Here is a 72,089-nt window from a genome sequence, read left to right on the forward strand (position 1 = left end):
TAAGTTCTATGGTCGATACAATGACATTGTCAGCAAATAGAATTTTTAAATTGAGTCAAATGCTGACTGACGCTTTTCATACCAATTGTCAGTCCATTATTTATACACTGAATTGACGACGGATTTTTTCCGTTATTTCCTGATCGTGACAAGGAACACACGGCGGGTGTGATCGGTCGGCAGGGGATGCTCACTCCTCCGTAGCACCTGATTCTATCTCCGATGATTTGGAGGTCTGTGTCTGCTCTACTCCTATATTGTATTGTTTTATGGATTTTGATATTGAATTCTGTTCGTTATCTCCATATCCTTCACTCCATATGTTTCATCTTTGAAACAATTTTTATATAAATTTGATTGTCCGCCATCTTCGCTAGCCAAGGGTCTCTGATACGCTACTCTCCTCATATGTTCATGAGGAGAGTAGCGTGTCAGAAACCCTTGGCTATCAAAGATGTTTGTCCACGAACTTGACGAACAACCCTCATACATTTACAATGTATGTCAGTAAATTCGTCGAGCACTGTATCTAGAGTACGTGTCAGTGAATTATGTATTCAGTATGTATGTACATAAACGTTGTAGAGTACATGACAGTATTTTACCGGGTACTTATTAATAAAAATAATATATATGTTATTATGCATACATTGTAAGATGCATGCCAGTATATACATGTATATACATATACATTGAAGATTGGATGACAGTATGATTTTTCATAGAATAATTATTTAATTGATATGATTAACAGTTCTCTCGACTACTCTTGAAATGTACTTTCTGTATGTTGCTAGTTTATTGATAGCAAAAATGCACATGAAAGTATTCTCAATTTACGTATTAAGAATTAAAATGATAATAAAGGCGTTAATTTCTCCCCCGCATTTCCAAACAACCGTTTCTATGGCAATTGTCATAGAGTTACTAGCATAAATATTTCAAAGTGTTTTATCATTTAAAACCTTTAACAAGTGTCTTTATTCTCATTTGTTATTTTCAACCAATTTCACTTAAAAAAATATAAAGAAATTCTACAAACTTTAGGATCAACACTCGTATATCAGTTGGTTCGATACGAAAGAGCATGCGCTACGTATGAACAATTTCTAAAACAAAGTAAATTATTGACAAACAAATTGTTGATTAAGAGAATTTCAGCTGTCTGATTTTTACAGTAAAACCGTTTCTTAATTTCGCCGATTGTTTCCATCCGATACAGAGTCTCGGTTACTACAATTCTGCCTGTACTCCAGTGTGGCATATTTTTTGATACCTCCAATATTTTTTTTTTGAGTTTATTCAGGATTTCTCCTCAGTAAAACACTAAACTGCATCATTATCTGCTGCTCCATGACGTTCTAAAACGGTATCGTTTCTGTCGTTTTCAATTAGGACAACAAATCTTCTCAAGTTGATTTCTTTTCAACAAAGCAAAATATTAGCCATAATTTGGAATACGAATCGATGTTACGATTCTTAATTTGAATTTTTATGTTATTTTTCGTTTTTACTCCATTTTAAAGAGAATCTGACTTCAAACATTTTTTAGTGTATTGTTTGTAACTTAATAAATTTTGACCAGCTCCGTGATCAGATTATTGCATTTTTAAAATCTGGATAAGTAAAGTATTGAAAATCAAGTTGATGAAACAAGAATATTTGCAGCCTCGTTTAAAATCATCATTTCGTACGTTTTATAATCGATACAATGACCTTGTCAGCAAATACAATTTATCATTGAGTCAAATGCTAACTAACGGTTATCATACTAATTGTTAGTCCATTATTTATACACTGAATTATTGACAGATTTTCCCGCTATTTCCCGATCACGACAAGGAGCACACGGCGGGTGTGACCAGTTGGTAAGGGATGCTCACTCCTCAATGGCACCTGATCCCACCTCTGATGTTTTTGCTCTGCTCCTGTTTTGAATTGTTTTATGGACATTTGATCTTGAATACTGTTCGTTATCTCCATATGTTTCATAGAACATATTTTAAAGCAAATGAGCTGCACGTTTGATATGGGAAAATGTTGTTGTAGAATTATCTTTTTTCAATGATAGAAAAATAGAACATTTAAAAACTTCTATTTTTTATATTTGCGACGAAAGAACTTTGTATAAGCTTTTATTAAAGCAAAATCACATTATTTTTGTCCTGTACAATATTGATTTCTTATATAGTGCTATACATTCGACTGTACAGAAATATTTCTTCTGAAACAATTTACTTTACATTACATACAAATTATTCATAATAACACATTTTAACAACAAAATAAATTTCTCAAAAATGCAGCTCGTATTGTTTTAACTGAAACGTAAAACAGGATGAAACGATTTTGACGTAAATTAATGTGAGTTATGCATCCCAGGCTATACGACATATGATTTTTTTATCAGATCAAATTACGCGTTGCATGCAAAATTAATTTATATATAAGGGAGAGAAGATTTTTTTCAAAATATTATTCAGTTTCACTATTTTTTCATTAGAATCCTTCCGTTACTCTAGAGCCCCTGATCTTGGGGTCATGAATTTCAACATTTTAGTACAGGGATCAATGCTTATAACAATTTTGCCAACAGTTTGACAGCTTGAAGTTGAGAAGTAAAGAAAGCAAATTTAATAAGAAACAAACTCTGAAAATTATGACACCAATGTTCTGTCTATAGCACTATTTATATGTAAATTCAATTTTTCTTGTTTCACTTATAATTTTTTAGCTTGATGGTTTACATCTTACCAGAGAAATAAATGCAATAGGGATAGTTACATACAATATACGTAATTTATTCTGGATTTTGTTCGTGAGCCAATAGTCCATCTTGGCTTCCTAAAAATTGTTATGATATCATCAATGTTACTATGACAGAATTTTTTTTCAAAAGAATTCACAATTTTAAGGAGAATCTCTACATCTATGAAGTATAATTGAATTTGTTAAATGAAGAAATATATGGAGATAACGAACAGTATTCAATCTCAAAGTCCATAAAACAATACAAAATAAGAGCAGAGCAAACACGGACCGCTGAAACATCAGTGGTGTGATCAGGTGCCATGGAGGCGTGAGCATACCCTGCCGACCGGTAACACCCGCCGTGTGCTCCTTGTCATGATCAGGAAATAACGGGAAAAATCAGTCGTCAATTCAGTGTATAATTAATGGACTCACAATTGGTATGAAAAACCTCAGTCAGCAGTAGACTCAATGCTAAACTGTTTTTGCTGACAAGGTCATTGTATCGACCATAGAACTTATGAAATGATGATTTTAAACGAGACTGCTGATATTCTTGTTTTGTCAACTTGCTTTTCAATAATTTACCTCGTTTTAGAAATTGTTCATACGTAGAGCATGCTCTTGCGTATCGAATCAACTGAGATATATGAGTATTTTACCCTATCTTTGGACTTTCAGTAGGACGTGACTTTCTCTGCGCTACGTAATGGAGAATACCTAGTAGATTCTCATTGGTTACGAAATTAATAACATAGGAACTTAAAATTGTTGTTGATAACGACCAGACGACTTATGCCCCACCTCTGTGCCGTGAGAGAACTTTTAATTGGCTATTTACTACACCAGTTGACATTCGGCCGCATTTCTATCATATGTATATTTCAACAGTGAAGGGAAGCTGTGTAAATTTCAGAAGCTAATTAGGTAACGTCGAGAATGCCACGCCTTACTGAAAGTCCAAACTAAGCGTGTAATTCTTCTATATACTCCGTATACAGGTGATGAAGGTAAATTGCTGCATATGTAAGGGAAGTGACGATAGAAAAATTAAAGTCATCACGTTTATCATACAGCTTGGTTGTTAGATTTCCATTAGTGTCTTTTTCAAGTAAAATTTCCATGTATGAGACAGAAGTGTCGGACTCTGTGGTATCTTTTATCTCAAGCTCACCAGGATATATCGTATCGACGTAGGAATGGAAATTACCATTATTAATTAACAATACGTCGTCGATATATCTAAATGTCGAGTTGAAGGCCACAGCAAGTGTTTTCTTCTTTTCACGCATAAGATTTTGCATAAATTCTGCTTCATATGAATATGAAAATAAGTCTGCTAATAACGGAGCGCAATTTGTACCCATGAAAATTCCAATAGACTGTTGGAATACCTGGTCTCCAAAAACCACATAGATGTTGTCAATCAGAAACTCAAGCATCCTCTTGATGTCAACTTCAGAGTACTTATGTGTGCAATCATAATCTGTTTTAACAAAATAATTTTGCAAATGATCAATGACGAGGTAAGTAAATTTACGAGTTCCATTTTTATTGAAGAAGCAGCTGTCAATGATATCAAAAAGCCTGGATTTTAATTTGTCGTGGGGAATTGTTGTGTATAAAGTTGAAAAGTCGTAAGTTTTTAAGCTGTTGATTTTTGTAAAGTTTTGCGATTTCAAAGTGTCCAAAAGTTCTTTAGAATTTTTTAATATCCACATCTGATTCACACCACTTCTTGAATATATAGTTGCACAGTACTCTTGAAGTTTCTCCTTCACTACTGTCAATATCTTTGTGAGAAGTAACGAAAGAGGCTTGGTTGAACATTTACTGGAACCTGCAATGTACCTTTGTTTGTAAGGATTCTTATGAAGCTTTGGAATCCACTATAAATATATATGGTAGTTCAAATTCATTTTGGCTTTGTGGAATATTAAAAGTATTCAAAACTGGCAGGTGATTTTGAAAATGCATTTGTTTGTAATAATAGGGTAAATATCCGATAATGTATTAATTGAATGTTTACAAGGTTAAAAACATTGTTTATGCCTTTTGGGACAACCCTTGTAATATAATTACCTTTTTTACACGAGTATCAAATAACAGTAAAACAATGACACTTCTGATATGTTTTCATTATTTAACTTGTTTTGTCCCTTCACTAAACACATAAGCATCCTTTTCAGTTTAAATTTCTATCGATATACTTTCAATATTGAAGATTAATGTATTTTAAAAAAAGATATTTATTTGTTATTTAATTTATATATTTTAAAATATTAATCTTGGTTTATTTAGGATAGATTTATTCATTGATAAATTACTTATTGACTCATGTTAGGTATTTTTGATATTAAAGACAAGAAAAATTGTGTTCAAGATTATATAAAACTAAATCTGAACTTCCAAATTAACAACGTATGTCTAATAATATAATTTGATAGATAACTACAAACGATAGACATAGACGATGGTTCACAGCATATCATTGAAGACAATGGAGTAACAATACGATAATCAGTAATTAAAACTTCACAAACTGACAAATAATCCCGTGATCTCAAACAAGAAACCATAATTGCCTCCAAATCAGCTTGAATAGATATTCGAAAACGCTAAATTATCAATTTTAATACAGTAGCTTCATTTTTAAAAAGTGTGTTTGAATATTCAACTTTAAAAATATTCTATTTTCCGATTTTCAAATATTCTATTTTCCAATTATTCAATTACATGCAGGTAAACTTCGTATGTTCTAATCGATTACAAGTACCATAGATCAGATATATTAACAGGTTAATATATAAATACATGTATCAACATATAATATATTCATAGGTTAATTATTGCTATAAATTTTATCTCTGTTTAAATGATTTCTTCTGGTTTCATCAAAAACTTGTAACGAGCATATACCCCGGTATTTATTTTACATTACACCCGAATAGTTTAAATGTAAATTTTGTTCCTATGTATTCTATTTGTTTCAATTCCGAAAAATATCATAATGTCAATGATATTGACTTCTACTAAGTTTTCTGATGCCCCTGTTACAGTCCTATCTAGTACAGGATATGACGTCCACCATCCACGACTATTTCTACTCCATTTATGTGCGATGCTTTATCAGAGGCCAGGAAACAGACAATCGGGGCTACCTCTTCCTGCTCAGTGTTTCGACCAGTGGGATTCTCTTTTGCAATCGCATCAAGAAACTAGAAGAAAGGATAATTGGAATGCATGCAGTAAAATATTCCATGTATTTCAGTCTTATACCTCTGTAAAACAAATTATATAACATGATAAGAGATAATTCATATCCATATCTTACCAAATACTTGCTTCATCATGAGGAATGTGTATTTTTTTATGTTGGAATTCCCTATAACTCGTATTTAGAACTTTCAAATTAATGAATCTTTCTTAAAATATAATTTTATACTTTTGTATTTATGATAACTGCAAAAGCACTGATCTGTAAACTGTTTAATGTAAATGATCGATTTATTCAATCATTTGATTACTTTTATTTTCTTTACAGTAACATATTTTAAATGAGATTTATTATATTTGGAATGGTAGGATGAAAGATTAGTCATTATTAAAATTAAAAGGGAAATGAATTTTGTTTGCCCGATCATGACAAAGGAGGGTGTGTCTGGTCGACACGGAAGCTTTCTCCTGTATGGCACGTGATCCAACCTCTAATATTTTAGTGGTCCGTGATGGCTCTGGTCCCGATTTGTACTGTTTCAATTGACCTTTGAGCCTGATTACAATTTGTAATCTCCATATTTTTTTCCTTATTTTAATAACGATTTAAAGCAATTATTCCAATTAATAATGGCATTCTAAAATAAAAGATTTTGAGATACCAGATTCGTTAAATTATATTACCTTACTGTACGATTCTTCATCTACTACTCCAGGAATGTTATCACGTGTATAAAAATTGGTTCGAATTGCTCCAGGCCTGTTGATGATAATTAAAGAACAAAAACTGAATAGACAGAACAAATAATTTTTTAAGAAATGCATAGTTCAATTTGTTTGTTACCTCATATCACATAAAAGATGTTTCAAATTTTCAGACTGGTATAAACATACCTTACTGTGTTTGCTCGCACTCCATGGGGCGCTAACTCTGTAACAGTAGAATAAAAGTGTCATTTCTACTGTTAATATTGTTATGTAATTCAACTATATGTACTTTGTATTCATATTAGCGAGTGCAATGATTTGTTATCCATACATAAGATTAGCATAGTCAAATTTGTAGATTGATTTCATAGATAAGTATGAATAATTTCAAGTAGTTTTGCTCTGCTTGATACCAGAACATCACACTCTAAACACAATGGTAACGGCTCCAAAAGTGAAGAGATGAGTTAATTCAGACCCAGTGCTAATCCTCTAGTGAAAGCATCCATGGCTGCTTTGGACATGGAATAAGTACAAGTTCCAGGCATCTACATGTACATAAAAGAAAAGGGTCTTCAGAAATAAATGCTATTTTAAATTATAAATATCTACGATTTTTCCATTTAATAAATTGTTGACTTTCAGAATACCTTCAATGTGGCAGTAGACAGTACACTTGATATATTAATGATGCAACCTGAAAAGAATGAAAAAATACAATATCTTTCACGCATGAAGTGACATGTTAAGAGTAGATAATAACAGTCTAGTATGTCTAGACAAAATGAGTGAACAAAAGTTTATTCTGTTTTCATAAATTTTGACAAGTACATTTTTGTACTCTTTAACCAATAAAAAAAAATCAAACAATCACTATTACCACGTCAGTATACTAGTAAACAAAAACAAGACGCCCGGGGGGCCACATCGCTCACAAGAGCACTGTGACAAGGACATAGGCAAAGAGAGTTCAGTACTAAAAAAAACTTAAATGCATATGTGGTCCCAAAGTACCCGTAACATGGAGAATGATATGATTTGAACAAAGTTAAATCTACACTTACTAAATAAGGATGCTTACATCTTTTTCTTTTTTTTTTACTAAATGTGACTTTCTTCCTTAAAATCTTAACGTTTATTTTGGCCACACTCTACTCCCGGGAGCATAATTTGAACAAACCTGAATCTACACTACCTGAGGATGCTTCCATATAAATGTGACCCACCATAGCTATGCTATTCATGAAAAGAAAATTGTTAAAGATTTCTTTATATATTCCTATGTAATGTAAAACTTGATGGCCCCGCCCTAACCCTGAGGGTCATACTTTGAACCAATTTGAATCTACACTATCTGACAATGATTCCACATCAATTTTATCCTTCATGTTCCATTGATTCTTGATAAAAAGGTTGCTGTGCTTCAAAATTTGTATTTTGAATGGACTTTTGAGCTTGAATACCTTTCGTTATCTGCATATATTTCATGAACACAATACACACCTTTCGTTGCCTTGAGATATGGTATCACCAGCTGTGTGAGAAAACACGCTGACTTGATGTTGACGTTCATGATTTCGTCAAAGTTCTCCTCTGTTTCCGTTGAAATTGGCAATTGCCTCCCCATACCAGCATTATTTACCTTGTATAAATAAAAATTATCACAAATTCGATAAACTTGATGACTTGAACTTTTCAATTTTGACTAAATATATATATAATTATTGTTAAGTTCATTATCGAAACACTGAACTGTCCATAAATTTTCTTCTGTTAATCCCAATCATGACAAGGAGCACACGTCGGGTGCGAGCAGCAGAAGATGCTCAAACTTCCATGATCCCACCCCTGAGATGTTATAACTTCATCACCTGCATACAGATTTTATGTATTTCTGTTGATTTAATACCCAAGAGCATGCTCAACGTATGAACTATTTCTAAAACGAGGTAAAGTATTGACAAACAGATTGATGAAACAAGAATATCAGCAGTCTCGTTTAAAGTCATCATTTCGTAAGTTCTATGGTCGATACAATGAACTTGTCATCAAATACAGTTTATCATCGAGTCAAATGCTGACTGACGATTTTCATATTTATTTTTATTCCATTATTTATACACTAAATTGACGACGAATTTTTCCCGTTATTTCCCGATCATGGCAAGGAGCACACCGCGGATGTGACAGGTCGGCAGGAGATGGCACCTGATCCCACCTTTGATGTTTTGAAAGTCCGTGTTTGCTCTGCTCCTGTTTTGCATATTTAATGGACTTTGATCTTGAATAATGTTCGTTATCTTCGTATGTTTCATGTTTAGGTCCATATTTGTTCAAATCCAAAGTGTCTATTGCTTAATGGAATTTTAAGCTTAAATACTGCTAGTGTTCTCCATAAATTTAATTTTGATAATTATATTTTTTAACTTCAAAGAAAATGAGTGTTTTTATGCTCATTTTTGGGTCATCCTTTACATACTGAATTGTCTGTAGATTTTTCCGTTTATCAGATGCTGACAAAAAGCTCAAGGCGGAAGTGCCTGATCGACAGGAGATGCTTTCTCCTCCACGGCACCTAACTCATCTTCTATTGGTTTTATAAATATCTGTTTATAAGGTTAATAGAGGCCATATGGAATAATAGTATAAAATTTATTGCATAAACTTCTTGAGATATCGCCAGAAAATAAAAGGTATACACACTCACAGACTTGAAGTTTGACAATTTCAACTTAAAATAGATAGGTGCCTTTTTAGGCCAAATGGTAGTATCATTACAGAAGCTCAAAGGCTTCTCAATCTGTCGTTTGGATACGAAAGTGTTTCAGACAGACAGAAATATAAACGGACAGACGGGCCGAAATAAATATTTCCCCATTTCGTGAAACTAGGGAACAAAAATTGATTCGATCTCCAAAACACTAGATATTTGGTTCCCATCGTCTATTGTCAAAAAACATACAAATATGTATGTTTGTGGCAGTTTTTAAGATCTATTTAATTTTTAGTTTACAACGCAGTGATTGTTTTAAACATTCATATTGTTACAGTCTAAGAAATATTTATTGAATTCCTTGCAAGAACATCCAGTCTTCCAAAATGTCCAATTGTTTGTTCCACGAGCGACTTTCTAAAATCTCTGGAAGTTAAGTCACCCACGCAGAGGAGAACCTGTGTAAAATAGGTACGTAGAACATAAAAGCGGAATTTTAATTTCAACCTTTTGATATAATGGGCGAGATTTATTTCACTTTGCATGGTAAAGCAGACTATCTGTTTGGCATAACAAGCAGTAGAATATATTATCGCTCAGAATTCCTTAGAAAACATTAACATTGAAATCCCAGCTGCCTCGCTAAGAGGTATCCTGTGAGTCAAGTAGTTTATATTGTAACGTCGACGTCTCGCAAAGGATTGCACAAGAAGGCACGGCGCAATAACGCCAGTTACCAATTTAGGGTTGAAGCACTCATTCATTTTAAAATGCATGGTAACAATTGTCACTGAAACACTTTTTTATAAAGTTTGGCATATACAAGGGTCATTCACAAAATACGTAGACAATTTTCCTCATCGTCATATTAATATAACAAGATTAATGATCAACACATTTTCATAACTAAAATCATTCATTTCGTCGAAGTGTTAAGTTTCATTCCATTTGATTAAATAGAACTCATGTTAGCCAATTTTTAAGCAGCATGACTTCCGGTCACGTGATGGTCTGTGACTGCCCAAAACTTTTGGGCTCCGCTGTTTTGTTTCTGTATGGTTTTAAGTGTGTTTAATTCTGTGGAAAGGAGTTTATTACTCAATTTGGTGAGTTTTGCATTAACTTTGGGATTAGTGTAGCGTAACAAGTGCACTGTCTAAATCTAAGACATTCTTCATTGTGAACACGTATTCACTCACAAAACCAGCAGTATTCCCAAAAATCTAGTATAAAATTTATGACTCGGGCAGAGGAGAAAAGTGAAAATCGTAAATAAAGGGTTTGCGCGACACTCAAGGAAGCGGTGAACGTTGACCTTGACCCCGCAGATGTCCTGGCAATCCATCGGATTCCCGGGGGAGATGGAAGAGGACCACGACCTGTGATCGCAAAATTTCGAAACACCGACATCAAGATTATGGTAATCAAAAACAGATCTGACGAAAATCTTAAAAGATCTTCACCATGCACGATCACCTAACACAAATGAACGCTAAACTGGTGCGCGACTTGAACAGTGATCCGCGAATTTACAGTGCTTGGTATTATAATGGAAAAGTGTTTCCCTTGACGAAGAAGGAAATCGGCTCAAATTTGATATTTTGGACAACGTGTCTGAAAAATTGAAAGGACACTAAATTATTATTCATATACGCAGCGGAGCAGACTTTGCTAAAATAACACATTCTGACTGTGAGATCAGGCTCGTTATTCGCTAAATTCAGATCATGTTTACTTTTTGTTTGTGTGAGTGTGTGCATGTGATTGTCTCCTCGTTTTTCTAATATAATTATGTGTTTTCATTATTTGGAAAGATGGTGCTTTCACCTTATTCAATGTCTCTTTATTGTTTTTTTCTAATCCACTACAAACTAAATAAGTAGCTCAATTAAACTGGTAACGGTGAATTGTCAAGGCTTGGCAACCATGACAACAGGTAGCTATAGAACATGATTTTTAAAAGCACTTATCAGATTAAAAAGCAATGCTTTATATTTAAGAGCCGTCAAAACCATTTCCAAAAACAGTATCGTTTTTCGAAATTGGTTGAAAAATAAAAAAAGTTATATTTTTGTTCTTGTCATCTTTTCACATCTTGAAAAAAAAGTGTTGCTATTTTTTAAAAAATTAAAGGGACAAAATCTACTAAGCTGCAATTCTTCATTTAATGCAAAGTACTTTACAATGAAATTTTGAGCAATTTTGCTTTTTAGATGTATTATAAATTCTCAATACTTTTTGAGATATTTAGAAGAAACTGTTGGCCCCTCTAGATCCCTTATTTTAGGGGCCAGCCCCTTTTTCGATATATCATCTGAGAGATCTTGCAATTCTACACATCTTTTGTTCTATATGTATCAACAAAATATTTCTTGATAAAAAGATACCGTAGAAAAGGTGTGAGAAATTTTGAATTTCGTGATAATCTTTTTTGGTCTATAGCAAGCGCCAACGTGCGTCATTTCCAGTAAATTTTAAATACCTTATGCACTTCTCCATATATAACTCTAAAGTTTGAAGTTTCTATATTAACCCGTTTTTCGGGAAAATTGTGGACAAAATGACCCTTTAAAATAAGAAAATCGACAATATCTTTAGACCGGAAGTGACGTCATCGAAACGAAAAAAATTTATAAGGTTCAAGTGATGATCCATACGTCCTGAAAGTCTCATAAGATTTCGTTGAGCCCTTTTTGAGAAATCGCGTACGAAAATCGGTAATCAAAGAAACAATTATAACTAGAGCAAAGCTTATTGCACAGCAACGAGTAGGTCTTCCATTCTGTTTGACAGGAAGTCTCGTTTCTGATTTATTACAAAAATGTGCAATAACTCCCAAAATGGTTGAATTTCTTTAAACCTATGTATATAAATGCAAAAAATAAGCCTTTTTTGCTATTTCCGGTTTGACCGGAAGTGACGACGACGGACAGAAAATTCAATTGTATCCTCCCAATGACAGATGTTCCCCAAAGAACGGCAAACATACACATTTTCCGATTATTTCCGGTTTGGCCGGAAGTGACGTCATTGGACGTATTTTGACTACCCCAATAGATAAAGCTTGACATTTTGAACAACTTTGCTTCTTTGGAGTATTACAAATTCTCAATACTTTTTGAGATATAAAGGAAAAGAGTTTGGCCCCTCAAAGCCCTTATTTCAGGAGCCAGCCCTTTTTTCGAGATATCGTTTGAAAGATCTTGAAATTCTACGCTTCTTTATGTTTTAACAAAATATTCCCAGTAAAAGATATCGTAGAAAAGAATGAGAAATTTTGAAATTCGTGATAGGTTCTATATTTGGGCCATAGCGAGTGCCGACGTGAGTCATTTCCGGTAAATTTGAATTACCTGATGCACTTCTCAATACATAGCTCTACCATGCCTCAAGTTAGAAGTTTCTATTTCGTCCCCCGTTTTTGGGGAAATTGTGAACAAAATGACCCTAAAAATTCAGAAAATCGACGATATCTAAGCCGGAAGTGACGTCATCAAAACGGATAATGTTTAAGTGATGTTACATAATTCCTGAAGTTTCATGCGAATCGATCGAACCGTTTTCGAGAAATTGCGTGCACAAAATCGGTAAGTAAAAAAAACAATAATAACTAGAGCCGAGCTCGTTGCAAAGCAACGAGTAGGTCTTCCATCCTGTTTGACCGGAAGTACATCTGTAACTTTCATTTAAAAAAAGAGTAATGAAGTCCAAAAATGGTTTAATCCTCCTAATCTTTATTTATTATTGCAATATTAAGCCATTTTTGTCTACTTACGGTTTGACCGAAAGTGACGTCGACAGACAGAAAATTGAGATTTAAGCTTCCAGTGAAATATGTTACACAAACCATGTCAAGAACAGCAAAACTATACGTCCCCAGACGTATTTTGATGACCTCATTAGATAAAGCTTGACATTTTCAATAACTTTGCTTCTTTGACGTATTACAAAATCTCGATACTCTTTGAGAAATAAAGGAAAACTTTCGGCCCCTTTTGGCCCTTTATTATAGGGACCAGCCCCTTATTGTTGATATCTGTCGAAAGATCGTGACATTCTCTACAAGTTTTGTTCTTAATGTCTTTACAAAATGTTTACATGTAAAAAGATATTGCAGAAAAGGTGTTCAAAAATTTCTAAGTCCGTGATAGGACTTTTTTCGAGCCAAAGCAAGCGCCGGGAGGCGGGGCCTAATTTATACGGGAAATGTTTTCTATGACGTCACACATAATATAAGGTCTTTAAAATATAAAAAAAAAATGAAATTATGTGCAATTTCAAACAGCTGGATAGCTGTATACTACATACAAACTTACTATTACATGCAGTTTTGTCGTTTGTTTAATCCCACACAACAGTATATAAATTACAGTACATCGATTGCAATGCACTTGTCAATGTGACGTCACCTCGCAAAAATGACGCAGTTTATACACAGTGAGAGGCTGATCAAGTCACATTTTGTACAATAAAAATGTCTTTTTTTCTCAAATAAAATATTTTCAATTAAATAAAAGGCTGTTAACTTGGGTGCGATGTCTGTTTTAGTATTTTATTTATAAACTGTCCCTACATTCTCCAGACAAGTGATACTGTCGTGTGCAGATTCACTGAAAAAGTAATGGAAGGGTCCTAATAACTCGAATTATTGCAAGGGCATACCCTCAATGCATCTTGTCAAGTTTTTACACATAAACTCAAGAACCATTAGGGTATTTGAAAAGTGCTGCGAACTTCATGAAAACTTGCAAATGAATTAATTATAACTATATTTAATGTATTTGACCAGCAAAATATTCAACCTGCCGTCCAACAAATTAAATTTTAGCAATTAAAAAGGGGAATCTATATAGGTTCGCAGCACTTTTCACAAACTACATATAATTTTGAAAAGGATTATCAATTAAACTAAGATTTTTTAATTTAGGTATGCCCTTGCAATATTGGAATTTATACATGACTTCTAAACTGCAAGTATAATTGTTTAAATCATGTGACGTCGACATCACGTTACAAGTCTAAATAAAAAATCTAAATGTCCCCAACATGTAGATTTAAACCACATTACATTTTTTTTATATCAGTGAAGTCCTAAAAAGAATCACCCCTCCTAATAAAGTATGTATTTTTTATCTTAAAAAAATCGCCGATATTTCCATTTGTAACCTTAACTGTGCTGCGTGGCCTACCCTGGGTCTACAAACGTTAATATGCCCTTCAACTGGTGTGTATCATTACCGCTACATAGTCATTCTACTCTTAATCCATTTATTACTTTCAAATGATAGTTCAATAACCAACACATCATACCGATATAGCAACGACACGCAGCAGCTTTATTTGTGCAATGTACATAGCATATGCAAAATGTGAAAATCAGTTTGTATATACAAATAGATGTTGGATTGCATAAATCAGGATACAATTTAGACTTTTATCGTGCTCTACCTGTCGTCCTAAACTGGCATTTAAACCACTAATATTTCCATCTGTAAATTTTTCTCTGTGATAACCACATGGGCCTGTAACATACTGTATTTGATTTTACGTAATCACTATATGTATACAAAAAGAGAAAGGGAACAACGTCAGCTCGAATTTACACAGGGTTGATCTCGGAAATGACTCGTGTTTTCAATAAAATACCTTGCAGTTAGTGAAATAACGTCTGGGATCGTTCAGTAATAATCACTTTTTAAAAAAAAAAAATACCATCGCGGTCATTTAAGAATCGTGTAAGTCGTGTTTTGCAGATCCGATATCCTGTTATGCAAGTGATGTAGTTTAAGTCGTCCACTAAATTCGCTAAACATTGCATCCAATATTTAACGCGAGATGCGATTGGTCAATGGTGCTTTTCTAGAACATATCTGACCAATCACGCTCCGCCTTTTACCAATCATGGGCTTTTCCAAAATGTCGTCTGTTCTGGGCTCGAGCCTCTCTGTGAACGAAAAAAGCTACCGTATTTATTCAAATCGGATATGTTGTACCTTTTAATTGCAATTAACAAAAGAAAAAGATGATTTTCGTGAACGCTGGATCTTTACTTTGTGTTTTCCATCTCCGGAAAGACTTCAAAACTGGAGAAAATATGCGAATTTTGCCTCGTTTTATTTAGTGGATGACTTAAAGTACATCGACTAGCACAACGGGATATCGAGTTAGTATTACCCAACTTAAACGCTATAAAAAGTAACGAGGTTTCTGTTTTATTAAAGAGTATTTATTGTTGTATGATTTCTAGTTATAATTTAATTGGCTACATTCTTTTTTCCCTTTCCTTTTTTATATATATATAGTGATTACGTAAAATTAAAAACAGTATGTTACCGGCCCCTGTGGTGATAACGTATTGAAAGTTAGTAGAGTTGATTTTTTGATAATTCTACCGGAATGTAAATTAGGTAGGTCGAAAGGTCGACCTTTATTTTAAATGTTAATGGGGTAGGGGGGGGGGGTCAACATTATCGCTAATTCGTCAAAAATTTCAATGCAGTACTACTAGACTTTTTTCAAATATTCGACCCCCCTCATTACAGCTACACATTGAATCAGCCAGATATGCAGGGAATTTTTTTTTTAAATCTTGGATAGTCTGTTTGATACTGAGCTTTGAATTGAGCTATTTAAAGACAAAGTGTGACGGAAGGACAAGCGGAAAGACGGAAGGATGGAAGACGTCCGACTTGACAAACACTTTATGCCCCGGACATATTCATAGTGTGGCATAAAATGTCGTGTATGATTATTGATTTGCGTAAAAAAATAGGTTGTGAATTTCTCGATCTCGAAATTCAACACCAGCCCTAACCCACATGTATACATGCATGTACGAAAAACAAATCAACCGACTGACATTCTCGGCTCAGAAGGAAGACATTGTATTCATTTTAAAGGGGGAGGGGGTTACTGATAGTGATGAGAGGAAATTTAACCACCTGTCGGTCCATGAAACATTATTTAGGAATATTTGTATACAGCTCCCTGGCTTTCTTAGAATTAAATAAGTATTTATTGAAATATTTAAATAATTCTTTTATGGCCGCAGTAATTTGCCCACGCGCTTAAAAAATAAAGAAAAGTAAGTTAAATTCATTAAAATCTGAATAATAAGATTAAGAGTATATAATAATGAAATTTCACATAGCTTAAATCACTACAAAAAAGGAAAGCCGAAAGAATATTGGCATATTTTACGTAGAAGTCAAATCCGAAAAATAAAACGAGTGTTGAAATAGATTCTATGTTTGAGTTTTTGAAGAAAACAAATGAATGTATTGTCCAAAATAGTGACATAGATATTAAAGTAGACATAATTAATGAAAGTATCCTAAGTCAGTTTATCGCATGCGAAGAAATAATGTTTGCAGTAAATAAGTTAAATTATTATACTTCTGTTAAAATGTTTCCTATATAAAGTTCAGAAGGTAAACAAGCTATCTTTTATAGTTCACGCATAGCAAAGCTATACCCCGGGGTATAGTTTTTGCTATCCACCCTCCGAAAATTTTCATGCAATTTTAGCCTCCAAATTTTGATTTCCAACGATAGACCTATCTACTGATGATGTCATAATGACTTCAGTAGCATTGTGACGTCATCAGGATTTCAGATTATTCTTGCAGTAATATCTTACTCCGAAAAAATTCAAACCTCATAAATTATATTATACATCAGTATAATAAAACGCTTATCCACTGGTTGTGCGTGAGATAGCTCTTTTATCAAACCCTTGACAGAAACTATTCCCCTCGGGCAAGCCCTCGGGGAATAGTTCTCTGTCGCGGGTTTGATAAAAGAGCTATCCCACTCACAACCAGTGGATAAGTGTATAATATATGGAAATGTTTGTGAAGAGTTATGAGATAGTAAACTGTTACCTTTTAGCAACTAGGTAACGCGATTTTGAACATTTATGTTCTCATCGGGGTACCAAAATTATTTTGAAACGTGAAAGGAAGGATATGAAGATAACGAACAGTATTCAATCTCAAAGTCCATAAAACAATACAAAATAAGAGCAGAGCAAACAAGGACCCCTGAAACATCAGAGGTGGGATCAGGTGCCATGGAGGAGTGAGCATCCCATGCCGACCGGTCACACCCACCGTGTGCTCCTTTTTCATGATCAGGAAATAACGGAAAAATTCCGGCGTCAATTCAGTGTATAAATAATGGACTAACAATGGGTATGAAAAACGTCAGTCAGCATGTGACTCAATGATAAACTGTATTTGCTGACAAGGTCGTTGTATCGACCATAGAACTTACGAAATGATGACTTTAAACGAGACTGCTGATATTCTTGTTTCATCAACTTGCTTGTCAATAATTTTCCTCGTTTTAGAAATTCTTCATACATAGACCATGCTCTTGCGTAGCGAATCAACAGTGATATACATGTATATACTCCGTATGCAGGTGATGAAGGTATATTTCTGCATAAGTAAGGGAAGTTGACGATAGAAAAGATAAAGTCATCACATTTATCATATAGCTTGGTTGTTAGATTACCATTAGTGTCTTTTTCAAGTAAAATATCCAAATATGAAACAGAGGTGTCGGACTCGGTGATATCTTTTATTTCAAGCTCACCAGGATATATCGTATCAACGTCGGAATGGAAATTATATCTCGATTTGTCGAATTGAAGGCCACAGCAAGTGTTTTCTTCTTTTCACGCATAAGATTTTGCATAAATTCTGCTTCATATGAACATAAAAATAATTCTGCTAATAACGGAGCGCAATTTGTACCCATGGGAATTCCAATAGATTGTTGGAATACCTGGTCTCCAAAAACCACATAGATATTGTCAATCAGAAACTCAAGCATTTTCTTGATGTCAACTTCAGAGTACTTATGTGTGCAATAAGAATCTGTTTAAACAAAATAATTTTGCAAATGACCAATGTCGAGGTAAGTAAATTTACGGGTTCCATTTTTATTGAAGAAGCACCTGTCAGTGATATCAAAAAGCCTGGATTTTTATTTGTCGTGGGGTATCGTTGTGTATAAAGTTGAAAAGTCGTTACGTTTTTAAGCTGTTGATTTTTGTAAAGTCTTGTGATTTCAAATTATCCAAAAGTTCTTAAGAATTTTTAAGCATCCACATCTGATTCACACCACTTCTTGAATATATAGTTGCACAGTACTCTTGAAGTTTTTCCTTCACTACTGTCAATATCTTAGTGAGGAGTAACAAAAGAGGCTTAGTTGAATATTTACCGGAACCTGCAATGTATCTTTGTTTGTAAGGATTCTTATGGAATTTCGGAATCCAATATAAAACAATATACGTAATTCAAGCTTAAAAGCAATTGAATATTATACGTATGTACAGTGAGATAATTCCTATTTGTAGGTTGTAGTTGTGAGAATGTTGTCACTTCAGACTACAGTTTGCCATCAGTGGAGATAATTATTTAAATATACAAACATAAATATGCCTTACGTTAAAGTATTTTCATACTAGTATTCAATTTTTAATACCACCTTAACAAAAAAAGTTGAAAATGAAATTACCTTAAAAGAAAGAAATACATGTATGTTTCTAAGAAACTTTTGGTTCCAAATGTAGAAAACATTTTCAAACAGAAGAAAATGATAACGTTAATATTATCTTAAATTTGGTTGTGATCGTGCATGAATATAAATAATAGAAAATTGATTGGAAATTCTATACATTGATCCGCCCATGACACAAAATTTACTAGACTGAGGTACAATGCACTCGCGTCTTTTTTATCTGTCAACATCAATAACATTAAGTATACTATTTTATCTTAATACACCGTAGGGAGTCTAATACACAAGAGGCCGTTTACGTGTCAAACTCAAGGAGCTGTGTTTTGAAAGATCATTGAAAGCCATTCATGTAAGGAAATTAAATGCCTGGAGGATAAATATCTAGTAAAGGGGTTGTAACGAGTATGCATATTTTATTTGTATGTACGCGAGGGTTAAGGTTTATGTACCCTTTCTATGAATTCTTTCCAATTTACAAACATGTGTAAGGATAATTTCTTTACAAATTCGTTTATAAGTGTATCTTTTTCTACATTTACTTATCTAGATTCAGTTTGCGCGTGTTGGGGTGGGTGAGAACTATATTTGTATTTATAAAGGGTAACCGAGTTTCTCTTACCTTTTTGTTTTTCTCGAAAAAGAGATTTTAGAGCTGACTGAATTCGTATTGCAGTGATTCAGACCTCTATTAAAGTGCAAAAGGAGAAAAAAAAACAAGTATTAAAAGAATTTCGACATCATACGGATAGTCAAGACAGGTATATTTTAGTTAAAGATGTCCCTAAAAACATTCATTTTTTTTATAAAATAGAACAATAAATGATACAATTTTCCTTGACGATCGAGAATAAATAATTCAGTTATTCCTAAGCTCCATTAGAAAAGACTTTTTTTCATATCATTTTTACATAAATGTAAGTTTGTATATTATTTTAATATCATATTGATATTTATATTGTCAGAGGAAAGAAAAAGAGAAATTCCTTGGCGCTTATTTTGTCACTTTTAAAAATTTTTATGCAAAAACATGTATATTATGTTATTTTAATAATCATTCAAACAAGTTTTTCTTATTTTTCATTTTAGTCTATGATAATCTAATGAATAATAAATTTATTATAAATAAAAGAAAACGTGTGGTTTAGATTAATAAATGACCTTTAATAACTTGACGATTTTGAAACAAAGAAGTATTAAATAGGCAATTAAGAAATATGACAAGCACCGTGTCCTAACATAGTAACCTTTTCCCATCCGGTATTTCAATGATGCAATTGGATTCAAAAGAAAATCCGTTTATTAAGAACAATGTTTTGTAGCAAATCACAATTTATATAAACAAAGTAAACATTAATAAATCTTGATTTTAATCAAACAATTCTCTTTAGGAACAAAAAGGTGCATCTGTAATTTCTGGCAAAGAAATACAATGTCCAGTAAAACTTTCCGAGCCGTAGTTATCTCTATTAGTTCACCTACATGCTTGGAATACTGTTTGACAGCACTAAAATTTTCAATTTTTTCCGAAAATCTACCATTTATATAAGTATTTTAGAAATTTCAATGTGAATTGTCTTAGTCCCTCTTCATCTATGATTATTTTAATCTTACAAAACTTTTTTCAGCGACAAATATATAGTCACAACATTTATTTGAGACCTGTAGAAAAAAGTGGCCCACCCGAGGAAAGTCGAGTACGTGTCAGATGCAAGTCGTTGTCTTTTAAGATTAAAAAGTTAACAGTTCAATCGTTCATGCTACTATTTTATACTTTATAGATAAATATCTTATAGAGAGGTTAGGCAAAGTTGGCACAAATGCAAGGATCTCTATTTGTTATGTATGCGTGAAACTTGGGGTGCATGTGCCCTTCATTTTCTCCAACACCTGTATATAATTTCGTAACCTTTTCATCAATCACTGTTTATAAAATTAGTATATGATAAAACACCTAGTTATTTTTTTATTTATTTAACTTTTTGCCCACAAATTTCACCTCTACCTACAAAAAAATTTACCACTTGATTCCTGACTTTCTAAAATATAAATTTGACGAATGGATTTTTATATGCCCGATTTTATTCGGGGAGCATCTTTTTGTCCTGTTTGTCTCTTTGTATGTTTGTTTGTCTGTCTGTTGTCAACTTTAATCTTCGCCATAGCTTTTGATCCGTGAGAGATAGAGACTTCATATAACATGTATAAGGTACACATACTCATCTAATTAAGCACTTTTAACTGACACCAAGGTCAATGACTTGTGACCTTGAATGTGACCTTCATGCTTAAAATAGCTTTTTCGAACTTTCGACATAATTTTTGAACCATAAGAAATAGAGATTTTATATTTGATATGCATAATCCACTAATTAAGTGCTTTTAATTGACACCAAGGACAATGATCGTGTGACCTTGACTGTGACGTATTTGCTGAAAATTGTTTTTTAGAACTTTGTTGCCGTCGGGCGCATAGTATTTCACAAACACATCTTGTTTCTTAATGTTTTGCATTGGAAGATAAACTATGTTGCGACAGTCTGGTACTGGGGGTATCGGTTCTTATAATCCCTGCTCAAAAAGTGAGAAGGTCTCATTTAGTGAGCTCAAAGCTGGCAATATACCTCTAGTTTCTTTTACTATGCCATTGCTTGTCAAAATATTCTTGAGTAATTTTGTACCGATTAAAACATACAAAAATAAATATAATCTTGACTGTAAAAACATCTGACTATTTATTTTTACATTCATTTGTTTGTATTGATAAATTAATATCTTGTTGACAATTTTAGAAACAAGCAATAAAAAGCACATTTTCTTCCCTGACGATGATTTTTCAAGATCTTTTAATATATATAAGGAAAACAAAACAAATTTTGAATAAGGTTTGAAGTTTCTAAATTCTATACGAACGCGGTAATCATAAATTATGCAAAGTTGTGACGTATTTGGACTTCATCTTAAGATTCAAAATAAATTTCACATAAATGTATGACTATCAAAAAAATACAATTATTACATAAAAAAGCAATTTTAATTGGGACTCGCAAAAAGACGAAACTAAGATGATTTAAATTCAACAGTATATCAAGTCAAACTAAGTAACGATAACTAAGTTTTAAGGGAGAATCACATAATCAAACCTGTTACACATAAAAGTTAAAAGAGGAAATTGAAAGGGCAAATGAATTGATTGAAACAATTATATTATTTTCTGTTTGTTTGTTTGATACTTTGAAAGTTTGAGGGGGTGATGGGGGTTATAGTCTTTCCTGTTGCGTCTTTAATTACTGGATTCATAAGATAATGTATTATTATATAAAAGTGAAAGTATGACATAGGCAAATTAAGGAACTTTATTTGATAAAAAAAAAGAAAGAAACCAGAGCGATACAACTGTACAGTCTAAACAAATTGTTTATAAATTTGCTTCATTTAAGATTTTGATTGATAAACGTATTTTATCCGACATATGCATGTAGCGGGCAATCATAAATATCACTAACTTCATTTCATGAATTTTTCCATCTCCTTGTTTAATGTCATGTTCAAATTCAATTTGTGTTTTAGGAACAATGTATTGTACAAAAGCAACAAGCATTTTCAACAAACTATAAATTTTAACCATATTGAAAAGAAGAAATCATTTCAGGGAACGGAGAGATATATCTATCATTCAGGACATAGACATTGGCGTCGTAAGCAAATTGAAAGGGGAGAGGGAGGGGTAATGGAATAAGAAAAAAAAAATCAAACTTCTTCTAGTACCATTCCTTTTTGGGAATCAAGTCTACATACCAATTTTAAATGCTTATACATGTATTAAGTCTATCTTTGCAAAATATCTGACATTTCCAGATTTTAACGATTTTGATATCTTACTTATCAGGAAAACGTCAAAACCCACGATGTCATCTTGAGAAGTGGAAATTCGCCAACTGTAAGCTGTATTTATCGAGTTGATCTTCGATACTTGCAATCCGAATAATGCTTTTAACTTCATCTTTATGCTTCGAGTAGAACGTATACGAGGACTGTTCAATAAATAATGTGCTCGGTGGTTAGAAAGAAGCAAAAGACGCTTTTCAATAATTTCATCTTCATGTTCAACTTATTAATCTTTTTTGATTAAAACACATGTCCGTAAAATTTTTAACCCAATTTCTGATTGTTTTTAGAACTCATTTTTGGGTATGACCCTTAGTATACTGGAAAATGGCAGATCCAATGATTCCTGGACTTGTTTCTACGTTCTGAAAGATGTGTTTTTTTTCAAGTTTGGAAAAAGAAACAAGTCAAAAGGTCAAAGATTTGGCGAAAATTATTAATGAGAAAAAACATTAACTTCCTCTTTATCCCGAAAACCCCTTTACTCTTCAGAGCATGCAGGTTTGGACGCTGTCATGAAAAAATTTAATGGAGTGGATTCCTGATGCGGGGTCCTTCCTCTAGTAAACCTTTCGATTTTTTTGCAAAAAAAAAAATGCTTTCTAGACTTCTCCAGAAATTAAACTGTCTTCCCGAACACGAATTCGGACAACAATACCACTAATATTTACGAAAATTGCATATAAATCTGTGTTTGTGCTCTTGCATATCTTTGCTCTTGTAAGACTTTCGCCGTTTTGATCAAGTACAACTTTTGGTAAATTTTGTTTTTAGAGTTTTAAGCAATAGATTAATGTTCCAATGCATGTATCTGTTTGAATAAAAAACAAACGTGGATAACTACAATTACTGATATTTTAAAATAATTGCTAAAACTTTCGTACATGCTGTCGTTTTCATTCATTTTTCAAAATATAAGGTGCTCTTTTAGTACAAAGCTTTTTTTACCGTCAGACGTTTTTTAAAAACAGTGCAAAGAACTCCCGATATGATGTCTATCAGATTTGCTACAATGTATATGTCTTTAAGTCAATCATACATCAGCAAATATTATTTGTTGAAATTTGGCGAACAGTATATAAGTTATCATAATTTCTGTTGGCAATGACGGTACCCATTTTTGATGCCCATTATATAATTCTTTATCATTGAAATCTAACTGCTAATTTGTCTATAAAACAGGCATTGATTGATATAAATGTCACATATTTCAGTGCATATTTCTTTGAGATTTTTTACAAATTTTACAGCAGCTCAAATGAAGCTTTTATTTTCACTCTAGTTCACTGATTCTTTACCATTCATTTATAATGCAGTGTCCTGAATAGCCCTTGTTTCCCAGCTTCTCACGAAGAAAATATGTGATGAAAAGTGGTCACATAAACTGTTATAAATTCCAGAAAGATTTGATAATGAGAGAAAGTCATGTTTAATGTCATGTGGTATCTGTATTGTATGTAATCTAGTTCTGGACATTATTTATTAAACAGCCCTCGTATACAGTCGGCCGGTAAAAAGATTTATCAGACTGTCGAGATTTGTTTTGATTTTCGTTCAATTTTTTTTTTATTTCATCTGTATCAAAACATGGAGAGATGTTTTCTTTCCACTGATATTAATGAATACAAATAGCATTGTTCAGAGCTAATGTGGAGCTACATGACGGAAACGATTTATTTCCACCCTCTACTCCTATAATCTGATTTTATATACCGCATTTCACGTTTTTGAGATAAAAAAAAACAATGCTTTTTTTTTTGTCCAAAATGATACCTGCCACAAAATATTCAAGTTATACCCAGTCTAAGATTGAAATAAGAGCACTAAAAAATAAAAAAAAAAAGATCTAAAAAGATAAACTTATTTTTTTTTTAATGTTATCGCAATTTGTCATTGTAATGTTTGTACAAGAAGAAAACAAAAAACTTGAAATATTGAATAAACGAAATACAAATTCCATATACCTTTTAAATTTCTTTTTGTAAACAGTCAATAAGAGATTCTATTTTTTTTATTCACATCTATAAATTTCTGGTGTTCTAAAGTATGAAAGGCTACAATTATTTATTTTTTACTTTATAATCGGCATACACAAAAGGAAAGGGTATACATGTATGAAGTTGTTTCCTCTTGATCATATACATTGATATGAGAATCATTTAGCAAACATGTTTGTACATATGGGCAAGCGTTCCCCTCACCCTTCATCATTATGTTTCCTCCGGTATTCTTTCCTAGTATCTTATGATACTTATAAGACCATTTTCTTGATCTCCTACGACTAGATTGTGGTCAGTATCAATACTCAGTCCTCCACCACAAGAATGTTCTATATAACGGACAAAGTTACCATCTCTGTCAATGATATGAACAATGTCATTCAAATAGTCACCGATCAGAATTTGTTTGTTGTCAGTCCTTAACTGCATTTAATATTTGCAAAATAATTAAAATGTACATTTATGTACATTAATTTATTTACTTTTGAAAAAAAAAAAATAGTACATGTAATCAAAATAAGATCATGGTTGCTTGATGCCAAAAAGTAAGTCATCTTTTTTTTTTAATATGAGCGCAATTCAGGTTTATTCAAATATGTCTGAAAGCTTCTTGAAAACTAAACCTGACCAGTTGGGACCAAATCGTGTTTTATAATATGCCCAGTCGACGTAAAAAAATGAAAATATTATTCACCTAAAAGAAACAAAATAAAACAAACAAAACATGAAAAAGAGATTAAATACGACCCCGAACAACACATTTTAAGGAAATGTGTAGATTATCAACCGTTTCCGTAAAGTTTTGACATAATAAAAATCTGTCATTCACTCCTCGTGCTCCACATGGACGAACAGACAATACCGACACTTGAGAGGTTGTCCTTGTTTTTTCGACAACTTTTCAATGATTTTAAATATTGGGCTTGAATTTATACAAGTGAAACAATTGTAAAACTATGATAAATTTACTTTACCTTGTGATTCAGATGAGGCGTCTATAATAACGTTTCTGGTGCATCTAGAAATCATCCGTTTACGTTACAAGTGCAGTCTGTTTCCGGTTTATTCGAAAATAGGGGTGTTTCTAAAACATGGAGAGAAAAAAGGAACAAAACAGAATGTTTTTCAGTTGGTACAGGAAACAGGAGACAGTTTTCTTTAATTTATTATTCATATATTTTTTTAAAGTATACTGTGAAATCACTTTTTTTCGGGGGGGGGGGGGGGGGGGGGGGGGGGGGTTCGTTTTGTTCAAGGTATCAAGGTATTAAGAAACCAATTGTTGAATTTATGACCACCACAATTTTTTTTAATTTTTGATGAATAATTTCTCAAACACTTCTCCATTAGTTTTCTTCGCATTAATTTACTGTGAATTAAACTCTCCATGTGCATGAAGAGGATATTAAATGAACGGGTTTGTGGTAGCGTACATTTTTTTCAGAAATTTTCGATTTCATATAAAATGGGTTCAGATTCCATTTTTTGGACGAATGAAATAGATTTTGCATTTACGTTTCCATCATTTAAGCGTAAACGAAATATGGAGACTTGCTCCGACCACTAATGTTCAAAATTCATTTTTTTATAGCTCTAGTAAACCCATCAATATGCTTAACTGTCAACTTTGAAATGAGATTATCAAATAATAAGTCCTTTAGTTAAACAAAATGATAAAATCTTTTGAAGAAAACATTACTTGGAACATGATTTTAGAAAATTATAACTTTTCTGTGAATCTTGAAAAATGAGAAACGTTTTGTTTCAGAGCGGGGGGTTGTCCACGCCTTATACGCCCTGTAAAAAAAGGAGTCTTGGGGATAACAAAAGTTAATGTTCATTCACGTTAACAATATTCGCCAGATCTTTCGCCTTTTGACTTGTTCCATTTGCCAAACTTGAGAAAAACGCCTTTCAGAAGACATTATTAAACGACCCTTGTATAAGGTAACCTACCGATGTACAATATCAGGTGTCCTCTAGTCCCCCTACTGATGTACAATATACGGTGACCTTTGGTCCCCCTACTGATATACAATAAAAAATGGCCTCAAGTACCCCTACTGATGTACAATATAAGATGTCCTCTGGTCCCCTTTTAATGTACAAGAGAGAACGTAAGGTGACCTCTGGTCCCCCTGCCAATGTACAATATAAGGTGACACCTTGTATCCCTGCTGATGATCAATATGAAGTGACCCCTCATCCCCTTACTGATGTACAATATAAGATGACCTCTAGTCCCCATTCTGATTTTAAATATAAGGTGACCTCTGGTCCCCCTTTTGATGTACAATATAAAGTGGTCTTTCGTCCCCCTACTGATGTACAATATAAGATGACCTCTGGTCACCCTTCTGATTTTAAATATAAGGTGACCCCTGGTCCCTCTGCTGATATACAATATAAAGTGGCCTCTGGTCCCTCTACTGATGTACAATATAAGGTGACCTCTGGTCCCCCTTCTGATGTTAGATATAAGGTGACCTCTGGTCCCCCTTACTGATGAACAATATAAGGTAGCCTCTGGTCCCCCTACTGATGCACAATATAAGGTGACCTCTGGTCCCCCTTCTGATGTACAATATAAGGTGACCTTTGGCCCCCTTACTGATGTACAACATAAGGTGACCTCTGGTCATCCTACTGATGTTAAATATAAGGTGACCTCTGGTTCCCTTACTTATGTATAATATAAGTTGACCTCTGGTCCTCCTACTTATGTACAATATACGCTGACCTCTGGTGCTTCTGCTGATGAACAATATAAGATGACCTCTGGTCCTACTACTGATATACAATATTAGGTGTCCTGTGGTCCCCTTATTGATGTTCAATATAAGGTGACCTCTGATCCCTCTACTGATGTACTTTATAAAATATTAGGTGACTACTAGTCTCCGTACTCATGAAAATATCGGGTGACCTCTGGTCCCCGTACTGATGCACAATATACGGTGTCCTCTGGTCACCCAACTGATGTACAATATAAGGTGAACCCTGGTACAATTGCTAATCATCAAAATAAAGTGACCTTTCATCCCCTTACTGATGTACAATATAAGGTGACCTCTAGTCCCCCTTCTGGTGTTAAATATAAGGTGTCCTCTGGTCCACCTTTTGATGTACAATAAAAAGTGTCTCTGGTCCCCCTACTGATGTACAATATAAGATGACCTCTAGTCCCATTCTGATTTTAAATATAAGGTGACCTCTGGTCCCCCTTTTGATGTACAATATAAAGTGGTCTCTGGTCCCCCTACTGATGTACAATATAAGATGACCTCTGGTCCCCCTTCTGATTTAAAATATAAGGTGACCACTGGTCCCCCTGCTGATATACAATATAAAGTGGCCTCTGGTCCCTCTACTGATGTACAATATAAGGTAACCTCTGGTCCCCCTTCTGATGTTAGATATAAGGTGACCTCTGGTCCCCCTACTGATGCACAATATAAGGTGACCTCTGGTTCCCCTTCTGATGTACAATATAAGGTGTCCTCTGGTCCCCCTTACTGATGTACAACATAAGGTGACCTCTGGTCATCCTACTGATGTTAAATATAAGGTGACCTCTGGTCCCCTTACTTATGTATAACATAAGGTGACCTCTGGACCCCTACTTATGTACAATATAAGCTGACCTCTATTCCTTCTGCTGATGAACAATATAAAATGACCTCTGGTCCTACTACTGATATACAATATTAGGTGTCCTGTCGTCCCCTTATTGATGTTCAATATAAGGTGACCTCTGATCCCTCTACTGATGTACAGTAAAATATTAGGTGACTACTAGTCTCCGTACTCATGAAAAATATCGGGTGACCTCTGGTCCCCGTACTGATGCACAATATAAGGTGTCCTCTGGTCACCCAACTGATGTACAATATAAGGTGAACCCTGGTACCTGCTAATGAGCAATATAAAGTGACCTTTCATCCCCTTACTGATGTACAATATAAGTTGACCTCTAGTCCCCTTTCTGGTGTTAAATATAAGGTGTCCTCTGGTCCCGCTACAGATGTACAGTACAAGATTAGATGACCACTTTTCCCCGTACAATTTAAAATGACGTTTGGTCATATTTCTGACGTTAAATATAAGGTGACCTCTGGTACCCCTACTGATGTACAATAAAAGGTGACCTAAGGTACCCCTGCTGAAGTACATATGTAACTTCTGGTCATCCTTCTGATGTATAATCTAAGGTGACCTCTGGTCCCCCTACTTATTATGTACAATATAAAGTGACCTCTGGTTCCCCCTACTGATATTCAATATAAGGTGAACTCTGTTTCTCCTACTGATGTACAATATAAGGTGACCTCTGGTCCCCCTACTGATGTACAATATAAGGTGTCCTCTGGTCCCCCTACTACTGATGTACAATATAAGGTGTCCTCGGGTTCCCTTATTGGTGTACACAGAAGGTAACCCTGGCCCCTCTACTGATGCACAGTACAATATAAGGTGACCACTAGCCCCCGTATTAATGTAAAATATCAGGTGACCTCTGGTCCCTGTAATGATGTACAAAATAAGGTCTCTTGGTCCCCCTGCTAATGTACAATAAAAGGCGACCCCTTTTCCCCCCACTGATGTACAATATAAGGTGTCCTCTGGTCCCCTTACAGATGTATAGTATAAGGTGTCCTCTGGTCCCCCTACTGATGTACAAGAGAGGACTTCAAGTCCTTCTGCTGATGTACAATATAAGATGACCCCTGGTCCTACTACTAATGTAAAATATAAGGTGTCCTCTGGTCCCGCTACAGATGTGCAGTACAATATTAGGTGACCACTAGTCCCCGTACAGATAAATGTACTCTGGTCCTTCTACTGATGTACAAATACAATCATGACTTCTGGTTTTACTACTGATGTGCAATATAAGGTGACCTCTGGTCTCTCTACTGATGTACAGTACAATAATAGGTGACCAAAAGTCCCCGTATTAATGTAAAATATCGGGTGACCTCTGGTCCCCGTATTGATGTACAATATATGGTGTCCACTGGTCCCCCTACTAATGTATAGTATAAGGTGCCCCCCCCCCCCCCACTGATGCACAATATAAGGTGCCCTCTGGTCTCCCTACTGATGAACAATATAAAGGTGTCCTCTGGTCCCTCTACTTATGTACAGTACAATATTAGGTTACCTGTAGTCCCCCTACTGATGTACATTATAGGGTGACCTCTGGTCCCCCAAATGATGTACGATATAAGGTATGTACAATGTAAGGTGATCTTTGGTCCCCCTATTGATCAATGATGTAAAATATTAGGTTACCTCTGGTCACCCTTTATTATTTTCTCGTTTCTGCTAATAAATATATTAGAAAGTTGATCTTTATAAAGTTATAAATATGATTATTTTGGAGTAAGACAAAGAAAATTGTCTATCATATAAAATTCAATTAATATATAAGGTGACCTGAGGTCTCCGTATTGATGATATCGATGAATTTACTTTTGTGCCTTTAATGCCTGGAGAGTTCCTAGAACGTTTTATTACTACGCAAAATGACGAACTATTTGCGGGGGACCCCAGGTCCTAGTTCAGCGTACGTTTTATCCTTCTGCATTTATTTCATTATACTGAATGTCTTATTGATTTAGGACGTCAGCAAAAAAAAAAAAAAAAAAAAAAAACGTCGATCGTCTTTACGTTCATGTATAGAAAGCTTTCACACTCACCGGTTAACTAATCTCCTTATTGTTTGTTTGATACTCGAATTAGAGTCATTTATCATATAAAATTTCGTTATTTCTGGCTCGCAAGCATGTTTCCTACACTCACAAGCATGTATCGTCTGTCGTTTGTTGTTTTCAAGTAAGCTATATCGGACGCAAGCTTTTATTGACGTCAAGTTAATTCCGGTTCTTTAAAACGCGCAACTGACGTTTTGAAAATTCTACAGTGAACCGTACGCGCATAATTTCCACGCATGTGGCATTACCGTTGTGTTACCCGTTGGCACGTGTGTTGCTAAGGCTCAGGGTAATCGAACGGATTGTTAACTGCGTCTAAACCAATCAGATTTTAGTATTTAACATGAAAGTATAATAAATTGATTTATAGATATTTGAATAGTAATATCATTCCTACATCAATATTTAGATGGAACCAGGAACTATCAGTGTTTTTAGAGTCTAATATTTGTCTTCAAGATGTTTTAAGGTTTGTTTTAAAACAACTATGGCCATTCTGTTCAATGCATATAGTATAGAATCCTTCATAAAATCCTTCCAGTGAAATATTATTTAAAGAAAATAAGTATTTTATCTGATGATCAGTATAAATTTTGTAATTAGAATATAGAAACAATACAACCAAGATTTTTAAATTGTACAAAAATTTCTCCACTATGGAGTAATCTTAGCATGCACATATTTACAAAAACTTCTAAAAGAGTTGGATTTAACACATGCAATAGACCCTTTTCCAATGACACATTTTGTTATTCCCCGTAGCCGCCATATTGTAGTGCAACATTCCCAGATCCCTTCATTATTAAAACAAGTTCAATTTGAGATACTGGTTACTGAGGTAAGGATAATGCAATTTTTCTTATGAATATAAAGTTAAAGCATCTATTAATTCATGAATATAAGATTATAAACACTTCCTCCCATATATTTCTTGCATGCACTTTTAAAATTGGTTGCTCAAAGAGGTAGATTCACTACTTTGCTCTACAAGATGGTGGCTAAGGGGAATAACTCCTAGGCTGAATATGTCACAGGAAAAGGGTCTATATTATTTTAGGTGAAACGCCATTTTTGTCCCCCGCTCGAAAAGTGGGGGATATTAATTTGGGTCTGTCCGTCCGTCCGTCTTTCTGTCTTCCAGCTTTCGTTTCCACACGATGTCTAGAGAACCCTTTGATCTTTTGCAATGAAACTTTGCATAGCAACTCTCTATGGACTAAAAAAGACCCCTATCGATTTTGAGGTCAAAAGGTCAAAGGTCAAGGTAATAAATTCGCAAATTCTCTCTGTTATAACAATTTCGTTTCCGCACAATATCTCGAGAACCCTTTGAGCTTTTGCAATGAAATTTTACATAACAACTCCCTGTGGCCTAAGAAAGACCCCTTTTGATTTTGAGGTCAAAAGGTCAAAGTTCAAGGTCGAAAATTTATACATTCTGTTTGTGTCTAACACTATCGTTTTCGGGCGATATTTAAAGAGGATGTTGAGCTTTTGCAATGTAATTTTATACCAAAAGTCCCTAAGACCTCTCTCACCCCTCTCAAAGTGTCCCACCCCGTTTATTTAATTAGTATTGATTGTATTACATGTCGCTATTTTTAGCACAGGGGCATGAAGGAGAGTTGTTACGTATAAAACAGGTTCTCGGCGGACTTTATATTCTTATTACATCTATACGAACTGTTTCATAAAGGTTAAATTAGACAACATGCATCGTGTTAAATTTTGACAACGTATCGAACGTGAATATATACACTGTACATGTATTCGACTTAATGTATATATAATTTACCTCACGATAACGCGACTCTGTGGTCTAGTGGGTTTGTCTCTCGCTTCAGATGTGAGAGGGCCAGGGTTCGCATCCCGGAAAATCCTATTTTTTTCGAAATACCTTTGTTTTACTAAATGATGGTATTCAGTATGTGAAATGAAAAATTTTTGAGGTCTGGCTTGTACATACTCATAAAATCATCATCACATTTTGATAAATATTCCATATAAAATGAATCTTCTACACAAATAATAAAGAATAATCAATCAAACCTTTATATCCATATAGGCATATTTTATTTGCATCAGTAAACATGTATACATTTAATAATTCTACAAATTCAGTCAAGGGACCCGACCCCCCCCCCCCCCCCCCTTGCGCGTGGTTTACTTTTTCCCTAAGCGGGGGACACAAATTCTTTGAATTAGCTTGTTTTAATTATAATAGTGTGAAAAATTTCATTATTTTTTATACAAAGCAATATATCTTTTCCTGTTTAAAGCAGAACAAAATGTCTATGATTACTGGGCTGCTACATCATTTAACTTTTAAGTACAAAGCAGAAAAATGAATATCAATTCAAAAATTTACAATGAACAATTTTGAAAATCGATGGTCACCATGAATTAATAATTTTGAGTTATAAACATTTATTAAAACACCAACTTTAAATATTTTGTGAATGGAATACTATTTTATTTTAAATTTCATTCTTATCTAAAATCAAAGGGGAAGCGGGAATGTTTGTGTGAATGTGACTAAAAATCTTATTATGTAACTTTACATGTAACCTTTTGAAATAAAAAAAAATTAAGCATCATAATTTGTTACCACGGAGCAAGGTTAACTAACATTGTAACGCTATAAACAAGGTCGAGAAAGTTTTTAAAAGTTACTCGTTCCTAACTCTTTTAATAATTTTTTTGAAACTATAGCCTGTTTATTTGCAGACCATCCATCTTCCGATTCAAACTTGCTACCACTCAAAAATAGTATTTTCCATATTATACAAATACACGGCTTATTTTTCATACATACCCTGGTTTATACAGAATTTTTAAAGTTTGGTAAAGAAGTTTCCCGAATGCACTGCAAACTTTTATCGCTACTCAGTGCACTGTGACGTCCTCCATCGTCTTTTTTTTGTTGCCTTTTTACTGGTGTCTTCCCACTTAGCCAAAATTCTGAAATTGACACAGGTGACTGATTTTGGCTAGGTGGGAATGGTGCACAGGTAAGGGGAGGGAGAGAACAAAAGAAATTAATTACAGATGACCTAAAGTATGTTTTAAGTTAACCACAGGAAAAAGGTTAAAATATCCTTTAATTCTGATAAATCAATGATAAATCTTCTAACATAATCTAAACTATTAATTTCATTTACCATTTATTTAAAAAACTAGAAGTTTGATTTAAAATTGATAAATAAATGAATGGTAAATGAAATTAATAGTTTAGATAATATTTGAGGATTTTAAAATTTGAATTAATTAAATTCATAATTTTAAATCGAAATTATTTCATTAAATTAAAAATGAATAAATGAAAATAAGCTCTTTCCTAAGCTTTCTTTTTTTTAATTTGTAAATGGTGAATGATCTGTGTTTTTTTTGTCTTAGTCTTTTAGTTGATATGTTTTAATGTGCATCTTTTAAGTGTTCATTTAAAAAAAAAAAGAATTAATACAAATAAATAAATACCAATATGCCTGCATAAGACTGTTCTGTTTTGTTTGAAAAATATGTTAAGGCAAGATATATTTAGACAATTAGCTATTTTATCATTCATTTTTTAAAAATATACATGTAAATGCTTTAAGCAACGAATTCTTCTTTGATGTATAAAATACATGCCAAAAGTTTAAAGATTATTGACAATTTTTTTTTCATAAATTAATTTACATGAACATTTTTCTGAAAAATCCTTGTTTATAAACTATACTTTAATTTTGTGCAACCACACATTCAAGAAGTGGTGTTAATCAGATGTGGATACTAAAAAATTCAAAAGAACATTTGGACAATTTGAAGTCACAAGGTTTTACCAAAATCAGCAGCTTAAAAACTTACGACTTTTCAACTTTATACACAACCATTCCCCACGATAAATTAAAATCCAGGATATCATTGACAGCTGCTTTCTTAAAAAAAATGAAACTCGGAGATTTACTTACATGTGTACCTGGTCATTGGTCATTTGCAAAATTATTTTGTTAAAAATATTCTGATTGCACACACAAGTACTCTGAAGTTGATATCAAGAAGATGCTTGAGTTTCTAATTGATAATATCTATTTGGATTTTGGATACCAGGTCTTCCAATAATCTATTGGAATTCCCATGGGAACCAATTGCGCCCCATTATTAGCAGACCTATTTTTTATTCATATGAAGCAGAAATTTATGCAAAATCTTATGCGTGAAAAGAAGAAAACACTTGCTGTGGCTTTCAACTCGACCGTCATATATATCGACGACGTATTGTCAATTAACACTGGTAATTTCCATTCCTACGTCGAAAGGATATATCCTGGTGATTTTGAGATAAAAGAAATCACACAGAGTCTGATACATCAGTTTCATGCTTCGATATGTTTCTTGAAAAAGACGTTAATGGTAACCTAAGAACCAAATTAGATGATAAACGTGACGACTATAACTTTTCTATCGTCAACCTCCCTTACTTATGCAGCAATATACCTTCATCGCCTGCATATAGAGTGTATATATCTCAGTTGATTCGATACGCAAGAGCATACTCTACGTATGAACAATTTCTAAAACGAATTAAATTATTGACAAACAAGTTGATGAAACAAGAATATCAGCAGTCTCGTTTAAAGTCATCATTTCGAAAGTTCTATGGTTGATACAATGACTTTGTCAGGAAATACAATTTATCATTGAGTCAAATGCTGACTGACGTTTTTCATACTTATTTTTAGTCCATTATTTATACACTGAATTGACGACGGATTCTCCCGTTAATTCATGATCATGACAATGAGCACACTGCGGGTGTGACCGGTCAGCAGGGGATGCTCACTCCTCCATGGCACCTGATCCAACCTCTGATGTTTCGGAGGTCTGTGTTTGCTTTGCTCTTGTTTTTTATTGTTTATGGAGTTTGAGATTGAATACTGTTCGTTATTTCCATATCCTTCTCATCAAGAATTTAATATCAGTTTTGCATGGACACTTTATTTATTACCAGTACAAAACTGTTATAACTGCGATAATACATGTATTATAAAAATTTTACAAAATGTTACCTGAAGAAAATATGTGTCTTCTATCCTTATAACTTTTTTGTTTGTAATATAAGCTAATTCTTATCAGACGTTTAACAAATCATAGGTAATTCTAATTTAAGGCATGCGTAAAAAATTTTCCAATAAGTAAATATGCACATACGTATACAAGCACAATCACAACCTCTTTATTTTAATCATCGATATAATTTTTCTACTATATGTAATTCCTAATTAGTTCAAATATTAAGTTAATCTATTTTTTTTTCAATCTACCTATCTCTTTATTGTAAATTATTAGACAAGTAAGAATTCAAATACATGCAATAATTATTATGAACTGTCAATAATATTTATCTCTCTGTTAAGGGATGGTTTTTTTTTCAACATTATGTAATATTATGTAGAATCTGATAAATTAATATTGATAAAACAAATATTTATGATATGCACACTACCGAACGGACACAACCTAACACCAGAGCGAACCTAAAGCGGACCCCAGGTTCGCTTCCCGGGTTCGCTCGGGGTCCGCTTCAGGTTCGCTTTCAGAAATTTTGGGACCGCTCTGGGTGCGCTTTGGGTGCGCTCTGGGTTCGCTCTGCGTTCGCTCGGGGTCAGCTCTGGGTCCGCTAGAGCGAACCCGGCGTTTGCTTTCTGGGACTGCTTTACGCACTGATGCGTGAAGCGGACCCCGCCCCTTGTATATTCCGATACAGTAATGGAATTGTGGATCGATCATTGTTGTTTATGCGTTGATCGTACACTGTACATGTAAGCAGTGACATTTTGGAGAACATTGATACATGTAAATTTTCAAAAATTCAATTGTACACACGACTTAGATTTACATGTATAATTGATTTCCTTGATTTCTCCGATCTCGGAATTTTGATCCCGAGAAATTCAAAGTTACATGTATTTGACAGCAGTTTATTAGGCATTTATTTTTCTTAAGTTATAACGTGAAAACAAAAACAGGAGAGGAAGAAAAAGGTGTTGAATTAATTTAAATGTATTGAATGGCGTGCAAGTGATACTGAAGTTAGCATCTAAACAAAATGTCTCTTAAAGTCATGCGTTATCTACTTTAAGATTATATTATTTTGTTATTCCTAAAGTTTTGAAAATCGTAGTTTAAATCTTTGCCAGACACGTGAATTATGACATCGCATCTATAAATTACATTAACCTTTTGTACAGTGATATAATATTTAGATTTCATTCATAGTAGTCACACAATAAAAGTTCGAAATAAATATTTTCTAGGACATCTTAAAAAAAATCATATCTTTTTTACGATCGAGTATGATTTTAATTAGAATGAAAAAAAAAAAAAATAAAACTAGGAAACTTATTGTTCACAGAACAATGAAAGGTCTTTCCACCTTCTTTGAATTTCAAATTTGTTTTATATCTGACTCCTTGAAATTAAATTCCATAAAAAAGAAACCAAAATTGTCTTAAAGCATAGAAAAAAAGGAAAATAAAAAATGGAATGACCTTGACCTTTGACCTTGAAACATGTTTAAGGTCAAGGGTCACAATGCAATTGACCCCATGCTTCTACGACTTATATTTTTCAAGTTATAAGGTTTATATTAAGTACAAAGAAGTTAAAGGGCAATAACCCATATAAGAGGTCATCAAATTCTTTCGCACTTATACAATGAAGTTAGGCCTAAAAACCCTTAAGACATTAGTGAAGGTTTGGTGTCTCTACGGTCTACAGTTTCGGAGGGGGTGGCGATAACAAAGTTTTTAGCACAATGGTCAATAACTTTTGAAAGGTACAATCTGAGGGGACAAAAATGAAATCTCCGAAAGAGTTTTAAGGGTACATATCAAAGACAGAATATAGACAGTATATGTTTAAGGACATAAGAGCCATTAAAAGAAACTATCTTATATTTGGAATGACCTTGACCTTTGACCTTGAAATGAATTTGAAGGTCAAAGGTCAATTATTCTTATGCAGTTGGTCCCATGTATCTACGACTTCTCGTTTTGAAAATTTTTATTTTTTTTCATAAAATTTATAAACTTTCGGGGGCAGTAACTCATTGAAGGGGTCAAAGAAAACTTTAGCAATGAATAGGTTAAAAAGTCTCTTAAAGAGTTAAGCCCACGAATGGTCCAAAAATGCCTCATCTAAAAAATTAATGAAATTTTGATAATAGATAGAATAGACTTCAAGCTTTATGGAACTGTTTTCCTTTTTTGGATATCTATTTTACTTTTTCTTTAAGAGAGTTTGCAGTATGGCATTGTTTTACTAGAAAATTGTGAACGGAACGTCATAATTGGTATAACGTGACGTAACGTCATATAGGACAATAAAAATTATTTGTAAAAAAAGAAATGACTTGATAATGGATAACTGACTACCAGGTATGACATTATCAGTTTAATAGAGAAGTACGTTGCCTGTTATATTTTGTGCGATTCTAACAATGCAAGGCCCAATAGCAATGTTTTTGAATGTATAAGTTTGGGTTGGGGGTGGAGGAGAAAATCTCCACAAAAAATTAACATGCAGCAACGATCCTCCTGATAAACTGCGTCCACAGGGGTCGGTAATACTATGTTTGATTTCACCTCTTCACTATAAATATATATTTATATAGTTAATACATAAAAAGTAAATATACTAGTAATCACTGGCCCCTGTGACTACACCTCCTCAAATAGTTCTATTCCGTTAGAGGTGGGTGGCTTCCTCTAACTTTCATTTAATGCAGGAATTTGCCAGTGTTTAACCTTTTTAGCCATGAGCAGCATCTTAATAAAAATATACGTATCAAAACTAGGCAAAATAATATTGAACCCGCCCTACTCTGTTACGGACAAATATAAAATAAGATAACGGGATTTATTTCCAAATAAGTCATCTATGAGAGTGCGCTTGCACCCCATTCATAACAATCAGTATTCATTTGTTTAAAGTAATTTTGCAACTCTGGTTGAATTCAATTTGCACGGAATTTTGATTGCAAAAAGATATTCTTGTAAGCAGTTTTGCCGAAACATTCGCTATATTGTTAAGAAAATAAACTCTTAATCCTTTTCTACCACAAGAAACACCATCATCAACAGATACAATATTGTTAATAACCATTAAGCCATCATTTTCCCCAACATTAAACCCTCTGAATATTCGCATAAAAGAATCTGGGACTTGATAGTCGTCATAATGGGTGATGTCCCAAGTTACGCTGTTCAAAAATTAACAAAATTAATGTAAAAAAAATTACAATATCACTAAAAGTTGCCAGACATTACCGGACATTAATTTTACTATACACCACAAATTCATTATTGTGGACTGTTATGATAAAGGCTTCACTAAGATTACAACACACCTTTGAGTATGATGAGCTAGAAAAATCATTAACTTGTAATAAGCCGAAAGTTTTACTTTTCCTATACGCCTCTCTTTGTATTAAGAGGCCTTTATTTATAAAGACATATTGGTGTCGGAAGCAAATTAAAGGGGGTTGGGGGGTATAATACCTTTAAAAAAAACCTGACAAGCAAAAAAAAAAAAGGAAAAAGTCAGTTTCCCAAAGACGAAAGTCCTATTCCGTAGGGGGGAGAGGGGGGGGGGAGTTCGAACTTCAGTGCCTTTTTTTTTCAAACACGACCCCTTTCCTCATTTTTTAACAATACTGCGACGTGCCTGTGGAAAGTGGGGGGCTAAACCATTTTCAAGACTAGGTATATATTTGGAAAAGAAGCATGATGAAACCAAAGTTAAGCATGTTCATACATCTTCTTGGAAGACAAAGGCATAAACTTCTATTAAAAAAATGACTGAATCTGAAATTATACCTATTAATTCAATCTGCAAATGCCTTATAAAAGAAAGAGGGCGTAAATGGTGAGGACAATTTAATCTTCCGCTCCGAGACATTATATTTCTCAATTTCCAAAATTCACGGAAAAGTTTTATTTTTCTAAAATTATGTTGTCAGTTATGTCATCTTTAACACGTTTTATTCATCTATTTCATTGCATGACTTAATTGATATTTTCTAAAGTTGACATGCAGTTACGCATATTTACCGGAAAATGGTCATGGGTATAAATTGTTTTTTTAATATAAATGGGTCAGGTCTCCATTCCACATTAAATTTTAAAAGATTGAAAAGTAAATGTAAATTCTATTTTACATTTCAAAAAATGGAGTCCGAAACCATTCAATATAAAAAGCGATACATGGAAAGATATTTAATTCAACAACACAGTACACGATTTACCTAAAGCACTCTATCATACATTGATGACAAAAAGCCCTCGTAACGTAGTGGTTAACATGTTCAGGTTAAGAGAAAAAACGGATTCGGTATTATGCCCAGCCTTGAGCTTTGGATAGAGTTCGAATCTTGTGAGAGTTCTTCTCACACATCTTAAAACAAACCTAAGTGAAAAATGAAATTATATAATCAGTAAGTTATTTAATAAAATAAAAGAGGCAGATATGTAAAAGATGACTCTGACAAGGCAATTATTGAAAAAGGTCTTAACATGAATTCTTACACTAAGAGTTGAAAAATTTTATTTTTGTCTCAAAGTGGGGATTGTCCTAGCCTTGGACACCTCTATTATAAAACAATAAAACAGTAAAAACCATAAAACCAGTGAAAATTAGTGTACAGAAAATTAGATATGCACATGCATTTCATCATAGAAGTTACTGTACAAAGAAATAGCATTTTATTTCTCACATGGCAGCTAGATACGTATACTGACACGCAAAAGAAACGCAACACCCTATTTTAGGGGGAAATAAATGTAAAGTAAAGAATTCTGTACCTTAAAATTATGAATATACTCAGTTTGGTGAACAATTAAATTAACGGTTGAACGATTTCCATACCATAACCGGAAGTCAAGTTTTAGTCTGCTAAACAGTCTAAACAGCAATATTTTGGAGTTTTAAAGGTTTTTTACTGTTTGTCATAAGTAATGCAGCAATATTTCAAAAAATAAACTCTATTTCTCACAATGCTAAGGCTACTTGAAAATGGCTTATGTATGCATTTCCATTGTATATTCCTGCGCAATTTCACTACATTTTGCCTCAACAAGGTCTTACGTATCATATGCATTAAGGATAGTACTTGTACCCCAAGGGTGACTACACTGCTTAAGTTAGAGAAAATACTAAATCTGAAAAACGGGCATTTAAAAATGAAGAATAATTCCTTCGTTGAATTTCATATTAATGAACCTATTGTTTCGTAGAAATTAAGCTGCAATTGTTGTTTAGGGCATGCACGTTTTACTTGAATGGCTGGGAGGGGGGTGAAAAATCTTAGTAAAGGATCAAAACATTTAACATTTTTATCAAATCTCTGATGTTCTGAAAAATGAAAGCCTTACTTTGTTCGCTTTTGAAAATCATAAGATAAAAAATCAAAATTTGTAAATTACTGTTGTTGCGTTTCTTTTGCGTGTCAGTATATATTCCTATCTCCAATCAACACCCCCTTCCTTGTAATACTAAACAATAGATGAACAAATCAAATGCAATATCTCACGGGAATCAGACCAAGTGCAGGAAACTAAGTTTTCTTTTCAACCAGAGTGTTACATAACAATCAATCAGTACTTGTGCCCCCCCCCCCCAAAAAAAAAAAACAGGAAGAAGAAACGGTTTTGTATTCAAGTCGTCCGCCTTGTACCGTCGAAGGGGAGGAAGGGGGCTCTGAACTTGACATAATTTTAAATAAGTGTTTACGCCCCTTTTGTATTTGGGCGAATTTAAAAAAGATATATAATTATAACTGGGCGAATTCAAAACGGGGCAAAATGGTTTGCAAGTGTGAAAGGGCGAAAATTAAACGGGGCGAAAATAACCCTGTATACAGTAGTAATTTTAAGTAAGTGTAAAAGATATATTTAAAGACCAGTTTTTCTGAACTAGGGTGTTGTATGCCTTACTATTGCCAATTAACACTGAAAGATAGATAAATATTGATAAATTGCGGCTTTATCCCCTAAACATTATACGTTTACGTTCTTTATTCCTGCTAGTCCTGGAATTTTTTTTGGGTTCGTGGCTGCAACCCCCACCCCCAATATTTCTTCCTAGGACCTTCATAGCTCTAATAATGCCTGAAAAAAGAGGATTTGCTTTCCTTGAAGAATTAACCCAAAAGCTACATGTAATCACTATGAGTATTAATTTAAAAAAGAAATAAAATTAATGTGTCTTTAATATTTATTTCATAAAACGTTTTATGTCGTTTCTGGTATTTAGTGAAAACTTTACTTTCACTTCTCACCTGCTGTAGACCATATCTTCCTGATTATAGTTCGATATAGGGCTAAGGCTGATATATCAATGTATACAAACATGGTTTAAGGAAAAGCCATGGTTTTAATTGCGGATGAAGATGTAGAATTTTACGTGTTATAATTATACATGTACGTGCGTATTTCGTGTTGTCCATTTTACTGAGCAATGCCAAACAATAACAATACGTCAATAGCGAATATGACTTTGAATACATTCAGTATTTGTACACAACTTCAAAATTAATGTTTTTTAAAAATTTCTGTAGCTCTTATTTAGTATTTTTTAATGTATTCTTTTCTTTTGCTGATACATGATACATACGTTTTACACGCATGACTTCAAAGAAAAGTCCGAAGATATTTGTTTACCTCCTGTGGGATCAACTAATTAAAGTAAACTGCCCCCCCCCCCCAAAAAAAAAATTAAATAGTGGACCTATACACCTACTAAAGTGTTAGTGAACAACTAAAAAATCGTAGTATGATACTTTTTGTGAAAATGTGTAATATTCTAACAAAATCTATAACCATATAATTTACAAGGGGCAAAAGGGTTAAAAACTGAGGAAATTCGGATTTTTGTGGAAATGTTCTTTTTAAGGTATGAGCACACTTCTGCCCCACAAAATTTTTTTCATGAATAGAAAACTTTTGATGTTAGTTTTAAACTGAACCCTAAATAAATTTGGGGCAGGCCTGTGCTCTATGTAAAATTTGACTATTTCAGCTCCAAAATGTGATAAATCAAGCAAATTCCTGATTTTCTACGATTTTGGGGCTATAGATCTCAGGTATACAAGTATGGAACTCCAAGATTTTTTCCACTTTAATAAACTACAATACCTAGACTACCTTTTAAGCAAAAAATTTTTGGCCAAAATTTCAGTTTAATTTTGACCATTTTACAGGGCATATTTTGACCCTTCGTGGGCCAGGCTCTTAGTTGAAGACATTGGTGAAGGTTTTGTACCTCTACTTTTTACGGTTTCTGAGGTGGAGCGATCACAAGCTTTACAGTGAAAGGGGTAATAACTGCATAAGGGGTCAAAGTTCTAACATAGGGGGTGATTTTAGGAATAACTTTAAATATCCAGTATCAACAACTAAAAACTTTTTCTACAAGTCTTACGGTTTCAAAAGCTAAGGTGAGAAATAGAATGATAACTAGAAACGATCTCGTAGCGAGCAACGTAGAGGTCTTCCGTCCGATTCTGAAATAAAAACGAAAAATCTAGCTGAAAAAGTCATAAAAAAATTTGGTCACACGGGGATCGAACCCGGTCGCCCGCGTGAAAATCCAACGCGCTAACCATTACACTATCGGGAACGCCGCTTCAAGTTTTTAAATGCGAATATCTCGAGATTGCCTTTTTTGATTCTAAGACAAATGACATATTCTGCATTCTGAAAAGAGTCACTTATAACCCTATAAATATCAAAGAAATTTATCGCAAAACAAAAAAGTTGAAAATTGTAATTTTTTAAATTCGCTTCCGGTAGCGACCGGAAGTATTGACGACACACGAAAAGGACATTCCGCAGAGCTGGAAGTCATGCCCTATGCTCTCCAACAGGTCTCCAGTTCATATCTTTAGCAGTTCTTTAGATCTCGAACTGACAAAATTTCATTTTAAAATCAGAAAAATGGCCATAACTTAGAACCGTAGGAAAAACCCCTACATAAACAAATACATGGGCGCAGACATTTTGGACACCCAAAGTTGTGCGGAGGAGAAAATGCTAGCTGGCGCGTGATTGGTCAATAAGAGAAAAGACTTGTTATGTATTTGACAAGTGAAATAAAGTTGATAAAAATCTCATATCAAGACTTGGGTTTCTTTGAGGTATATAGGAGTTACAGGTAAAAATTGGAAGGGAGGGATGCACTTTGGTTAGACATTTTCATTTGGTGTCACACACCTAGTTGTAAACAAATGGAAATTGAAAGTAAAAGTGCAACGGCACGGTATATTTTTTCTGGCATTTTTTGTTTTCCAATATCTCGAACTTTCACGACAAAAAGGTCATTTGCCCGAAATTCAATATATGTATCAGTGAGAGGGGCTAAAGTTTGTATGGAAGTCTATGGGAAAACATTTGGTGGTGTTTGTCCCGTAAGCAACTTGTTCCAAAATTCTTCCAAATGTAACAATGGCATATAAGAGCGCATCATTCCTGAAAACCGATGAATAGTTCTCCAGATATCTCGTGCACAATATTTGTCTAAAAAATAAGAATAATAAAAAAACAGTAGAATCACTATAAGGTCTTCCGTGAAGACGAAAGACCTTAATAAACATAAGCATTTCAATAGGTCTTTCCACAGAAAGGTGGAAAGACCTAATATTCTGTGGAAAGACCTAATAAATACGTAAATATTCATGTATCATTCTACGTGGAAAATTAAAATATATAATTTATTAATTGCTTTAATAAAAAAAAGAAGAAAATGAATATATAAAATATAAAATAAAAACAGGAGAAATAAGATAAATAAAAATAATATAATATATTTATTATCATAATAGATTTACACTTTAACTTTACACGTTTTGTTTGTATGTACAATGTTTGGATTTATATTGAATTAAATCAACACGTCCGATCTTTTATCCCAATCGACAGATCAATATGCTATTTTGATTGGTTGACGCGCTGATTGGTTAATCGCTTATACTGATTGACAGCTCTGTGAAGAAATACCGAGCGCGCGTTCACTCTCTGGGACTGCTACTGAATTTGGGGTTCGCTCTCTGGGTCCGCTTCGGGTACGCTCGAGGTCCGCTTCGGGTTCGCTGTGGGTGCGCTCCGGTTTCGCTCGGGGTCAGCCCTATTGGACCCCGAGCGAACCCAAAGCGGACCTACAAGAGCGAACCCGGGTCCGCTCCAGGTTCGCTTTCTGTTAGGTTGTGTACGGTCGGTACTGTATTTTGATATTCAACTTACACACCACAGGTAAATATTACAGGTAATTAGCTTAAAACAGACTTTACACAGGTAAACACTCAGGTGTGAAAATCCGAATATTGGCTAGATGGGAATAGGGAATGCAGAATTTGGGCTAAGTGGGAATGTCCATAACACCTGAAACCTAGTTTGCTAACTATTGTGCAAATAGCTTGAACAATATTGTCGGTGTTTGGTAAAGAAGTTTCCCGTATGCAATGCAAAATTTTATTGCTACTAAGTGCCCTCCATTGTCGTGTTTTTTCCACTTTTTTAATCAAGTCAATGTGTATTCAGAGAACTCTTTTAATTAAGGATGACGTTTACTCAGGTTTCAGAAAACAGAAAGGAAATTATGTTTAATCAAAAATTGCTCTAAATGGATAAAATTACGAAGTTTTAACTCAATATCAATTTAAAAATTTCATATTTATTATTTGAAGAAAATGTCCAGGAACAAAAGTCAGTGTAAGGTAATGCAGAGATAATTCGGACTAAATTTTAAATTTTTCATTTTTGTCAAAATCTTTTATTTCTTGCAATATTAATCACAATGTAAAGGTTACATGTATTTTTAGACATCATTTTGCAAATTTTATTTTATTTCAAATAATCGAATGCTATTAAATAAAGAAATTCGAAAATATGAACAAAAACCATTCCATGAAACATATCTCAATAATTTGATCATTGACCCCATATAGTGTTGATACCATGAGAATAACGGCAACAAAGGTGATATGAGGCTATAAATGATTTAGAGTTCTTATGAGTCAGATTTTTTAAAGATTCGATTAAAAATGGGGAAAAATATAACTACATGTATGACAGAGGAAATTCGGACTGTAATAATTATCAAGTTTATAGCCAAAACTCTAATCGTTTCTTCTTATGAAGCAACACCTTTCCATTGCTATAATATTTCATCATTTAAAGAATTTTGTTTCTTGTGATATTTTGTGAGTGAAGAAAAAAATGGTCATAGAGTGAAAAATTGAGGTATTTCTCGAGAAATGTTTAGGGGCCACTAGCATGAAAAGTAGGTCATTGACCTAGTTATTTGAAATTGAAATATAACACAAAAATTATAGGTGTAGAATGTGCCATAGGTGGTTTTTCGTTCTTATCAGTGAATTTTTAGTCATCTGAGTAAAGTTGTACCTTAAACGGAGTGATATATTGCATAACCTGATAAAATCTTACGTAATACGGCAAGACTTAGTTTAAACATGTTTAAAAAATTATTTCGTTTTGAACAGCTCCCATTATTAGAGGTATGGTTCCGCGATCCCATTTTTGCTGTTTTAAATCTTTGATATATATATTTTTTTAAAATATTAAGATATATTCCAATTTTTAAATCAAATTATTTGAATTTGTTGTTAAAATCTGTGTACCAAATTTGGATATTAAATGACGTTAAAAAAAATTAGGACAAAAGTCCACGAATTTTTTTAATGACCCTCGTATTGACAAAATATCTGAATTTTCGAAAGTATTCTACGAATAGATTAAAAAACCTTCAATCAAACTTTCTTTCTTGTAAACTTAAGCGTAAAAACATAAAGAATTCATGTTGTTTTGCCGTGGATGTTACATTTAAAGTACAAGTGAAGTTCAGCTTACCATTCTAAATAGAAAAATCAAACTTTTATTAATTAAAAAGGTTACCCTAAATCCTTGGTGAGAATGTTAGGAATATTCAGTAAGTAACCTTGTCAGGCGATAAACCCTCCGTCACACATTTATCCTTAACCGCCTCTAGATTGACTTTATTTCTTCCGGTCAAGGACAACCTTGCCCCGGTCTTGGCGAGATGGACAGCAATGCCTTCCCCAATACCGGAGCTGGAACCTGCAGCACGTAAATATTATGATAAATGCACCTCCGCCATGAGAAGTATTCTAATATTTCATAAATTAATTTCTGTCTTAGTATAACTCACCTGTGATGAGAAACACCCTGTCCTTATGTTCATCCATGGATCAGCTATCATCAAGTGCCCTATACAATGACATGCTTAGAACATAACCTACTTCTTCAGCCAGTCAAATGCTGCCATTTCAAGCGAAGAATATTGACTGGTGAAGAATTCTTTTATCTCTAAAAAATTCAACGGTATCTGATTGGTTCGCTTGATACCGTATAAGTGGAAATTTTAGCGAGACGCAAATTTAGCGATTTGTCCTTAAAACTGGTAATTTATTTTTAGCGAGATGTTATTTTAGCAATTTTAAAATGCACATTAAAGAAGCTATTACAAATAAACGCAATTAATTTTTAGCTATATTTAATTTTGGCGAGCTCGGCACCCTCGCTTACAATGCCAAATTAAATCCTCGCTAAAAATTCTACTTATACGGTAGTTATATGGGTGTGTCTTCATTGGTCTTTGTTCAGCACACAAAAAGAAACTATTGAAAACCCACGAGCTGTTTACAATGAAATTTAAACCAGGCTTGCAGTACTTTTTTTCCACTGTAATCTGTTGACGCCTGTTTAGCTCACCTCAGCTGAAGGCTCAAGTGAGCTTTTCTGATCAAAATTTGTCTGTTGTCTGTTGTTGTCGTTGTTGTAGCCGTTGTAAACTTTTCAAAATTTCATCTTCTTCTCAAGACCCACTGGGCTTATTTCAACCAAACTTGGCACAAAGTATCCTTAGGTAAAGGGGATTAAGTTTGTTTAAATGAAGGGCCAAGCCCTCTTCCAAGGGGAGATAATTAGGAATTAATGAAAAAATAATGGCATCTTTTAAAAATCTTCTCCAGAACCACTGGGGCAAGAAAAATGAAACTCATGTGGAAGCATCCTAAGGTAATGTTAATTCAAGTTTCTTCAAAGCATGACCCCTAGGGGTAGGGCGGGGCCACAATGGCTGATCAAAGTTTCACATCGAAATATATAGGTAAAATCTTCAAAAATCTTCTCCAGAACCACTGGGGCAGGAAGGATGAAACTCACGTGGAAGCAACCTCAGGTAGTGTAGATTCAGGTTTATACAAATCATGAGCCCCACGGGGCTGTAAAAATCTTCTTCTCCAGATCCACTGGGCCAGGAAAGATGAAACTTTTGTGAAAGCATCCTCAGGTAGAGCAGATTCAAGTTTTTTTTTTTTTTCAAATTAAGACCCCAGGGGTAGGGCGGGGCCACAATGGCTAATCAAAGGTTTACATAGGAATATATAGGAAATACCTTTAAAAATCTTCTTCTCCAGAACCACTGAGCCAGGAAAGATGAAACTCATGTGGAAGCATCCTCAGGTAGTGTTGATTCAGGTTTATACAAATCATGACCACCAGGGGGTAGGGCGGGGCCATAATGGCTGGTCAAAGGTTTACAAAGGAATATATAGGAAAAATCTTTAAAAATCTTCTTGTCCAGAACCCCTGGGCCAGGAAAGATTATTGAACTCATGTGGAAGCATCCACAGGTAGTGTGGATTCAGGTTTATTCAAATCATGACCCCCAGGGGTAGGGCGGGGCCACAGTGGCTGATCAAAGTGTTACATAGGAATGTATAGAATTTTTTTTCAAATTCTTCTCCAGAACCATTGGACCAACAAAGATGAAACTCATATGGAAGAATCCTCAGGTAGGGTAGATTCAAGTTTGTTCAAATCATAACCCCCAGGGGTAGGGCGGGGCCACAATGGCTGGTCAAAGTTTTACAGAGGAATATATAGGAAAGATATTAAAAAATCCTTTTCTCCAAAACCATTAGACCAGTAAAGATGAAACTAATGTGGAAGCATCCTCAGGTAGTGTAGTCAAGTTTGTTCAAAGTACTACCCATGAGAAAAGGGCGGGGCCACAATGACTGATCAACATTTCACATAGGAAGATAAAGGAAAAACCTTTAAAGATTCTCAAGATCAGCAAAGCTATTATCGGTGATAATAATATGGAAACATCCTCAGTTAGAGTAAATTCAACTTTGTTTCTATCATGACCCTGGGAATAAGGTGGGGCCATGATGTGCAATCATGAGATATATAGGAGAAAATCTTGTCTTCTCAAGTATGGCGAAATTATAGTATTACATTTGTTGATATTGTGACATTCTCAAGTGATAAGAAATTCAAATACCGGGTAGCTTAAAAAAAATGTTGAATGTTTTGAATATGTGTTGTTTGATGTTGTTTGTGTTTATATGTGTATAAAAATGTATAATAATTAATTCCATCCATTACATACACTAAATTTTAAACATACACACACTATAAAATTACTTGATCAGCATTCATTTTACTTTAGTCTTTCACTAGTTCTAATTATTTTTCAATTTTTACAAAAATCAAAGTGTTACACATACCTCATACATCAAATTATGCTGTGTAGCTTATTATTATTTAAATTATTCAAAACCAAATGATTAAACAAATTATTACACTTTGTATAAATATTTACAACTTTTAATTTCATATACTACAAGGATCTAATACTTAATCCGCAAAGATGAAAGGTCGTTGTTTACTAAATCTACAATTGTTAACTGGAATTAAATTTTGGTAAAACTTTGAAATCACAAGACTTCATGAGTATTAATTTTTATTGCTCAAACAGGTCATTGATTGGACATACTTCTCGTACAAAAGTAATAATTTCCTTTGAATGCTAAATCGAACATCATTCACTTTTTTGTTAGAAGTGTAACATATTCCCCAACTCTTGATATTAGTGGTAGGGTGTCCTAAGCTAGAATTGTATTGTATATTAAAACATTTTTTCTACATCAATAGTATGGAGCCATGTTTGCTAATCAGTAATGGCTTAAACCAGTATTGTAACTTAGTTTGTTAAACATGGATAAACCTTCTTAAAAAGTTTAGATTTTGTAAAATCTATTGCTGTTATACTGACCTTGTTTGCAAATTTAACCCATAGATAGGTCATATTTTAGCTGGTCCGTTTCATACTAGTTGTTAGGTCCTTGTTTTCATAGTAGATTTGAACACAATGTCCCATTGCACGTGATCAATCTTTATAGGGCTTGAGCTAAATTTGAACAGTCAGTAGGGAATACTTTCTCTTAAGCACATGATCCTACCCAAAGAAATTCATGGGGTGCTTGTTCAATGAAACGTTCTCCTTTGTATGGTTATACTTATACATTTATCTGAGTTCGATCCACATTTGTTTTCTACAGTTTTCTCATTAGGTTAATTTGATATACATGTACATGTATTCCATTAAGTAGGTAATAGTTCCAGTGGAAATTTAGTACAGTTTCCCTTCAATTCAGATATAAAATAGATTTCAAATATGTAATCTGATTATTGTTTATGTAATTTGTGTATCTACTGCTGGTTTCTGGGTTATAGTGATTACACAAGTACATGTTTCTTTGATCTACTCATCACCAAAGTATCTTAGAAATTGATTTAAGAGTCATCACATCGACTCCATGTATAATCGGGGAATGAGTTTAATTCTACAGGGTTTCCATTTTATCAGACATGACAGGTATTGGCTTGGGTATGGCTACTTCTGACGCTCTACCCCCGACCATATGGTGGCGGAGTTTCCTAGCACAAAAAACTTGTGGTTGGGAACTTGTGGCGTAAACGAGCGGCACTAAGTAAATTTCCTTTTATGCAGTCATGTAACTCATGAAAGTTGAAAAGTTAACTTTGGATTTAGATATACATAGATAAGTGCTTGACCTCTGCACATCCCCGGGTCAAGGCTTTTACCACTTTCTGAGATGGTGTTTGTGAACTTTGACCTTTAAACTATGAACTTTGAACCGGAGTTTGAATATTGAATATCAATTTATGTAATCTTTGCTTTGTTGTGTTGCCAGAGACACCGATAGCTTTTCATAATTTGTGTCTCTGTATAAACAGCCGTGCCCAATTTTCGCCACAATAAAATTTATTAAATATACATTTCTGATGTTTTTATATGCACTTATCTGAGATAATACCATGATTACAGTTTTCTGTAATAGAATGATTCATAGCAGTATAACAATTCATAATTTATTTACATCGAGGACTTAGCAGTTGTCCTAAAATTAGTATTATATGTTCACACTCATTTCAAACCGTGCATTTTTTCGACACTACAATTTGGTATCGGTTGATTTGGGAATATCAGGGATGCTGAAAAATGATATCAAATAACATTAAACAAGCATAACATATGGTTCAAAAATTAGTTATGAGTCATGTCAATAATTTCAAGTATTTGAAAATTCAATATTTAAGCATGCTTAAACGACGTAACTTTGTTACTATTAATAGCTGCTTTCAAAAACACTAAAATTAGGTCACTGGTTAAAAAACAGATCTTTTGAACATTTGACATAAATGTATGCGTTGCTTGCTTAATTATTCAGGTTTTTCATATAAATAATTGCAAGAAACTATTGTTTCATCTTTTCTCATGGTATATTGCATATATCCACGATATCATGATTTGATAAAACATTACAACGAGGTTGTATCAGACAAAGGGAAGTAACTCCTAGAAAAGTTAGAAATTGCTTATATTACGAATTTTCATAATATTACGATTTTTCGTATTGGACTGGACTGAAGAAAGAGGCTAGATCGAGCATTTAATGGATCCTGCTATGTATCTTTATTTGTAGGGATTTCTGTGAAGATTTGGTTATATTTTTTCCAATAAAGATTAATTGCAACCGTTGAAACTTCCCACTGACGCTTTTCAAAATATGTTCAAAGTGCACTGAATTTAAGTTTAGAATTAAAGGTATCACCAAGGTTATCTGTTTGCATGCACTTCTGTATAATACAACGATAAAAATTTCGTAAACAGGCCGAAAAGATATTTATACCGATCTCGATTTGTTGTCTGTTTGTTTTACCTTGTTGATACACTGGACTAACTGGTTGATAACCCTAACCCTAACCCTGTCGAATGATAATTAACAGCTGAAGAGAGAATAGAAGATATCGCTTACATGTATCTTTGATGCATCGGGTGTTTCCAGAAAAGATACAATCATGTAAATTTACACCAATATACATGCAATTTCATTTTATATACATATCTGTTTACAAAAAGTATGTTTTATGTTACATATATTTACAAAAACCCTTCCTGAGCAAACGTATTCATATTATCGATAGTTGTGAAAATGCATGCATTCAATGCATTGTGCACATACTGCAATGCAGACAACTGTTTAATTCTCCCTACATTCATGGACTGTAGGGTAATCGGTCCTCTTTTATGTGTAAACTCAATGGGCAAATATGAAGAAAACAAAAATATGTTAGGTGTAGAATGAGAGGTTGGAGTTGGGTGGCTTAATTAAGTTAATCTGAGTTTTTAGGAACTTTAAAAAAGAATTATTGAAACGAAATTGAAATCTTAAAATCTAGAGGTCTTTCTCCAAATTTAAGATACTTATTAGTTTGATTAAGATGGACTTGTAGATTAAAATCAGATTTGGTTCTCAAAAAATGAAATAGCTAAACAAGAAGGAGCTTGATTTATTTTCCTCAATGTGAAAGATATGGAGATAACGAACAGTATTCAATCTCAAAATCCATAAAAATACAAAATAGTAGCAGAGCAGACGTGGAGTGTCATGGGAGTCAGGTGCCATGGAGGAGTGAGCATCCCCTGCTGACCGCTCACACCAGCCGTGTGCTCCTTGTCATGATCAGGAAATAACGGGAAAATCTGTCGTCAAATCAGTGAATAAATAATTGACCAACAATAAGTTAAAAACGTCAGTCAGCATTTGACTCAATGAGAAATTTTATTTGCTGACAAGGTCAGTGTATCGACCAAAGAACTTACGAAATGATGACTTTAATCGAGACTGCTTGTTTTGTCAACTTGCTTGTCAATACTTTACCTCGTTTTAGAAATTGTTCATACGTAGAGCATGCTCTTGCATATCAAATCAATTGAGATATACATGTATATACTCCGTATACTGGTGATGAAGGAACAATGCTCCACAAGTAAGGGAAGTTGCATAGAAAAGTTAAAGTCATCACGTTTATCATAGAGCTTGGTTGTTATATTACCATTAACGTCTTTTTCAAATAAAATTTCAAAGTAGGGAAAAGATGTGTCAAACGATGTGGTGTCTTTATCTCAAGATTATCAGAATATATCGTATCGACGTAGGGATGTAAATGACCGTTACGTTTTTAATTGATAATACGTCGTCTATATATCTCAATGTCGGGCTGCAGACCACAGCAAGTGTTTTCTTCTTTTCACACATTAAATTTTGCAAAAATTCTGCTTCATATGAATATAAACATAGGTCTGCCAATAATGGAGCGCAATGGGTACCCATGGAAATTCCGATAGATTGTTGGAATACCTGCACCCCTACTAATGTGTTTGGAACCTTTTATTTTTCGGGCGAGAATTAGCGAGACTTCAGCGAGATAGGGTAAATTTTATTCATGGAAATATGACTAGGAATACATACATATATAAATATACACAATCAAATAAATATACATAAGTTATTTCGACATTGTTTTACAAATATTCTGACTTGATGTTTGAAAGCATTCAGTGTTTGAGACATTTTTATATGTACAGGTAAATTATTCCATAAGATAGCACCAGAGTATTGAAAGGAGTTCTCAAAGAGCTTACGGTTACGAGCTGGTACACACAAGTCTAAATTAGATTCTGATCGAAGATTGTATTGATTATTACACTGGAAGTTAAACATACTATTTAAATAAGTAGGGTGAGAGTTGAACAATGATTTATATAACAAAACATATTTATTTACAATAAGTTGCTCATACACTGTGAGCCAATCTAGCTTCTCAAAGAGAGGTTGTGAGGGCGCATCAGGAGGAGCATCTAAAATACATCTTGCAGCGCGTTTTTGAAGCTTATATACTCTGTCAAGATTTGAGTTAGATGTATTACCCCAAATAGTTAGACAATAATCAATTGAAGGCATAATATATGCATTGTAAAACAGCTTGCGTGTTTGAATAGGAAGAAACCTTTTAATTCTACGGAGGGCAGAAATTTTACGTGACAGTGTTTTACAAACATGATCAATATGTACATTGTATTGTAAAGAATTGTCTAAATAAACTCCAAGAATTTTTTCATTTGATACAATATCAAGCTTTTTGTTTGATACAGATAGAATAATTTCATGCTCAGAAAAAATTGATCTCTTTTGATGCGTACCAACTAACATGCATTTGGTTTTTGTAGAATTTAGAACCATTTGATTTTGAGAACACCATTTTTCTATAAAAGCTATATCCGTTGATAATGTATCTACAGTAGTTTGACAATCTTTACTTGATGCATGTAAAGTGGCATCATCTGCAAATAATTCTAATTTGGATTTTGAAATACATAAAGGAAGATCATTAATGTAAAATAAAAACAGAAGAGGACCTAGTATAGATCCCTGTGGAACTCCCGCTGTGACTTGCTGATAAGATGATTGTTTGTTGGACAGATGGACACTTTGAAGTCTTTCACTTAAATAAGATCTGAACCATTGTAAAGTTATTGCATCAAAGTTATAACATTGTAGTTTTTTAAGTAGAATATCATGATTGACAAGGTCAAAAGCTTTACTAAAATCAAGAAAAACAGTACCAACAAGTTTACCTTGGTCCATATATATTGATGTTGAATTGTAAATTAAAAATGCCGAAAAATACAATCTAATTTAATTCAAATCACAACATCACGAAACTCAAACCATGAATAAAAATGAAATCGCAAACAGAATAAAGCTTTACAAAAGACTGAATAGAAGAAAACAGGGATGGGGGTCTTTGGACTTAAGTAATTTAGAAACAATACGAAATCACAAGATATAGGTAAATAAAAAAGAAACAATGTATAAATTTTTAGATTTTTAATGTAAAATCAAATTTAAAAAAATTATAAGAGATTATTTTTGAGTAAACACATTTTAGCTTTGTTTTTGAGAGAATTTTATAAAGCGCCAAAATATTATAAGGGACGGACATGCCTCCCCCGGCTCAGGTCCTACGGCCATGTGGATAGCCTAATTAAACAGATAACTGAAAGACTTTTTCTCTTTATGAGATTTGGCATGACTAGAAATTATTGGAATATGTATCATCAGCTGTTCAAAAGTGTAAAATTCGTAATTTGATTTAATTTTGGTATATCAGAAAGTTTCTAGAAAATACCTGTTCATGTACATTAACGTTTTTAAAAGTATTTTCCAAAACTTTATATTACAGCAACATCAGTGTTAAAACAGCACATTGAACAACTCTTGACGATTTGTGCAAAAAAAAATACTTCCTAGCAATATGGCTAAAAAAAATTTTCTTGTAGAGTAGCTTTTTTAATACTGCAAAATCTATTAATGCAATCATCATTACCATAAAACATTGATATATTTCAAAATATCGAAATATTATACCCAAAAGTCCATGGAAATGTTATTAAGCTGGGTTTAAACCACCTCTACACCAGGTTCAGAATTTACCGCAATTCTCAGCCGTACTCAGCCAATCCTTACAGGAGTGCAACTCGGAAACTTGGATTTAAACCTGGAATCATTGATCGTAGGTTTAAATCCGAGATACGCAACCGGCCATACGAATGCTACAGGGATTTTACGCTTGAGAAAGTCTTTTATTGTACTAAAGGTGAATACTTGATTACCTGATCAACACACGTGATCACGAGTAAAGTTACGTTTGTCAAAAATGTTTTGTCCATTTAAATGCATACGAGAAGCTGCTCGTTTTCCTTACCCTTAAAATGCTGGTGTTTTGAACCTGACACTAACTACGATAAGATTTAATTAAACGTATTTTTCTCTAATTAACAACAAATTAAAAACGCGCGTGATATCTTTGATAGTTTCTTATGTTTGCATTTTGTTCATCGAAACATTTTTTTTATATTGCACTCCATTGACATGATCAAAGATTGACCTGAACCAAATGTTCGAAGTATGATGTAAACATGTTTTTGGCGTATACGTATTCAATCAAGAATTGGTCAGTTGCACGTGGTGAGATCTTCTGTGCGCATTAATAGCAATAGCCACGTAAGGCAAACAAAGAGTTGTCAGTGTAGATGATATTACAAATTTTTGTACCAGCGTATCGGTCGCCAATGAGCTGTAATTTTTGCAGTAAACTATGATAAGATGTTTAATTGTTAGTTACCCGCCCCTTTTAGCCACACATTTCTGTAGAAAATCATGAAAGTTTTTCAGAAAGGTCTGGAAACACATTTTTCACAGGACATGTTTTCAAAAAAAAAAAAAACAGGTTGTAGTAATTTCCTGTCCACTGCCAATTTTATTTATAAAACCGGTTCTACCCAATAACCTTTGAAGAAGTGAACTGGTCTCCAAACACCACATATATATTGTCAATCAGAAACTCAAGCATCTCTTTGATGTCTACTTCACTTGTGTTTGCAGTCAGAATGTGTTTTGACAAAATACTTTTGCAAATGACCAATGACCATGTTAGTGAATTTACGAGTCCCATTTATTGAAAAAGCAGCTGTCAATGATAACAAAAGCCTTGACTTTAATTTATTGTGGGGAATAGTTGTGTATAAAGTTGAAAAAAAAGTTTTTAAGCTGTTGATTTTGGTAAATTCTTGTGATTTCAAATTGTCCAATAGTTCTTTGGAGTTTTTGAGTACTAAGTATCCACAACTGATTACACTACTTTCGAATATATTATTGGCCTGTACTCTTGACGTTTTTCCTTCACTAATGTCAACGAGTAAGGAAAGGAGTAACGAAAGAGGCACCCGCAATGCATCTTTTTTCGTAAGGATTCTTTATATAGTTTCGGAACCCATGATATATAGGGTTGTTCAAATTCATTTTGACTCTGTAGAATATTAAAAATATTTAAAAATGATATTTGATTTTGAAGAATTTCTTCCTTAGAAAGGATGTATGAGTATAAGAATGGGTACCATTTTTAGAATTAAATCCAAGTTCTTCTAAAATACAATTTATATAATGAGCTTGCAAACGAAGACGATGTTGGTACCTGCTTTGTTGGCAGGAACCGATACGTACCGATAATAAATGACCAGTTAAATAAATTCCCAACTTCTGTTTTTATTGAAAAAGCAGCTGTCAATGATATCATAAAGCTTTGACTTTAATTTATCATGGTGAATGGTTGCATAAAGTGACATACTGTAGAAAAGTCGTGTTAGTTTTTATGCTGTCAATTTTGGTAAAGTTTTTGTGATTTTTTGATTGCAAATCTTCCAAAAGGGTCTTGGATTTTTTTAGTATCCAATTCTATTTACACCACTTCTTTTATGATTTCACCATATGTATTTACAAATTTAAAAAATACAGCTTCTTTGATACCACTATAAGTATAGTTTAAATTTATTTTCAAATTGACATTTTAAAGTAAAGCATTTTTCGAAACCATGCAAAAGACAGATGATAAATTTTGTTTATCTTTTAAAATAGTAAATTGCTACCATTGAAAAGAAATTTCTTTTAAATTTACGATCTGAAACTTTTTTGAAGTCGAATGTATCTTTCGTGATGCTAGATTCAGAAAGTAACCGTTGAAAAAATACAAGCTTTTTAGCATGAAAAGCAGTCAAATAAATGGGAAATATTAATATCATCTTGCGCTTTATAGAGTCATGTTATTGTACAGAAATACAAAAGTTACATGATTTGCATCTCCAATTTTTCCATATCTTGTAATATCATTTTCAATGCATTCCAAAATATCTTTGTCTAGATTTATACAATATGAAGATGTTATCCAAATTCCTACCAATAATAATTTGTGAATTATGCAAAAGTTAGTTATTAAATAAACTTAAAGTAAGATAGAAATCACTTTCAAAATATACTTTGTTGCCTCGTTACACAATTTCACATAATAACAATGTGGCTTTAATTTGTGTAAAAAACATATGAGTTTAAAAAGTGCGTTAAGCTGTATGTATGGATTTTTGTGAAGTTTTGGTTACTTTAGTAATTTTTTCCCAATAAAGAATTCAATCGACGAAACTTCCCACTAACGCTCTTTCTGAAAATGTGAACAGTGCATTAAGTTTAATCTTAGATCTAAGGTCATCACCAGGGTTATCTGTTCGCATGCACTTCTGCATAATTTTACGATAAAAGTTTGATTTCGTTAACAGGCCAAAAATAATATGTCTGTCGACCTAGATTTGTTGTCTATCCGTTTTACCCTGTTCATAAATATACTTGAAACATTACAAGGACATCCTCTGAGCATGCGCTATTTTTATTTATAAAGCAGCAAGATAGACAGGAGATATATAAGGACGTCACTGTTAGTTACATTACATTCAATTAGCTAATTTGATCTCCAATTCAAATTAATTATGAATATATTGTTTTTATTGGAAAAACCTATCCATTAATCAATGCCTGCAAGCTCTTTCAGTTTCACATTATATGAAGTACATAAATTATGTTCATTCTTAATGATGGCAAACGATTGTATTTAAGGTGCTATGAAAACAGGTGCGTTAGTAAACTTAATTTAAAAGTAATTGAGTAAAACTGTTTCAAGTTGTACTAGAATATCTTGATATAACAAACTGTAACTCCTTGACCAGTTTATCCTAATTTCCTTGGTAGGTGTACAAAAAACTATTGAAGACTACTAAAAGTTGCACACATGAAGTTTTGAAATTATTTTCTTATTAAAGTTATTATGATCATAGAACTACGTTGCAAATTAGAAATATGAGTTCATTCCCTTCTTGTTTAGTTATTTTATTTTTAAGAACCAAATCTGATGTAAATCTACATGTCCATCTCTATCAAATAACTTTTTGGAAAGTGACCTCTAGATTTAAAGTTTTTAAGTTTGTGTTTAAATTTATTTCCTTAAAGTTCCTAAAACTGATAAGATTGACTTAAGTCACCCAATTCCAACCTCTTATGCATTCATTTTTCATCTAACATAGCCATAGATTTTGCAAATAAAAGAAGAGTGATTAACCTTATGAGTGATTTAAATTTCCATGAATACAGGGAGAAGTAAGCAGCGGTTTCATTGAAATATATGTACAAAATATTCATTACATGCATTTTCACAGCAATCGATAGTATGAATACGTTTGCTCAGGGAGGGTTTTGTTAACATAGAGATATGTATATAAAATAAAATTGCGTTTGTATTGGTGCAAGCGTACATGTATCTTTCCTGGAAACATCCGATGAATCAAAGACACATGTAAGCTATATCTTAACTTCTCTCTTCCGCTGTTATTAAGCATTCGAAAAATAAATAAAGCGCTAACACTACTTCCTAAATCAGGCCTCTCGGTGACCTCAAAGTTAGGCGCCAACTGGTGTCTGTAAAGAGAAAATGTCTCTCTTACGTCGCCAGGCCAAACAAATCTATGTTATAATTCGTTAGGGAAAGGAATCAACAAATTTTGTCAATTGAATGCAATCCTTTACTTAAACTATTAGTTAAAATTAATTATTTTATTTTTAAGCAATCATGAACCATGCAGAGTTAACAAAAAGTATTTAAAATTAAAAGTCCATAAAGAAGGATGTGGATATAACGAACAGTAGTCAATCTCAAAGTCCATAAAACAATACAAAATAAGAGCAGAGCAAACCCCCGAAACATCAGAGATGGGATCAGATGCCATGGAGGAGTGAGCATCCCCTGCTAACCGGTCACACCCGAGGTGTGCTTCTTGTCATGATCGAGAAATAATTGAAAAATCCGTGGTCAAATAAGTGTATAAATAATGGACTAACATTTAGTATGAAAAACTTCCGTCAGCATTTGACTCAATGATCAATTGTATTTGCTGATAAGGTTAATGTATAGACCATAGAACTTTTACGAAATGATGACTTTAAACGAGGCTGTTGATATTCTTGTTTCATCAACTTGCTTGTCAATAATTTACTTCGGTTTAGAAAATGTTCATACGTAGAGCCTGCTCTTGCGTATCGAATCAACTGAGATATATATTCTCCGTATGCAGGTGATGAAGGTATATTGCTGCATAAGCAAAGGAAGTTGACGACAAAAAAGATAAAGTCATCAATTTCATGATCGAGCTTGTATTTTATATTACCTTTAATGCCTTTCAAGTGAAAAATCCAAATATGAAACAGTGTCAGACTTCTTTGACTTCTTTAATCTGAAACTCACCAGGATATATCGTATCGATATAAGAATTGAAATTACAATTGTTAATTGACAATATGTCGTCGATATATCTAATTGTCGAATTGAAGGCCACAGCAGGTTTTTCGTCTTTTCACATATAAGATTTTGCACAAATTCTGCTTCATATGAATACAGAAATAGGGCTGCTAAAAACGGGACACAATTATTAATTAATAATTGGGAATTCTAATAGAATGTTGGAAGACCTGGTCAAAATTACCAAAGCTATTGTCACTCAGAAATTCAAGCATCTATTTGATGTCAACCTCAGAGTGCTTGTATGAACAATAAATCAGAATGATTTTGCAAATGACTAATGACAAGTCAAGTAAATTTACAACTTAAATTTTTATTGAAAAAGCAGCTGTCAGTGATATAAAAAAGCCTGGTCTTTTATTTATCGTAGAAAATATTAGTGTATAATGACGAAAAATTGTTTATAATATTGAAAAATCGTAGGTTTTAAGCTGTTCATTTTGATAGTATCTTGAGATTTTAAATGGTCCATAAGTTCCTTTGAATTTTTAAATATCCACATCTGATTTACAACACTTCTGGAATTTATTGTTGCACAGTACTTTTGAAGTTTTTCCTACAATACTGTTCATACCTTGGCTTTGTGAACATTTACTCACGGCCAGGAACACGTTAAGTTCCAAGACAGTACCGTTGTCAGAAACATTTAAAGTTAAGCACTAATAATGTCTCGTTGTCATGAAAATACAGGTAAGGTTATGACAAAAACTGTCCGGTGTCATTACTTTAGAAGACAGGTCGTGAGCAGTTTTTTATTTTTTAAGTTAAAAATTTCAACCAATGTCTGAAATTGCAATGGGGAACAGGACGGACACCCCTTTTGGTGTTGTATGAATTTCAGCCGTTAAAATGAAGTAATAAAAAGAGGAGTTTGCGTTGACAATCACATGCCCATAAGTGAAATAATGATCCTCAGCCTGAAAATTTAATATTTCCTACGTAAAATTTATCAAAATGATCCTTTTATTTTGAAATATGAAGAAAAACTTAATTTTTCATGTGTTAGGCAACTGACAGCCTATTCTTTAAAGCAGGCTTTAAGAAAGTGCAATTTAAAAGCAAAATGTCCGTTGTCAGTACATGTTAAGTTTTTCTAGTCCGGTGTCTTTTTCTTAACATATAATTTATCAATAAAACAGTCTGACTAAAGCTAGTCCCTGTTTCACTTTGTTAGAAGTGAAATAGTAAGGGCTGGTTTTAGCCAGACTGATCAATATATACGTTTATTATTCCTGCAATATTATCAGTAAAACAAAAATAAAATATTGGATCTACACGAACTTAAAAATACAGAAATTTTTAAAACGAACTGAAACAAGAAGATCAAAAGTCTTGTTTTATGAAGTCATAATTTCAAAATTTCCTTGGTCGAAGCAATGATCTTGTCAGCAAATACAATTTATCATTTTGTCAAATGCTGACTGACGTTTTTCATAGTAATTATTAGGCCATTTTTTACATTGACGGAATTTTTCCCGGTACATCAATGAGCACACAGTAGGTGTACACGGTAGACAGAGGATGTTCACTCTTAAAAGAATTTTTTGAATAGGCAAGGAAATTTATTCAAAATGAAGAGAAATATGAACCAGTGACTAGAATGTTTTACTTTGAGATAAAAGCTCTTAAATTAACGTTTGCATAAAATCTTTGAATATTTCCTCAATGATAAAAATAATGTAATATCTATAATTACAGATAATATAATATTTGAATACATATTGTTTTGCCGCCTTCCGCCAAGTTATAATTTTCAAAAGTTAACATATTCAAAGGACTTTTAATATTTTATTTATAGATTATTGTATAAATTTTCATAAAACATTACTTATTTTGGAAAACAAAGAGAGATAACTATAAAATTTGGTAAAACTTTTGTTTTTCACAAAAGAAATCAACGAAAAACAGAAAATACCCCCCCCCCCCCCCCGTGAAACAAAAATTTTTTTTACAGATGATAAGGACTTCTTTTTCAAAAATTCAAACCAAAGCTTTTTGTGTCTCAAGGGGGGGGGGGGGGGGGGGGGGGGGTTGTATACTTTATAGACAAAAAACGTCAAAAACAATATAATCATAGATATGTTTATATACAAAAACCGACAAAATAAAAAAAAATTATCACAGATAATTCAATTTATGCCGCTATGAGAAATCTAGTAAATCTTACCATAGTTACCATGGTTACGGATTTTTTAATCGGAAAAAAAATCTTTGTTTTTGTTGCGCCATTTTTGTTACCCTGTTAGTGCGATGGAAAAAACCCTCCACCCATCCTTTTTATGGGTTCAGTTTTGTATTATTTTGCATTCTGGTCAAAATTTGTATTTTTCTTATAATAGTAACTTGTCATCTTGGATTGGTGCAATTGTTTGGACGCCTCCAAGGATTAACTCATTTATGTTATTATTTTATGCATATTTACATGTAATCTGATATTTTCACTGCTATAAATTTCTAGTCAGTCTCAGGGGAATCACACTTGTACTTTCATGCTTTATCTTGTTTTGTTTTGTTTAATATCAGGTGATCCCCCTTAATGGTTTGTTATAATTTTACTTTATGCCATTCAAGTGAATGAAATAATCGACAAAACTGCATATCTGTGTTTGGTTATTTTTTACTGCACTGTCAGGCTGATATTTCAAATTTTTAAATGCTTATTTTTTCACTAATTTCAAAGCGATTTACAACTGAAACATTACATTTTATTAATACATTTATTTTTATAATTTCTTTGCCGAAAACATAAGAAAATATACTAGGAACATTTAATCATATCCAAGACTATTTCAAAATATGGTGATCTTTCAATGGAGAATATCGTCTTTCGCCGCCCCACCTTTTTTAAGAGCTTGAAATAGGGATAATTCACTTTTTAGCGCTGGTAACAAAACAATTAATCAATTACCACTTAACTGTTCTTTGTATTCAAAACGATTTCATGGCCAAATTGTCATTAATATTAAACAAAATGAGTGCAAAATGTAGGCAGAAATCAAGAGTTAGCAAGCATATTTCTTCCTTAACTTTGAAATTAGTTTTCTAAGGAAAAAGGCTGAAACTCATATGTATTACAACGCAAACTCCTCTTTTATTACTTCATTTTAACGGCTGAAATTCATACAATACCAAAAGGGGTGTCCGTCCTGTTCCCCATTGCAATTTCAGACATTGGTTGAAATTATTTAACTTTAAAAATGAAAAACTGCTCACAACCTGTCTTTTAAAGTAATAACACCGGACAGTTTTTGTCATAACATTACCTGTATTTTCATGACAACGAGCCATTATTAGTGCTTAACTTTAAATGTTTCTGACAACGGTACTGTCTTGGAACTTAATGTGTTCCTAGCCGTGTTTACTGGAACTCGTTATGTTCTTTGTATATATAGCCCTCTCCCTCCAAAAAAAGAGGAATACATTATTGCAGCTACGATCAATCTATTTTAAATTTCACTGTTCTTTATCTACACATTTATCATGCAGAATGCAAGTATGACTTTTATAATGAGCATGATACATGGTACCATATATTGGTAATGAACTAATCGTTCAAGTAATCTTGTTTGCAAATATACTGTTGGCTTAAATATATTACAGAAGGATATGGAGATAACAAACAGTGTCCAATATAAAAGTCCATGAAACAATACAAAATAGTAGCAGAGCAAACACGGATCTCCAAAACATCAGAGGTGGGATCAGGTGCCATGGAGGAGTGAGCATCCCCTGCCTACCGGTCACATCCGCCGTGTGCTCCTTGTCATGATCGGGAAATAAAGGAAAATTCCGTCGTCAATTCAGTGTGTAATTAATCGACTACCAGTTAGTATGAAAAACGTCTGTCAGCATTTCACTCAATGATAAATTGTATTTGCTGACAAGGTCATTGTATGGACATAGAACTTACGAAATGATGACTTTAAACGAGACTGCTGACATTCTTGTTTCATCAACTTGCCTGCCAATAATTTACCTTGTTTAAGAAATTGTTCATACGTAGAGCATGCTCTTGCGTATCGAATCAACTGAGATATAAATACTATGTATACAGTTGATGAAGGTTTATTGCTGCATAAGTAAGGGTAGTTGACGATAGAAAAGTTAAAGTCATCATATGGCTTGGTTGTTTTGTTGTTTTGCCACTGTTGCCATATTGATTGCATTCTTTTACAAGATTCTTTTTATTTAGCTTTTCATTTTCACTTTGCACATTTTACACAACTTAATGAGTAGGTAAAGAAACTTTGTATTTACATATATTTCTCATAATCCTTTTTGAACAAAACTGCATAACATACAAGTAAACATTGGTCTTTTTAATGAAAGTAAGGGCTTTTTTATGCAAAAGAAAACAAATGCTTACATGAAGATTAAATGTGAATGTATTGATCAGTACCTATGCTCAATAAACCAAATGAACCTGACACGTTGAGAGGAGAGGAAACAAAGAACCTTGTACACAGGGTATATGATATAAACAGGCCTAGGCATAAAGAGGAGAGCATACCTACTACAGTTGTAAAAAGTGTATGGATTAAACCTGATTTATTTAGGTCATCAAGTTTAATATATAGTTTCCTCATTATTTTACTATAAGGGAGAAAAATTAAAGACAATCCGAATTGCAACAACTTGTGTTGGATGAACACCTGGTCTGCAAAGACTGAAAATTGTTCAATAGGAACTCAGCAAAAAGTTATCTTAAATGAGGACTCTGATGGTACACTGATGCTACCCCAGAAAGTAAGAAGATCGACAGGATCATTTTCATTGCTTCAGCAAGAAATCCTAATTTACCAACACAACTCATGAAGGCTGTATCATCAGTACAGTTGAGAAACAGAGGTGATAATTTATACATGAATTATGATAATCGTCATATTAAGGAAGGGATTATCTCTTTATTATATATTATCGATACTAAGGTGATTTTATTATATAAAGTACTCAAAAACATGAACATATGTTATGTTTTTTTTCATACATTTACAGATATTCCACTATTTGGTGTACTTACAAACAAGAATCGAAGGACCGAAAATGAAGAAGATTTTGATCAGTTTGAGACTGAGTTCAAAACATCGCTCGGGCTGTCTCATTTGCATTATTTTCGCTGCACAAATTACTGTGATGATAATATAGAGGAAATTCGATCAGGGACAGCGGCAAACAATCCAGAGATAGATGTTCCTGTTCTGAAATTCTTGAAACAGGTTGAGTATATATTTCAATTTTGCATCATATAATTTTATAATCCCTCAACTATTTAATTCATTATATTGTAGATGCAGTGTAATTTTCATTCACTCAAATGATTATAAATTTTTTAGATGAATAAATGTGGATAAAAATCATTATTATGCTTCTGTTAAAATGTTTCCTATATAAAGTTTAGAAGGTAAAATAGCTATATTTGTTAGTCCACGCATAGTACGGGGTATAGTTTTTGCTATCCATCCTCGGAAAATTTTCATGCAATTTTTGCCACCAATTTTGATTTCCAGGGATAAATCTATTGACTGATGATGTCTTAATGACTTCAGTAGCATTGTGACGTCATCAAGATGTCAGATTATTCTTGTAGTATTATCTTACTAAAAAAGTTCAAACATGAAAAATTGTAATTATACATCAGTATTATACAGTTATGGAATGGGTTTGAGGGAAATAGCAATTTTATGGTCCCCCGAAGGAGGAAATAGTTTCCTCCAGAGGGGGACCATAAAATTGCTATTTCCCTCAAACCCATTCCATAACTGTTTTATTATACCGAAACAAATTTTAAAAGTGTTCGTTTTATCATATTTGTAGGCTATTTTAAGACCAAATAAACACAAAAATGATTTTTTTTTTCAATGAATTTAATTTTTAAAATTTGATAACATTTTAAAATAAAGTTAATATGACCAGTTATATCAGAAATATATTTCACATCTATAGGCAGCATTTTTAGAATTCTTTATCACAGAAAATATCAAAATTAAATTGATACACAGTTAATATCACAAATAATTTGATAAAGTTATTTATCACAGTCAAAATCACAAATAAAAAAATAAGAGTTATTTATCACAGTTTATATCACAAATAAATTGACTGTTAAATTGATATAACAGTCAACAAATAATGTCTTCCTTAGAACTAGTTTCAACAGTCAAAACATATATACATGTAGATTCACCGCAACTATCACTGTAATAAATTTTAAAAGCAGAGTAGCTAAACAATTTTAATTGTGCAGTCAGCAATAAGTAAACATTTTTAGTTTTTTTGCATATTAAATGTTTTTTGACAATTTGAAAAGTGGAAGTTGTTGGAAACTTGAGCTACTGGTAAAGAAACAATTCCAGTGTTGGTGTTTTGAAACTCGTGGTCTCCAATTTCGCAAAGAATTTTGTTGAGGTCACGATCATCCAAAAATTCGAATACTTCCGGAAAATTTTCAGTACATGGTTCGAACTGTTCACATCTTGCAGATCGCTTTGCGGGGGGGGGGGGGGGGGGTACATTATCACTTAGAATGTCGGACATTTGACGCTTTTTGTCCTCGCTCAAGTGAGAACTGTATAATTTAATGTAGGTTTCACTTTTGTGTCCACTGACACCAATAATGTGGCGTGCTTCAACACCCTTGTGGTCTAGGACAGTGATTGAGGTGGCCCGAACACAATAATTTGTGTAACGTTTGGACAGGGTGTAATCCTCACTTACACGGGACATAATAGAATATAGCGTGTTTTTTCCGAGTGCAGAATTTTCGTACCAAGTGTCTTCATCATCGGAATACTTTCTTTTAGGTCTTTGCCAAAAATTGGGATTAGATGAATGCAGCTTTGACAAGTATTTCTTGAATGAGGCAACAGGACACCTTGAATCGCCTATAAATTTAAATTTCAAAAATAAGTTACAGTTTTTAGTTTTTTAAACGATTAGGCCTATATAGCAGAGTATACAAAGAAAGATAAATCTAAATTAAAAATTTACCTGGTCTGTCGTACATTCGGCTTTGTTTATGATCTTTGTTGTGTATATCATACCCTCTGTGATTCTTGGTTTGTTTGTTTATAACGGATACGTATTCTCTTTTGGAAGGATCCACAGCAATACAAAAATCTGATTTTTGGACTTCCCGCAGATTTTCTCTTCCTCGGTTACAAAAGTAATACAAGTACTCAAATAACGTTTTGTTCTGAAGTCCTTCCGAAGTATCTACCGAAAATGCGGCTGATTCATAAAGTTTCTCCATATCTTCTATAACTATAGGTTCCTTGGATTTGGTTTCACCGACCCCGGCTTTCTTGAGTTGGACTAAAACGGCTTTGAACAGTGCGCTTGAGGTGTTAAACCTATCTTCACTGATGATATCTTCGCTTCGAGTTTTTATGAAATGTTGTTGAAGTCCATTTCTAATAGTCACCATAGACTTTCTTGCATATTTAGTTCCGTCTACTTTCCGCAACTCTGCGTAAAATTTCCGTAAACATAGGTTCAATTGTTCTGATGAAACATTTACCAGATCGTCAATGTCTCCTAAGTCTCTTTCATTGAGATACGTTTTCAGTATTTTTGTCGCTGTTTTTACCACTGCTTTTGTGTTCAAACATACTTTGTTGTTAATAATTGATTGTAATTGTTCCTCCGAAAGAATTCCAAATCTACTCTCCTCCATCTTTCCAGCTGATTCTGACGTAATCTGTTAATTTCATATTACGTCACGGGCACGAGAATCTTTGAACGCTCCGCCCACTGAACACTTTGATTGGTTAAAATTACTAATAAATATTCACGAGGGAGTAGTCCCAGGGAGTAGCTCTGATTTTACAGGGAGTAGTCTTCAGATGAGAGCAGTAGTCTCTTCTCGGGGAAATAGGCAGTTTTATGGTATTACTTTTATATAGAGTAATTACAGTAGAGGTATAATAAAATAAAATATTTATCCACTGGTTGTGAGTGGGATCGCTCTTTCATCATACCCCTGACAGGAACTATTTCCCTCGGGCAAGCCCTTGGGGAATATTTTCCTGTCGCGGGTTTGAAAAAAGAGCTATCCAACTCACAACCAGTGGATAAGTGTATATTTCAAAAAGAAACTATACCTGATTCATCAATTAATTCTCAGACACTTTCACTTATGGCTTTAATAATGGGTTATTGGCTATAAATTTTTCAAAAGGCAGTCCGCTAAAATTTTATCCGTTAAATTTGCATCCTTTGTATAAGTTTAAAATACAAGAAAAAGATATCCGTTGTTCAACATTTTTTTTTACACTTTTGTTTAAATCGGTATCCAAACGCATATCAACCATACTAAAACTAATCTAATGAAATTCATCAATGTTGCAGTGTCATGTGTGTCCGCGACAAAATTATTGGCTATAATTTAAACAAGAAAACCCCATTTTACAAGCGCTAAAGAAGCCCGCTATACGGTATTTGAAATATTTAAAAGTTTCTGGTTTAACAAGTCAAATTGTAGGGAACGCTAAATAAAACAACAAGATGATTGCTGATATAGTGATTTTTTACAATCAGGTTCTAGATCCTGTACTGGAAAACGTTGACATTCATATGGAGGTGGAATAACATGGAAAAACATAGTGGAATGGTTGCACACCCTGTGGACCTCGTTACAAAACACAAATAGACAGCAGTTTACCATAATTTTGGTTATTTCCCTTGTTTTGGTCGTTCTGACCTTGTTGATGTTTTAATCTTAGAAATCTATGTCTCAGTTTCTTCTATTTTGTACAGCTACATGTACCTACTGCAATACAGTCTCTATAAGTATGGAACATGTAACTTTAGGATCATCCTCTATCACATTGTTTCCTCTAAGCTGAACTTCTTATCACCATAATTGTTGCTTGTGGAAAATTTTAGTTAAAGCTTTAAGCAATATATACATGTTTTCCACGCCTTATGTTTCATATTCAAGTGAATTTTGATTAAAAACAATAGAAGTACTTTTTAAACTTTCTTATTCTATTTGTATTTCCTGTATTTCTTGCATAGTTTTTTTTATGTAAATAAGCTGTACATAATAATGCGTTTTCTTTCAAAGTAGTCGCCTGCGTGACGCAGTAGTTAGAGCGTCTGCTCTAGACTCGCGATGTAAGGAGTCAATCCTTACGTCGCGGGTTCGAATCCCACTGTGGGACGTGGAGACCGGTCCTTCGGATGAGACCGTATAAACCGATTAACTCATCTTGGCCTTTTGAATGTTAAGAATACTAGAATTAATTACATATTTATTATTGTACTGCAATTCTCAACTTTTTAAAATTTAGATCTAAGGGCAATTCACTCTAACTGCAGAAAAATACCAGAGAATTTAAATTCTTTAGTGTGCAGTGTAGAAAGGGTTCTTTATTCTTGTCATAAAACCTTTCCTTTAGTTTTCTGCTATGGTAGCTAAAAGCAAAGAAAAACTGGAATTGATAAAGTTTTAAAAACTGAATTAATAATTTTTTCTTTTCTGATTAGCTGGATTTTACCAAAGAAATTAGCCTAGTTGGATTTGCAGTTGGCAAAATTTAAACAGGAAATGGGGTTTTAAAGCAATACTTTTTAATCATTGCTCCTCACTTACGACATTTCAACTTTATACACAACCATTCCCCACGACAAATTAAAATCCAGCCTTTTTGATATCATTGACAGCTGTAATATACCTTCATCAACTGCATACAGAGTATATATATCTTAGTTGATTCGATACACAAGAGCATTCTCAACGTATGAACAATTTCCAAGACGAGGTAAATTATTGACAAGCAAGATGATGAAACAAGAATATCAACAGTCTCGTTTAAAAAAATCATTTCGTAAGTTCGATACAATGACCTTGTCAGCAAATACAATTTATCATTAAGTCAAATGCTGACTGACGATTTCATACCAATTATTAGTCCATTATTTATACGCTGAATTGACGACGAATTATTTCCGTTATTTCCTGATCATGACAAGAAGCACACGGCGGGTGTGACCGGTCAGTGGGGAATGCTCACTCCTCCATGGCACCTGATATCACCTCTGATGTTTCGGGGGTCCGTGTTTGCTCTGCTCTTATTTTGCATTGTTTTATGGATTTTGAAACTGAATACTGTTCGTTATCTCCATATCCTTCATCAAAAGTAAACTCGTCTAAGCTTTTTTGGCCTTGGAGCCTGATCTTCAAAATCTCATAAATATTAGCAATCAGAAACTCGAGCATCTTTTTAATATCATATTAAGAGCAGTGCACAGTTCCATTTTTATTGAATTAGGAGCTGTCAATGATATAAAAAAGTCTGGTCTTTGATTTATCGTGGGGAATTGTTACATATACATATACAGTTGAAATGTTTTAATGCTGTTCAGATTTTGGTAAGAATTATTCGATTTCAAATAGATCTTTCTAAAGTTTCTTAGAATCTGTAATTATCCACTTCTAGTTTACCTCAGTTCACAATACTCCTGAGGTTTCTCCGTCACCGCTGTTCATATTTAAGTGAGGAGAGGCTTGGTAGAGTAATTGATGGATCCCGCTATGTATATTTGTTTTTCGGGATTTTTGTTAAGTTTTAGAAACCAAGATAGATTTAGCAACCTTGGAAATTGCCCACTTGCGCTTTTCAGAAAATGTGAACAGTGCACTGAATTTGTTTTTAGATCTTAGGTCATCACCTGCAGGGTTATCTGTTCGCATGCACTTCTGTATAATTTAACGATAAGAATTTCGTAACATTTGTCTGGGACTGGAATAATTGTCTTTTGTATATATCAAGAGTGATTGCAGAAATGTAGAAAATATTTGTATGTAGACTGTGTTCTTGCTTTTCAAATCAGCTTGGAGACATAAACTTTGAATGGTGGATTAAATTTGTATATTGTCACATAAATAAGGAAAATTTAGAACAGATTGATTGTATGTTGTTTAACATCCCTCTTGAGAATTTTTCACTTAAATGGAGACGCCACCAATTGCCAGCGGAGAGCTGCAAATTTTGTCCTATGCTTGGCACTAAGGGCCATTGAGCAGGAAGGAATCTCTTTCGTGTAAGCGTCTACTCTTGACACGGGACCTCGGTTTATGATAAATTCTCATTCTAAGAATCGGTCTCCACGTTCCACTGCAGTGGGATTTGGACCCGCAACGTAAGGATCAACTCTTTATGCCTAGGTCACATTTAAACCGATGGTCGGGCGACTAGATTTTTCTGGTCTTTTCGGCTGAAAGAACATAATCGGCCGATACAGTATCAGACGACACAGAGCAGTCACATTAATTCCTATAGACACCGATGATTTGGATAAATAACACAAAAATCATGTTTCAGAATTAACAATATTTAATATGATCTATATTCAGATATGTGACATGGATATATTTGCAAGGCAATGTGGAATAATGTTATAAAATTGTGATTCAATGTTGAAAATGTGTGCAAAATTTTGTATGGAATTGCATAAAAACGACAAATGGTGCATATCTAAGCAGCAAAGAATACTTAAGATTTCTTTATATCTTACGGATTTAAAATTGTTCATGTTATTTCCGTTCAAAAAATTTATATTAATCCATGCCTCAAAATTTTGTTTGTGTTATGTATCCTTACTAGGTAAAATATTCACAAGTCGGCCAATCGTCGTCCGATCATCGGGCTCTGAGCTACAGTTTGATTTTAAGTTTACTCGAAATTTTGAAATTGTTTTTCAATAATTGTCCAACGTGGACGAAATTGTTAATAAACTGACCACCGATGGTCGGACGTATCAAATCAGCTGAGATATATAAACGTATATTTTCAGTTGATGAAAGGCCAGATTGCTGCATAAAAAATTATAACATGGACCGTTAGACACAAAATTGGTCATCACGTTTACATAGAGCTAAAAGAGGTCAAAATATCGGGCAAGAAACGGCCTAGGAATATGAAACAAAAATGTCATTCTGAAAAATCCCATTTTTGCCTCAAACCCATCGGCCGTTGAAATCGTTTTTGGAAATGTGATGGGGTTTTACTTTGATATATCTAGAAGTCGAGTATTTTCTTTTTTTACTGCGCCACCCGGCAGTTTAGAATAGAAAAGTCAGTCATAACGTTTGTCCAAAACA

The 72,089-nt window shown here is 33.5% G+C and overlaps 3 protein-coding genes across 3 annotated transcripts; 1 reads left to right on the forward strand and 2 right to left on the reverse strand.

Annotated features, from left to right (window-relative positions):
• Positions 1-5,370: 5,370 nt before the first annotated feature.
• LOC134257067 (3-oxoacyl-[acyl-carrier-protein] reductase FabG-like) lies at positions 5,371-46,828 on the reverse strand. Its single transcript, XM_062739714.1, has 9 exons — positions 46,743-46,828; positions 46,512-46,651; positions 9,757-9,846; positions 8,179-8,320; positions 7,326-7,372; positions 7,154-7,223; positions 6,862-6,898; positions 6,652-6,727; positions 5,371-5,969 (listed from the first exon to the last, which is right to left on the reverse strand). Exons 1-9 carry the CDS (start codon positions 46,777-46,779, stop codon positions 5,817-5,819), a joined length of 792 nt encoding a protein of 263 aa, XP_062595698.1. The 5' UTR covers positions 46,780-46,828; the 3' UTR covers positions 5,371-5,816.
• A 17,899-nt stretch (positions 46,829-64,727) lies between these two features.
• LOC134257065 (uncharacterized) lies at positions 64,728-68,762 on the forward strand. The gene is made up of 3 exons (XM_062739713.1): positions 64,728-64,834; positions 64,982-65,202; positions 68,522-68,762. Exons 1-3 carry the CDS (start codon positions 64,798-64,800, stop codon positions 68,570-68,572), a joined length of 309 nt encoding a protein of 102 aa, XP_062595697.1. The 5' UTR covers positions 64,728-64,797; the 3' UTR covers positions 68,573-68,762.
• On the reverse strand, positions 65,576-67,658 carry LOC134257069 (uncharacterized). The gene is made up of 3 exons (XM_062739717.1): positions 66,974-67,658; positions 66,439-66,867; positions 65,576-65,583 (listed from the first exon to the last, which is right to left on the reverse strand). Exons 1-3 carry the CDS (start codon positions 67,656-67,658, stop codon positions 65,576-65,578), a joined length of 1,122 nt encoding a protein of 373 aa, XP_062595701.1.
• Positions 68,763-72,089: the final 3,327 nt, after the last annotated feature.

Source organism: Saccostrea cucullata, unplaced genomic scaffold (assembly GCF_032062105.1).
Source record: "Saccostrea cucullata isolate Sc308-1 unplaced genomic scaffold, CSIRO_AGI_Scuc_v1 ctg2418, whole genome shotgun sequence".
In the NCBI taxonomy this organism is placed as follows: Eukaryota; Metazoa; Mollusca; class Bivalvia; order Ostreida; family Ostreidae; genus Saccostrea; species Saccostrea cuccullata.

Excerpts from the sequence above, each read along its gene's own strand:
- LOC134257067 (XM_062739714.1), bottom strand. The coding sequence starts at position 46,779 with ATGGATGAACATAAGGACAGGGTGTTTCTCATCACAG. Across the intron at positions 7,373-8,178 it reads ATATCTCAAGGCAACGAAAG|GTTGCATCATTAATATATCA; the intron begins GTGTGTATTGTG and ends CATTCTTTTCAG. Across the intron at positions 6,728-6,861 it reads GTGCGAGCAAACACAGTAAG|GCCTGGAGCAATTCGAACCA; the intron begins GTATGTTTATAC and ends TATCATCAACAG.
- LOC134257065 (XM_062739713.1), top strand. The coding sequence starts at position 64,798 with ATGAAGGCTGTATCATCAGTACAGTTGAGAAACAGAG. Across the intron at positions 64,835-64,981 it reads AGTACAGTTGAGAAACAGAG|ATATTCCACTATTTGGTGTA; the intron begins GTGATAATTTAT and ends ATACATTTACAG. Across the intron at positions 65,203-68,521 it reads TTCTGAAATTCTTGAAACAG|GTTCTAGATCCTGTACTGGA; the intron begins GTTGAGTATATA and ends TTTTACAATCAG.
- LOC134257069 (XM_062739717.1), bottom strand. The coding sequence starts at position 67,658 with ATGGAGGAGAGTAGATTTGGAATTCTTTCGGAGGAACAATTACAATCA. Across the intron at positions 66,868-66,973 it reads CCGAATGTACGACAGACCAG|GCGATTCAAGGTGTCCTGTT; the intron begins GTAAATTTTTAA and ends TTAAATTTATAG.